General features: G+C 46.6%; 1 protein-coding gene across 1 annotated transcript; it reads right to left on the reverse strand.

Annotated features, from left to right (window-relative positions):
* Positions 1-587: 587 nt before the first annotated feature.
* Positions 588-27,012, reverse strand: Ehd3 (EH domain containing 3). Its single transcript, XM_059248360.1, has 6 exons — positions 26,410-27,012; positions 15,682-15,858; positions 11,275-11,372; positions 3,763-4,175; positions 3,110-3,274; positions 588-1,196 (listed from the first exon to the last, which is right to left on the reverse strand). Exons 1-6 carry the CDS (start codon positions 26,634-26,636, stop codon positions 669-671), a joined length of 1,608 nt encoding a protein of 535 aa, XP_059104343.1. The 5' UTR covers positions 26,637-27,012; the 3' UTR covers positions 588-668.
* Positions 27,013-72,089: the final 45,077 nt, after the last annotated feature.

Raw genomic sequence — 72,089 nt, forward strand, 5'->3', positions numbered from 1 at the left:
TGTGCTTTCTACCAAGTTTTTCCTTTTCTCTCCCCATCTGGGATTCTTTGACACAAAAATGGCAGGCAGAGTTCAAGGTTCAAGTGTGGTGAGGAAGACAGAGTGTCTTCGGTTCAGAAGATACAAAGAACATGGACCAGTGTCTCTTCAAGTCTGGGATGCAGTGCCCTAAGGAAGTGTCTCCATTTGATTATCCTCCCCCAGCTTTTCCTCTTTCCCTCACAGCTCCCAGCCCCTGAGTAAATTTCTAATTAGAAAGCTAAAGAGGAAAAATAAAAGCACAGAACAGAAAGCGAATTGTCTATTCCATGAAAAGCCTTTCCCATCTGCTCAGAGCGTAGGTGCAGAGGCACTGGGGGATAGGGAGGGTTGGGCCATCTGTGGGCCAGTCAATTGCCTCATGTCTCTGGGGAATGGGAGATAGAGGGGAGATTTGGAGACACGGGCTTATATATCCCGGGACAGAGAAGGTACAGCTGCCCTTCTTCCAACCCTGGGAACTTGAAGAGGTGTTCAAACGAGGATGAACCTTTCTCGTCTATAGCGTGACTGTCAAGCCACACTCTGTGTGTGTGTGTGTGTGTGTGTGTGTGTGTATGTGTGTGTGTGTGTGGTCATCATGCTCATTCTCTCTTCTCACACTGCCTGTCTGAAGTTACCTGGCTCTGTCACTCAGATATTTTCCTCTTAGACGGAGGAATGAGGTGGGCAGGCAGCTCATTGGGCAGTTCATGGCCCTCCAGCTTGACTTTGATAAGGTGGTTGGCCAGGGCAAACTCCTCATCATCCAGCATGCCATCCTTGTCAATGTCGGCTAGCTTCCAGATCTTGCCCAGCACGCTGTTGGGTAGCTTGGAACGTACCATCTCCTTTTTGGCATTGGCGCCCGTGATCTTGCCGTCCACCGGGGATAGGGTGTAGAAGATCTCATCATACATAGGCTTGTCTCGGGCCACCACCCACTCGGCATCATCAATACCTTCCCCGGCCCCCTCTCCATAGCCATGCCCGAAGGGGCCTTGTAGGGTTCCCTCAAATGCCCCGCCTTTCACCATCTGGACAGGTCGCTGGGTCTCTTCCTGGCGCACCAGCACCATGAGCTGGGCAATGTCGTGTGCCAGCATGTCATCGACCACCTCCAGGAGCTTGCTCTTCAGTGGCTGGAATTTGCTGAAGTCCTGGGCCTGCAGCTGGTCCTGGGAAGAGAAAGAAAAAGGCGGAAGTAGAATACAAGGGAAGCTCTTCCAGATCAAGGAAGGTGCTTCCTGTTAACTATGGAATGCTTTCCCAATTACCTTTCTGGTGAGCAGTGAGGCCAAGGGACGGTGTGAGGGGAGCAACAAGGGCCTGAGGGGCTAAGGATGGGTCTTTTTATGAAGAACCAGAACAAGAGCAAGAGCTGGGGAACCAAGGCAACAAGTGCTGGTTTGTTGATTTACATCTCTTTAAATATTATTACAAAAGGTAACTCATACATTTCTTGCCAAGTTTTGGCTGTCAAATGGTGACTCTTGAAGGTGGTGGCCCTCTGAGATGTGGGTCTCCAGGAAAGCTTATGTTTGAAAAACACACAAGCCTACTGGTTCATTCTTCTCGGTACCCTGGGAGGTAGAGAAGTCACATACCATTCATACGTAGTGAGAAGGTCAAGGTGACGGGGATTGAAAATTAGGGTAACTAAAACCACCACAAAAGCCGAAGGTCACTCCCAGCCTTACAGTTCGCAATCAGGATACTCACTGGAATTGCCTGGCTAGAGGTCTCAAAAGTCTGGACCCCTGCTGAGAATTCTGACCTAGTAGGCACGGGCAGGCATGTTGACCTTACAAAAGCTGTTTACCTTGCCAGGGTTATCCACCCAATTCATAAAAGAAAGATGCTCTCCTTTGAAGACCTTTGCAGTCTTGAAAGGTCCTCAACCTAGAGCATCCCATCTCAACTTGCTTCTAGTCCAGTGGTTCTCAACCTTCCTAACGCTACAACCCTTTAATACTGCTCCTCATGATGTAGTAGTGATCCCCAAACGATGACATTATTTTTGTTGCTACTTCATAACTATAATTTTGCTACTGTTATGAATAGTAATGTAAATATCTGTGTTTTCTGATGGTTTTAGGCAAGCCCAGTGGGAGGGTCGCTCTGTCTCAAAGGGTCATGACCCACATGTTGAGAACCACTGTTCTAGAAGGACACAGTTGCTCATGCTGCCCTAGTCTGGCCACAGCAATCTCATTATGTGGGTGGGGAAGAGGCCAGGGAACAAGGATGGGCACACTGAATCCACTGCAGAAAATGTAAAGGCTACCCACAGCTACAGTTCAAGGGCTGGCAGGCTACTTCTCACCTCTTCTCTAGGGCTGGGCCAGGGAGAAGGGCTGTGGAGAGCAAAACAGGGCTCTATGCTAAGGGCCTTGCAGACAAGATATTTCACTGGGTTCCCAGCACTTGTGTACAAAGCCCTTTGCAGCCCGTTTATAAATAACATGAAGACTCAGTGTGAATCTGGTCTCTGTGGTGTGGTGGCTTCTTGCTTGGCTCCTAGGGACAGTTCCTAGCTTTTCTACTTAAGGCTTATGTGAATGCTTTTCTGGGAAAATTCTAAGACCTCAGCTGGTTCTTGTATAAAAGGCAGATGAAGATTCTCCTTCTGAGAACCACACACACACACACACACACACACACACACACACACACACACACACAGACTCACACACAAATCCTAAGTGGTGGCCCTAGGTTCAAAGGCTTTCAACATATGCCAAAGATGCTGTGTGTCACAAACTGTTCCCATGAAGGAGTTCAGAGGTAAACCTAAGCACTTAAGAGTCTGTATCATTATTCTAGAGATAGTAGAGATGTGTCCTTCACTAGATAAGGTCTTCATTGTCATCAAACACACCCGTGTCTATAGGGACACTGGACTGTTTCTCCCCTGGCTCGGCTAGGGCACTTGCTATGAGTGACAGGTCATCAGGAAGGACATGTCTAACGTCACCTCCTTGCATTCTGACTTTGGGTTTCTCCTAGGAGCTCTGTCAGCCCCCTTCATCCTCTGGCAGCCAGCTAGGGTGACACTGTCTCTCACTGTAGGGTCCCTGACCCTCATTACCTGCATCCTCTTCAGGTTGGGAAAGTCCCCGGGGGAGATCTGGTGCTCTCGCTCAATCCGGCCATAAATCTCAGCCAGGTTGTTCACCAGCTCCTTCTTTTTGGTGTCCTTTCCAAACACCGAGGGCATTTCTTTCTTCAAGGAGCTGATGATGTAGGCGTGGACCTGACAAAGAGGGACAGAGGACAACCTCATTAGGAGCCCGAACTGGCCCCTCTAGTCCCTCCTCCCGCCTCGGCTTCTGAAACCATCTCTCTCTCCATCCCTCACAGTGCTGGGCTAGCACGGTGAGAATATCAGGAAGGAAGGTCATAGAGGTGGAGGTGAGAATACGCCATGGCTGCTGCTGTTGTAGACACTGTCAACCCGCTGAGCACCAAGGCATCTAGTACAGTGATGAAGGTTTTCACACTCAGTTTCTCTTCATCCTCCATCAGTCCATTCAGTTTATAAATACAGAAAAAGACACAGAGAAACTGTAAAACATAGCCATCCTGGGGATCACTGAGGTGGTCATGGAGTCAACCTGGCCATCTAACCCACAGCCAGCCAGCAACCACCACCCACATTCTCCTATCCAAGGGACCTCAGTTCTTGCAACTGACCCCTACCTATGAAACTGTCTGTACTTCATCTGCTGGGGGTAGTCTTACCTTGGCCAGCCGGGCCCTCTTGATGAGATCATTGAGCTTTCGAAGGGCAGCATTACGGGGTAGACTCTGGATGTCTCTGAACAAGTCCTGCTCTTCAGCTTCAAAGAGCTTCCGGTTGTCAGGAATGAGGAGAGGGTGGGACCAGAAGGAGCCAATGTAGACCCGGATCACCTCCGGTGTGTTCACGATCTTCCCCAGGGACCACATGAGGGCCCCGTACACCCGCATCAGCTGCTGGGTCTCAATCTGGTCCGCCTTGTTCAGCACGACTCGCATCTTGTCCTCATGGTTCTTGAGAGCCTTGATGACTTCCGAGAACTCGTCAGAGATGTCCAGCTTGTGGGCGTCAAAGAGCAGGATGATGCGGTCCACCCGCTCGGCAAACCATTCGAGGACAGCAGCAAAATCATACCCTGTGGCAGAGTCATAGTCAGTGGGAGGAGCTTTAGGGCATGGAAGTATAGTGAAGGGTCTGATGTAAGACAACACAGTCTTGGAAATAGTTTCTGAGTTTAGACCCTGGCTCTTCCCATGTGGTTGTTTGACCTTGAGCAAATCTCTCTCTCTCTCTCTCTCTCTCTCTCTCTCTCTCTCTCTCTCTCTCTGTGTGTGTGTGTGTGTGTGTGTGTGTGTGTGTGTGTGTGTGTCACGAATAGTAGTGAAAATCAAACCCAGGGTCTCATGCATGCTACACAAATGCTCTTTCACTGAGCTATATCCCCAGGCCTCCTTAGCATTTTCCATCTCTAGAATGGTCCTTAGGGAGTATCTGGCTAGTAGGATGAGGGCAATGATGCTCAATAAATGCTGGATTCTATCACAATCATGGCTGCTCCCATAAAGGGCGGCCTCTATCCAGTTATCTTCTTATTAAAGTTAGGGACCAGGGCTCCTGCTGGGAAAAGAAGTCTAGGCATTGTTTTTGTGCTGATATCTTGAGGGTCTTACTGCCTTGCAGTAGACCACACTGGCCTTGAACTTCCTTTATAGGCTGGTTTAGCCTCAAACTTGAAAAGCCCCTGCCTCAGCCTCCAAAGTGCTGAGATGCCAGGTGTGCATCATCATGACCACCTTGGACATCTGTTTTGAACTGGAATAAAGACTCAGAAATTCTTCACAGGGTACAATCAGCAAAACAGAAGATACAAGTGACCGATATAGGTTGGGACCACGCCCATTCCTGGTTGGGACAGAGTCCGAGTTCTTGTTACAGACTGAAGTGACTGGTTCTCCTATAGCTCCCAGGCTCACTTCCTTCCTCACTCATGTGCTGTGGCCCTGAATACTCAGATCCTATTCTGTACGGGAGTCCTTCCTGAGGATGTGACTGGGCCGCTGGCAGCCCCACCTGGTTACCTAGCACTGAGTTACTTCAAATCTGCTGGTTCCAGGAACTCTAGAGCTCTGGTTCTATTTAGTGCCAAGCAACTCTGGATCAGGGAGAGGAGAGAAGATGTCATGGTTTGTCTATGCAGTTGGCTCCAAAAGAGGGGATTGGTTGCCAATTGGTGGGCTTTTAGGGAGTGAATGGATCATGGGGGCTCTGAGATTACCAGTGGATTAACACCTCAAGTCTGATCCAGGAGGTTTGGGTAGGCATTTCTTTCATTTTTTTTTTGCACATCTGTGTGTGTGTGTGTGTGTGTGTGTGTGTGTGTGTGTGTGTGTGCGCGCGCGCGCGCGCGTGCACAGGTATATGCACATCTATATTCATGAATGTGGATGCCAGAGGCCAACCTTGGGTAGGTTATTCTTCAGGAACCGTCCTCCATAATTTTCAATACATATTATCTCATTGGCCTGGAACTAATCAAACAGTTTGTTCTGGTGCCCAGAAAGCCCCAGGGACCCACCTCTCTTAGCTTCCCCAGTGCCAGGATTATAAGTATAAGAGGATATGATCACTTCTATGCCTAGCTTTTTATTATGTGGGTAGCAGGTCCTCAAGTTTGCATGACAAGCACTTTACAAACTGAGCTACATCTCCCTAACAACATTGGGTACCCATTTCCCTCATATAATTAGGGAACTCTCCCTGTGGCCCCAACCTGAACAAAGTAGCCTTATCCTTCTCCATCTGCCTGCACTCAGGCTGCACACGGCAGGTACTCCATCAACATCTGTTGCACACAGTTGACATAGAGTCCTTTTCTATGATGTTCTGCCTTTTACATCTGGGAAACAGCGAACAAGCCATCTCTGGACCTTAGTTTTCCACTCTCTAAATCAGGACCCACCAATGCCTTGACCACAGGGTTGTGAAGATCAAATCTAAGAGTGGTGACATTCTTACTTATGACCCTGGCCAAATGCCCCGCCCCTTTATAAAGAACTCCTCTGTGTCCCCACAGGATGGAGCTTGCTCTGCAGGTCTGTGTCTCTGCAGGATCACTGGCCTGGGTGGCTTCCTTGTAGTTTCTGCTCAGTTATTAACTTGATATGCTGGGCAATGGAATCCCCTCGCTTATCCTTGGTCGCTGTTTCCGGGATGGATGATCTCTGCACTCCCTTTCTTGGTTTACAGTTCTCTGTGTCTACATCCAGAGGTGTGAGGATGGGGAATACAGTAAGATGGAGATGAGACACAAGGATGCCTTTGCAGCTAGGGAAAGAGGAAGGTTGGAGGAGGCTGCTGCCTTCGGTACCCTGGGCATGCCTACAGGAAGGCTACTCTACTCTGCTGACAAGCAGATAGTTTCCAGGAACCTTTCCTATGATGTAATAAGCACAGAGGCCTCCTATTAATCCTCCTACATTTGCAAATTCTGCAAGTTCTGGTAAGCTGTTATCGAATGACAAGCAGTGAGAAGCCTCCTCTGGGGTATGTGGTTGGGAAACCGAGAGACTGAAGCAGTGACTGCAAGCTCCTCCAATGCTCACCCTCCCAGCCCATGCTCACTCTCCTATCTCATGCTCACTCTCCTAGCTCATGCTCACCCTCCCAGCCCGTGCTCACCCTCCTACCTCATGCTCACTCTCCTACCTCATGTTCACTCTCCCAGCTCATGTTCACTCTCCCAGCTCATGCTCACTCTCCTAGCATACTCACCCTCCTAGCTCATGCTCACCCTCCTAGCTCATGCTCACTCTCCCAGCTCATGCTCACCCTCCTGGCTCATGCTCACTCTCCCAGTTCATGCTCACCCTCCTGGCTCATGCTCACTCTCCCAGCTCATGCTCACCCTCCTAGCTCATGCTTACCCTCCCAGCTCCTGGCTACTCTAGGGCCCGTGCAACCTCTAGGATGAATGCTTAGTTGCTTTCATAGCCTGAACTTATGTGTAAGCCCAGATATAGAGGCTTAGGAAAGGCACAGACTCCTGGACGCAGTCAGGAGAGGAACCCAGGGCTAGCTTTCCCATTTGTTTTCTGAATGGCCTTCTGTAAGCCTGAATTTCTTTTACTCAGCTGTAAAAAAAAAAAATGTGGCTAGTAACAGGTGGCTGAATGCAGGGCCCATGGTGTAGCCATGAAAAGCAGACTTGATGTTAGGAGGAGGAGCGAACTCAGTCTGGATGGACACTGCCTTAATGCCTGGTATACACAGCATGCCCAAGGTGACTATACCCGATATACCCCTTTATCTCAGGAATGGCTCTGAGACCCTCACTAACTACTCCTGAACACTTTCAATAGCCCATGGTCTCTGAATCATAGATCAGTGGGTGGAGAGAAAGAATACAGAATGGTCCTTCCTGGATTCCTCCTGGAATGTCTGCTGGCACCCAGAGATGCAGTGGGTAGGCTCCAGGCCAGTGTCTGGGAAGCCTGTGAGGACCTGCAGCTCCCACCCCCGGGCTCCGGAGACTGGGAAGAAAGCATTTCTAATTAATGCCAGGCAGGAGGAAATCAATGAGACAAACTCAATAAGCAAGGCCACTCCTTAATAATCCAGCACTCCCCTCGCTCGCTGTCTGACATACAGTGGATTGTTCTTGGCATTTTCTGCTGCAAAACTGACCGCAATGGATCTTTACAGCTGTCCATCACCTGGAGCGAACAGGGTGTACGCATCTTACACAAGAGGGAGTGGAGATATAGCGAGGTTAAGGGCATTCCCAAGTACACAGCCAGACCGGGTGCTGGCAAATGCAGGCTTAGAACCCATACCCACACCCTCTTCTTAGCTCTCAGCCCTGGGTAAGCCTGCAACCCAGAGGCCTGAGGCTTACTTGTGGGAGCCATAGAGGATAACCCCCCAAATCTGTTAAGTTCTAGGGATGTTTAAGAGAGAGAGAAAAAGAGAGAGAGAGAGAGAGAGAGAGAGAGAGAGAGAGAGAGAGAGAGAGAGAGACCTGCGGCACCAGAAATGGGAGCCTTCAGCTGACAATGAAGAGGAATACCCTGGAAACCTCCTGGAAACAGCCTCAAAGAATGGCCCAAGCAGACTCACCACAGGCCTCCAGATGACCGCAAAACTGGCAGTAAGGCCTCCCAGGCAGCAGGGCTCACCCGCTCTGCTGAATACCCACACGTGCATGGGTTGACCAGCTCATCATCTGAGGAACCCTGGGAGCCCCGAAGTGCTCAGGGGTAGGCTAGGGATGGAGGCTACTAGTATTGGCACAGATGCCTGAAGTCTCAAGAGTTAACTCAGAGGTGACAAATTTGCCCTCATTCCTGCCTGGCCTTCCCTAGCAGGTTCTGGTAACGTGCTGAAAGCTGAGAGCGGGGACCCAGGAGATCAGGGCTCGCATTACCATTGTGTACCTGCTCTGAGCCGACTGAGCATTTGGACCAGGGGTCTCCATTGTGTGCAGTCATGGGATGAGAGCATGAAGCCCTGGGGTGGCTTTCCCCAGTGTGGAACTGGTGGGGATACAGTCTGAAACACAATCGGGAAATGTGCCTTCCATGTGAGAAGGTATGAAGCCTTCCGGAGCCCTCTGCTCTCCCCAGTTACTGCTACATCCGTGCTCCTTCCCAGTAATGAACCAGGGCCAGCCACATCCTGCCCTTTCCAGGAACAGCTTTCTGTCTGCCTTTCCTGCCTACCCTAGAGCCTCTCCTTCCAGAACTGACTGCTAGCCGAAGAAAACTTCATTGACTTGTCTGTCTTCTCTACAGACATACACTCCCCCAGGCCTGGACAGAAGGCCACCCTGAAGCAAGGACCACACTTAGTTTTCCATTAGCCTAGGGCAGAATGCTCATCCCTAGGATGCCTAAGGTCCTGGGAACCCTAAGGAGCAGCTGCCTGGGGTTGGGCAGTCTAGAGCAAGATGTCCCTGTGCTGACTTGATTCCAACTCCTTCTGCTAAGCCATAAGTCCTGAGCCAGGCAGAGGTGTGGTGAGGGGGACTGTGGGCTTAACAACCAGGGCCATCTGAGGAGGCCCGGCCCACCTGGGCTTGAGGAGCGTGGCAGGAAAGGGCCAAATCTACTGTGGCCCACCCCAGGAGTGAAGAAAGTCTGGGCAATCCACTTTCGATCTGTGTAGACACTTGTGTGGGGGTGTCAGGAGGTGTGGGAGAGGCCAGATGTGGGTATATGTGTGAAGAATGTGTGAATAAGGGGGAGTGTCTGGAAGGGCTTAAACTGGAACTCTGCCTTTCTGGCTAACCACAAGGAAGGATGGAAGAGCCTGTGCACCCAGGCAATGTTCCTGAGTCAGGTGCCCTTATCACCACCACCTGGATCACTGGGGTATCTGATGTCCTCCCTGACTCTGGTTTTCTCAGGCCGCTGAAGTCAGCACTGTCCCAGGCTGGTGGCAGCCCCACCCCCACCCCCAGCTCCTGTTTGTCTCACTGGCTGCTTTTATCAGCAGCTGCATCAGTCCGGACTCAGGATGGCAGAGAACACCCTAGCAGAGCCCTTGTTGGCCCGGAGACGGGAAGAGCCCGCTGTGTTATCAGTTCTTGGAGGGAGGGGATGGAAATATAATCAAGATCACGAGTGCCCTGTAGGTGCAGAGCTGCTACTGAGGTCTGAAGTCAAAGGCAGGAGAGACTGGAGAGGAACGGGAAGGAATGGAGCAGGTCAGGGACCGAGAAAGACAGGCGTCTCTAAAGACAAGGCTACAGACCCCAATGCAAGGGTGATGAGCCACACAGCTGACCCCGGAGTCATGTAAAGTGGAGCCCTGCCTGGAGAGCCGCTAACGAGGGAAGAAGGGAGCCCAGTGGGATCCAGAACCAGAACTAAGGTCTGTGGACTTTGTAAGAAGTTTCTACGATGCATTTCCCTGAGACATCCGGGACTTTGTCCGTCCACAACTCTGAACTGCTAGTCTGGTGCCGTTGGGCCCCTAAAGGCTGTCCTCTCCAGAACTGCTTGTAGGCCAGGCTGTGCTGGCCTAGCAGGTGCATGCGACGCACTGCCCCTGCAGCCTGCGGTACTGCCTCTCCCATGTTCCCCCAGCAAGCTGTGGACTGCCTCGTGAGCCCGGAAATCCTTTTAGGCCTAGACTCCAACCCAGGGTTCTGTAGGTGCAGACTGACTGCTCCTCATTCCACCAGAGCCTCGAGTTAGGTAGGGGCCAAGGGACCCGGCTTCCTGGACCCCATCACAGGTCACCAGTTACAGAAACTGGGAACACGGTTTTCCAGGTGCCCTTCTGGTTCAACTGCTTCCTTCCTCTCTGCTTTCCAGGTTTTACCTCCTGGGGCAGAGGGAGTTCCTGCTCAGACGCTTTGTGATGTCTCCCTCCCAACACTGCTTGAGAAGGGGAGCTCTAGGAAGGCCTGCCTGGAGCTCACCTAGAGAGAGAGGTTTCCCAAAGGGTTCTCTGGCAGTCTCTCCCATTGCTTGTGCTCACACACAGCTACTGTGTGCTCCCAAGGAGCTGAGCCTTTCTATACTCACATTTCCTAGAGGAGAGTTACTATCCTCACAGAGAAGCAGAACAGTAGCTCAGGAGCATGAGAGAGAAGTCCAGAGCCTTCCCTGGGCCAATGGCCTGCACTATTAAGCCTCAAGGATCCACAGCCATGACCATATGCTTGCTGCTCCATGACTATCCTCTCTGAGGTTTTGGGAGTAAATGGGGGTTCACCTGTACAGGCTACGCCCTTAAGGAAGGGGTTCTTGGGTCCTGCTGTGGTGGCAAGATAGATAGATGGGCACACCTATGCCAGTGAGGAGTCATGGAGGCATGTGTCACCTGAGGTCAACTCAGAGAGCCCTGGCCACTTCCCAGAGGCTTGCCAGTACAAGGCTGACCCTTCCCGGAGGCAGACTTCTGAGTGCTAATTTGGCCCCCATCCAGGCTGCCAGCACCAGGTTCTGGGAGGGTGCATCTCCTCTGATTTTCTCACTAAGGATACAAAGCATAGCACAGAAAAGATAGGGCAGCTGGGTGTTGAGGTACAGACCTGTAATCCCAACACTTAAGAGGCAGAGACAAGAGGCTCAGGAGTTCAAGGCCATCCTGGGCTACATGAGACTGTCTCAAAAATCCTAAACCCAAAGCTGAAGGGGTAATAGGCTACTCAGGGGCTCATAAGAGACATGGCAGGAGAGGCCGGGAGTGGGTGACTAACACCAACACCCACCAGGGATGCTGCTTACCTCGGCTGATCCTCTGTTTCTCACCGGAGAGGATCCCCGGTGTGTCAATGACACTGATGCTCTCCAGCACGGCATTGGGCAGCTGGGCACACACAAACCTGCACAGACGGCGAGAGGAAGGATGTGGTGAGCCGCTGAGGCACTTCGCTGGTCCAGCCTCAAGGGTTCCATCCCCTGGCCCTCCCACGGACTGCAGGGTCCCAGGTCACCTGGTGTGGGCCTGCTAGGTATGCTAGCTAATCCAGGGAGTGAGTTATGGTTCTCTTGCCGTCTGTCATATCTTGTTTTGAAGTGCTTGGTGCTGTGTTCGCTGGCCAGTAGGGATACTCCATAATGCTATCCTACCTCCCATATGTGTCCAAAGCCTTGTCTTAATGCTTGTGGCCCCAAGTCTTTAATGATCTCTGGCCAGCCACTTCCTGCCTGGAAAGGCTTTACTTAGCTTGGTCAGATCCTGATGGCCAATCAGAACTCTACCTCTTCCGCACAGTGCTCCCAGTCACGGGGCAAGAGGAGCCTCGAGATCTGCACATAGTCAGGGTATGGGAACCCTCTTCTGACTTGATCACTATGCATCCCACCCCATCATTGTTCATCCTGCATGTGTTCGTATCTGCAAGCCTCATTTAGCACAAGGTACAGAGCGGAAGACCACAAGCCCACACAAGACCATGCAGAAGGTGACGGCAGTATGCCCAGAAATCTGTTCTGTGAAAAAATTCCCAAGGTGATCCTGAGGCAGTCTGGGCTCATGCTCTGAGCCCCTAGTTTCAAGATCCCCATGGCATTACCAATTTTGATCCCTGCCCCTGGTGGTGGAAAAGATGCTATACACCATAACGACAAGCCACAGTACGGAGGGGTCAGCATCCCAAAGTCAAAGAAGGGTTTGTTAGAACCCAGGCAGAGAGATGACTTCGCTTAGGAGGGCTTCTCAGAGGGAGGTAGCATCGGGGCTAGCCTTGAGAGATGGATCATACCATTCAGGAGTGTGTTATGTGGGCATCTACAGGACTAGCTCAGCCAGGCATTTCTTCAGGATGGCTGTCTAGCCGTACTCGGGAGGAGCGGGGCTGGTCGCTGGCACAGAAAAGGAGTCTACAGCCAGCCCCAGACAGAGGAATGGACACCACTGGCAGGCCCCAGTGGGCTCTATCAGCCACTGTCTTGGTGGTGAGTGTGCAGTAACACCCGTCCTCCGGTTAGACGGTCCTACACTGAGCCCCTTCCTTCTACCTCTCCCTGCTTATATTTTTCTGTCTCTCTTCAGGTTCTTCTTCCTGGAATGCCCTTTGCTCGCCCTTCTGGTATCATGTCACACATCCCTTCATGCCCATGTCAAATGCTGGCTTTCCCACATCGCCTCTTGGGATGACTCTCCCCTGCTGTGAAGTACCATGGCTTATCTTCCCACAGGTGCCCAAGGGCTAGACACAGTCTTACTTCCCGTGCTGAGCTCACCCAAGCTGCTGCCTCCAAGGCCTAGAGTCTCCCGCAATAAAACATGTACCCTACCCCCTGGTACCACGCCTGGGGGATGGGACATCTGTTGTCCTCCCAGTGCCATACTGGTTCCCGTGGCTAGCAACCCTGAAGCGGGACCTCACTGGGGTCTGCTCCTTCAGATGGAACATTTTAATCACCGAAAGCGAAAGCACGCTTTAAAGAGAGATGGTAGGCCCCTTAGAGGCCTCATCTTCGGAGTACTTCCTCCGCGGCCCCCCCCCCCCCGCCCCCACAACACCTTCCACGTCTATGCTTTGTATAAGTCGTTTTCAAAAAAATTTTTAAATTATGTTTTTCTATGGTTTAGAAAAGAAAGCCGTTCAGCAAGACAGACAACGAAACAGTGTCTTCCCCCATCCTTCTCCCACCCCCGTTTCTAAGTGTGAAATCCACACAGTGACAGCTCCCGGCTCTCTCTATGTTTTTTCCCTCTCTCGGGTTTTCTTTATATGTTTGTAGGAAGACAGCGGGGGGGGGGGGGGGGGGGGGGGGGGGCGGGGGTCCGGAGACTCTGTGACTGGCATTTTGTCATCTTCTGGATGAAGACGGCAATACTGAATGAGGTTACGTGGTGTTAGCCAGACTAGTCACACACAGGCTTCCTTGGTTTCAAAAGTCCAATCAGAAAGTCACTGGGCCCTGCTGGGTTTGGCTAATGACATCTTTATGTCATTAACCTCCTCCCTCAGGAATGTGCTGGCTACTACGGTAATTACAGAAATCTGTTATCATAACTGACCATCTGCCATTACATATCGATGCTATTATCACTGTAAGCACAGTTATCCAGAAAGGGGGTTAACCGCTAACCTTGCCCGCCCATCTCTTCTGATGACTGACTCTCATGGACCCCAGGTTCTTCTCCCCTCTCACCTGGAAGCCCGCTCATCTTTGCCTCAGAAGAATAAAGCTCCTTAGCTGACTCACAGTCAGTCACTGCAAACTGAGCTATCCAAAATTGAGTGCATCATGTCTCTCCCCTCAGAAGCCTTAGTTCACTGACTCATCCTTTTACATCAAATTTCCCTAACACATATGTATTCTGTATTTTAGTATCCCATGTGCCTCTCTTCCCCCTTACCTAGATCAGGCCTTCCACACTCAGCTCCAGGTAGTAGAAACTCCCGGTCTCAAGGACCCCACCCCAATGCACCTCAATGCCCACCACCTCAATCCATTTATGCTCCTTCAACTTTCTTTTCTAAGAAGTCACACCTACCTCCTGAGGGTCCTCCCTACTAAACCGACGCCCCACAAGTGATAGCTTGTCCCCCTGGCCCTGCTTTGGAAACATGTTCTGCCACTTGGCATTCCACACTGTTCTACACCAGGTCACCTGTCCCTTCTTGTCTCAGACTATTATGAGTTACATGTCACTACAGGAAAGTTTACAGGATAAGAGATATTGGGAATGTTTCTGGGCAATAAGCCTCAGTTTCCAGAGATGGAAATGGTATCAGTGGGTACCCATTTCTCTCTTTGAATAATTAGGAAATCAGTTTAAAGATTAATTCGAAAAATTTTTAAATATGTTTATATGTGTGTCTATGTTGGGAATGTGCACATGATTTGCAGTGTACATGGAGGTCAGAAGGCCGTCCTAGATCCCCTCCAATGAGCGGTCAGAGGTCGGTGCTGTGAACAGAACTTGAGGCCTCTGTTCTTAACCTCTGAGCCATTTGATTCCAGCCCAGGAATCAAATTTAAAAAAAAAAAGAAAAACAACAATCCACACGGTAACGACCCATCCTACCATAACCTACCATTTCTATTAGTTACTAAGTACCAGACACCCTGCCTTCTGTTCAGTCTCTCACTCGCCTCTGCTTTAACTCGTCAAAGATTACCACCATCCTCTACTACACGTGGGTAAAGTGAGACACAAAGAAGTGTGATGACTTGTCCAAGATCCACAGCTCAAGGTGGGATCAGATTCCGGGCCCATGTGTAGCCAGAGTTCTTTCCTTTTATTAGAAATATCTCCAATAAGAAAGAGCAGCCTTGAAACTGAGCGCCGTGTACATGTAAACTGGATTAACCACATACAAGTACAACCAGGAACCTGTCCACATTCCAGTTAAGTGCAGTCATAACATGAAGGTCCAGATTAGCTTGTCATACATGCTCTAGAGCAGTGGTTCTCAATCTGTGGGTCACGACCCTTTGGGTTGAATGACCCTTTCACCAGAGTCGTTGGAAAGACACAGATATTTTACATTATGATTCATAACAGTAGCAAAATTACAGATTATGAAGTAGCAATGAAAATAGTTTTGTGATTGGGGGTCACCACAACATGGGGAACACTGTTAAAGGGTCACAGTGTTAGGAATGTTGAGAACCACTGCTCTAGAGGTTTCTCAACCCAAAGCTTCATGATGACCTTGGTATTTTCAGACCTGAACTCGTCCTAGGGGGAGGGAGGTGACCTGCCCAAGGTCACACAGGGAGCTTAAGAGAACCACTGGTCAAACTCAGGGCCTCTCCTTTAAATCCAGCCTTCTTTCCAGGTCAGAACGTTCAGGAACAAGAAAGAACCATTTATTGCTCCCTTCTGCTTGGACAAATAATCCCAGGCATAGTGTACGCAAATGCTGGGACGCACGTAACTTCCCTTGAATGCTTTTGTTGGAGTAGGGCAGGGGAGGGCCACGTGATCCAGGACACTGTCAGATCTTCCCCTGCTCCGTCATCAGGTGGTCTCAGCCCAGCACTTACAGCCGTCAAGTCCCACAGCCCATGATGAGTGCCTAAGTTACACTCAGGAGACAATCAAGCTGCTAGAAAAGACAGAGTCTCCCAGGACCATACCCCTCTCCTTTCACCCCCGTGCTCCACAAAGCAGCAGAGAGACCACCCAGTTGTGCAAGTCCTCTCCCTCTACCTAGCACCCCGACTCACCTGTTCAAGAAGGCATTGCCGAAGGCATTGAGCTTTCTGAAGGGTTTCTTCGGATCCACCACCAGGGCGTTCCCAGGGATGATCCCCTCTACGTCCCCTTGCATCACTGCTATGAAAGAATCAGTGGTCGGCTCGGGCCCGATCCTCATGCCTGGGAAATCCTGTTCCAGCAGGTACCTGCAGGAAAGAGTGCAGTTGCATGTTGGCATGGCGCTCGTAGATGGCCCGTCTGTCTACCACACAGCTGGCTATACACAGGTCACAGGATAGGGACAGACCCAGAGCAAGCACTGTGCAGAGGAGGTTGGGATTCTAGCTCAGCTCCACCTGCTCTGTTTTCTTGGTCCTTCCCGCCTCTCTGACTCAGGAGGGGGTGAAGGGAAAGCAAGGTTTGGGCTCGGAAGCGACCCGGGGACTGAAGCTGATTGCCAACTAGAATGTCAGAGAGTTCACAAATCAAGGTAGCTGACTAACATTCATGGGCCCAGGCAGAGAATCAGACAATCCCAAGGCTCTGCTGGCTTCTTGGAGACCATTGGTTATGCATGACTAGTTATTTAATGCAGAACGTTTATATGTGATATAATGGAAAAGCAGACTGAAGGGTAAACGATGAAGAAGGAATTCCTACCCACCCTAGGATTTTGGTCCAACTCTCTATTCTTTGTGTTCTGTAGAAATATTCCATTTGTACACATACTACAGCCTTTGTGATTAGGCATACTCACATATAGATGAGTGGAGGTTTTTCTTATTTTTATTTATTTATTGTGTTACAGCTTTATTTATTTATTTATTTATTTATTTATTTATTTATTTATTTATTTATGTGTTGCCATGTGTCACTGTGCCTGTGTGACAATCAGAGGATACTTGAATGAGTTGGTTCTCCCCTTCCGCCACGAGTCCTGGGATGGAACTCAAGCCATCAGGCTTGGTGGCAGGAGTCCTTACCCTCCGAGCCGTGTCGCCGGCCAACTGAAGTTCTTAAGCAGTTTATCCCTTCCCTTCTTGTCGCTACTCAACTGACATAAGCATGAGACTATAGTCAAGACCCATTCACTCCCTTGTGTCCTTTGGCGTCGGGCAGTTTCATTGTCAATATTTCAGTTCATGGAAGGGCTCTTGGTTGGAAATTCTAACTGTGCTTTCTTTTAACATGTTTGGCTTTTATCTGAAGTAGAGTCAAAACTTGCCTTTTACCTGCTAATGTTTTTCTGCTTCACCCGACACCTGCACACACACATACCCTGCCCCCAACTTACACAGACTTAGTAACCACAGAGGATGTCGTGCAGCCCCGTGGGTGGGAATTTACATGCTCTGCAACTCTGCCGATAATAGTTATGCTCGGGTTTCGGTTTATGCTTAACCCATCTGGGAGACAGCAGCCTAGATTTACTTCAACCCTTGTTAATAACTATGTAGAATCCCCTGATATGGATTATTACAAACGCTTCTTAGTGAGATTCTCCTTGCTGTCTGGGAGCAGTTTCTATCGTCTAGAAGGGAGAGAAACAGCAGTTCTGAAATCGACACATCTCAGTGTGGATTTCAGAATCAGGAGAGCAGAGGAACAGTGGCTGCCTATTTTTATGGGGTGGTTTTTAACATGTTCACTTTCTACTTCCTGCACCTGATTCTGCTCATGTGGGGCCCCGAGCAGGCCCCTTCCCTGCTCTGAGCACCATGGTCTGTTCTACTAAGACACTGGCCAATGTGATCTCCAGAGCGTCTTCTGTCTCCTGGGCCACTGTGCCGGGAAAGGACTTCTGGAATTCTGTCCATGCCATGGCGTGACAGGTACCTCTCTGTTCTTCTTTAGGTGTGGGCAGGGAGAGCCCAAGGCTACCTGCTTCTCCCACGCTGCTGCTCCTTGTAGAGGTTAAGAGCAAAGGCACATGCTCACCCAGGGAGTGGTCACTAAGGACAACAGACACCAGAGCCCTTTAGGCTCCCAGGACAAGTTTGGACACAGCCGGTGGGAGGCTGGACTGAATACCAGTGCATGGATCTGCCCTGGGGTAGGACTGGCCAGGCAGAGGACAGTCCCCGAGCATCTTTTGAGAGTGCTAAGGGACACTGCCTTTGTAGGACACACACCTACAAAGTGAGGGCTCAGGAACAAGTAGCAACAAAATTAATTTTATGGTTGGGGGTTGGGGGGGGGGGTCGTCACAACATGAGGAACCGTATGAAAGGGTCAAAGCATTAGGAAGGTTGAGAACCACTGCTCTAGAAGATTCCCAGCTGATTCAGACACACAGCCCGGGCATGCTGGCATGCTCCATATTAAGCCTGTCATTTTCCTGGTAACAACCACTGATGGGTAATAGCAATTCTAAGTGTCACATTTTATTCCGAAACTCTGATAACGTTGTCTCTTTGGTCCCTGTGGTGCCCCTTGAGGTAGGCACTGATGAACCTGAGAAGAGTTCCATAGCTTTCTCAGAGTACTGGGGCTGCAACCCAACCTCCTACCAGTGAGACATTGGTCACTCCTTGGAGAAATAAGTCACTTCCCAGAAAGCTGAGCAAGGCCCAGGGAAAGGCAGAGCGGCTCTGGAGCCAGAGGCCCAGGTTCCCTGGCCCAAGCCTGAACTCCTTGACATTCTTTGCCTCACCAGAGTGGGCAGGATCCAGGGAGGCCTGCTGGGTTTCCTCTGGGTTCCCAGCAGGCTATTTGTGCCCTCAGGAAGCAGCCTTTGGAGCTGTGCTCTACTCCAGGCTTCTCGGGCCTTTGAGGTTGGGTTGCTATGGACTCTGTCCCCAAGGAGCCCCATGGAGCAGCTGCAGGCGCCTCGCCCCAGGGGAAGCTGCTGACCTGCTCAGAGCCTGGAGTGCTGTTGCCCAAGAGGCTTAACCCCACAACAGCAGTGTGGGGAAGCTTTGGAAGTCTTGGTTACCCTGGAAAGTCCCTCATACCTTGACCAGCCCAGCCCAACAACTGGGACAATAAAGGAAGGATTTCTTCCAGTCAGAGGGTCATTTGGAGAACTTGCCCTGGAGCTGTGATGAGAATCAACACAAAAGTCCCACATAGGGCTGTGCTTTCTTGCTTTCTTGGTGACCCTTTCCCCTTGGGGACTTCCTGGGTGAGCTCTCTAACTATGAGGGGTATGCCTTTTAGAAGGTACCTGATTTAAACACTGTGGCCTCAGCATCTCCCACTACCACACAGGGTATCATAGTTTAGACTCACTGCTTGCCTGCAATGTGCTAGACATTGTCCTAGATGTTCCACGGTTTACCTCATTTCATATTCTTACCTACTGGGTTGTGAGTGTTACGATCCTCCTTGTTAAATGTACCTAGGAAGAGGCTGGGCAGTGGTGGCACACGCCTTTAATTCCAGCACTCAGGAGGCAGAGCCAGGTGGATCTCTCTGAGTTCCAGGCCAGCCTGGTCTGCAGAGTGAGATCCAGGACAGGCACCAAAACTACACAGAGAAACCCTATCTCGAAACTCCCCCCCCAAAAAAAATGTACCTAGGAAGTAAATCTACCTTGTAGGCTCAGAGGGTTCAGTGGTTTACATGTGTTACACATTTAACTGGTACCCGATACTGAGCATCTTTTCCCATTTTAAAGGGGTAGAGACAAAAGTTAATTTGCCCAATGTATACATCAGTTACAGATAGCCTAGGATTTGAACCTGGTATTTGGATTTAAGAACCCATGCCTTTAATCACTATACCCACATGGCTTAAGTCTCCTCCAGGAAATGCAGCCACCTCTGGGGACAGGCCAAAAATGCCCCATGCAGAACTAGAAACAAAAAGTGAGATAAGCTACCAAAGTACATGATTTGGCAAGAAGCTGGCTAGAGCCTGGGCCTGAGGAAAGGGGAGGCTTTGGGACCCACAAACCCAGGAACACATGTGTCTCCAGAAACTCAGGCCCTGGGTACACACTCAGTCTCCGTGACTGCAGGTGGCATACAAAAGCTGTTGCTATTGGGTGACAGGAGCAGGCCTTGGCCCTGTGGTTTTCAAAAGGACAATGAGCAACAGTAAGGCCAGATTCCCTGTGGGAATCCATGTGCTGATCTGGGACAGTTGATGTTGGCAGCTAAGTCTTATTCAGACCCGTGGAGAAGATAGGTGTAGTGGGTGTGGATGAGAACTCTGGGGAGAGCTGACCTAGGGGGATGGTAAGAACCACTCTGAGGCAGCCTCAAAAATGCCCAGAATGAACAAGGCCACAGCAGCAATGAGCTCTGTTCTTTAAAAGGCGTCTCAGATTCCAGCTCTGGGAGACGTGCTGTACTTACTCAGCAGATGAACGAAGGGTGATACTGCCCAGCCTAACAGGTCAGCTTCCTGGCCACTGCCTGAGGTGGCTGGGCAAAGGGCCTTGGGCTGGGTCTGTTGGCCTCTTATGCTCACGTGACCCAAAACTTGCTGACCACATACGGGCCGGGGGAAACCCAGGGTCGAAGGCGGCCACCAGCAGGCCCAGAGGCTACAGTCGAGCCAAGCAGGGAACTGGATGGGATACATTCTCAGAGACATTTGGGTTTGTCTTGTGGCCCTGGGTACCCCTCAAACAAAGCCACCACTGTATCCAGAAAGGAAATTCTACTGAGGAATCTCACGCACTGTTTCTTTGTGGGGAGTGGGACAGATCGCCTCTGTTGCTGGGTGAAAACATTCCCACAGCTGTGTAAAAAGAAAAGTTAATTCAAGCCTGGGTGGGGCAAGCAGAGACAGAGACACATGAAATAAGGGGGAGAGAGATTTCTCCATGTGGCCAATACTGTTTGCTTCAATCATCCCACGTCATCAGCCTTAGCAGCGCCATAGCATGAGAACATTAGTTCAGTTTTGCAGAGGGGTCAGCTAAGAACTACTATGTCTAAGCTCAGGGCCAAGTCTGAGGTCCCAAACACTGAAAGGATTTTGATGTCTCCTCCCCTTTTGCCACCCAATGCAAAATAAATAAAAGCTAAACCATAAAGTATGTGTGGGGAAAATCAACACAAATCTGATTTTTCCCCATGAGGGTGATTTTTCTTCATATGCTTCTTAAGTAGAAATTACTTCATAACATTTTCCTCATTTTTTTTTTTATGCCCTGCTTCGTTGGCAATCTCAGTATGTGGTCTCCTTTCCTGATGACCTAAGTATCCAGGGTTCAGGATGGAGCCAAGAAATCTCAACTAGGTCTGACTTTCAGGCACCATCTCCCCAGGGGGAGGCCCAGGCTTTGAGCTGCTACTGAGACTAAGCCCTGGGAGAAATAACCACAAAGGCTGGGGCGGGGTGGGGCGGGGGTGGGGGTGGGGGTGAGGGGGCAGAGGGGGGCTGCAAATACTGCTGCTGGAGGCTCTGGGTTGGGTGCCCCAAGTCATCTGGAGAATCTGTTGTTCTCTTGAGTGGCTTAGGGCACCCACACAACTCTACCACCGCCAACAGGACACTGGACAAGATGCACAAAGGGACAGCAGGGACAGCAAGATGGTTCAGTGGGCAAAGTTGCCACTTGCCAAGCCCGACGGCCCGAGTGTGATCTCTGGCATAGTGGAAGGAGAGGCCTGACTCCGGCAAGTTGTCCTCTGACCTCCACATAGAGTACACACGCACACACACACACACACACACACACACACACACACACACACATACACACACACACATACATACACACACATACACACACACACACACACACACATACACACATACACATACACACACACACATACACACATATGCACGCATGTACCCACACACTAAGTAAACAAATAGGTAAACAATTAAAAAACTTTCAAAGAATGGCCTCCGTCTCCCTGGCTTCTAAAAAAGACAGACATCTGGTTTCTAACTATGACAGCTAAAAAGTGAAACTGTCTGAGGTCATACTCGAGTTTGGGGATAGCATAGGCTACAGCAGGCTTTTCCCACAACGGCACAAACAATAATTAGAGAGAATGAACCCTTCCATGTGGCCTGCCTGCAGGTACTTGGCACATCCCCACCTCATCTCTAAACCCAGTTCAGATGTGTCCTCCGTAAAGCATGAACAGATTCATCCCTACCTCACCCACAAACCACACACCCTCTTCCCTCTCTTGGGCAACAGGAGACCTCAGGGCTCCTCCTCCACACATGTGCTGTATTATGGGTTTTTGTGTTATGCATCTGTATCTTGGGGTCACCCAACCATGGAGCCTTTCACTTTAAAATAAGGCCAGGATAATTCTTGTCCCATCAGCCTGATTGAATTTTAGGGAGACAGTAACGTCCACACATATAGGCACAAAGTGGATGGAAGACTCTCTATGGCTAGGTTAAGAAAAGCTTGCTCCATGCCCCAGGCTAACTGGCCATGTGTGCACAGGACCCTCAACTATGGGAAGAAGTACTTGCAGTAGAAGGACAGTTTAGAACTCAGATCATCCGGTCTTAGCATTCCTTTCCTGGCTCCACCCTGTGACAAGTCTGCCCATCCAGGACACTACTGACTATGGCATTCTGCCCTTCTGTAGTATGGAGAGGCAGGATGCCCTTACCTTCATCAAGCTGTGGGGGTGCTAGATGGAGGCTGTCCCCTACCTCCTGAGGGTCAACCTCAGCTAGAAAGAGGGATGATACTATCCTCCTCACGGTACCTGGAACTAAACGGTGCTGAATTGGTTATGAACTCTCCTCTTCCCATGAGATGGTTACTAAGAGGGTCAGAGAGGAATGGTGGTGTGATCCACCTTATCCTTTATCAGTCTCCTGGCTAGGAAGTAGGGAAACCCAGGTTCTGCTAACCTAGCTTGGGTTAGGACCTTTGTTCCATAGCCACTAGGGATGGGATGCAAACCTTTCTCCAGTGATGTCTCTGGTACCCTCCAGATGCCCGGCTTCAAGGTGATTCCTCAACTGGACCTGAGACAGGCAGATATAACCACTCTAGTCTGAAGCTTTTTGTTCCCTTCAGTAACCAATGAACCTTGGGGAGAAGCAACTGAATATTCACCCAGCCCCATTTGAGCCCAACAGACCAGGGCCCTTGACAATAAAATGGCATCCTTTGACTCAGGATGGCAGGACCCTGAAGTGATGTAGGTACCTCTGCAGGTAGAATTGAGTCTACAGATGAGTGGGTCTCCCTGGGATGGTGGCCTCTTTACCTTCGGTTTCCAAGGAAACCATATTTCCTGGGGTGATCAGGTACTTAAGGCCAGAGTAAGGGTTGGGCCTGCATCCCCATCTATCGTGGAACTGATAGGAGATGGAGCACCCATGGGAAAATGCTCCATCCGCCACCTTTGGTGGAAGCTGCAAAGTTCTTGAAGAAGTGTGTGCAGTTCAAAGGGCCAGCGAAGCTGGACTCGCTTTGGAACACCCACCACCCTACTACAGATGAGGCTCAAGATCAACCCAGACATTCCAACGGGGGGTTCTGAACCTCTAGATCTCTCCATGTCAGCCTAGGCAAGGTCCAAGAAGGCCACAGTAGCAGCTGGTACCTGGAACACCCTTGTCCACCTCTACCACCAGCAGACAGAGGAGGCAAAGAAAGTAGACAGCAAGAGAGGGTGACCAGGGGTTCTAAGAGGACCGAAGAAGGAGGGGCCGAGAGCTGCAGGCCAGCAAGAGAGACAGCAGAGGCGGAAGCAGGCTGCCGGGGGACACAGAGCTACTGTGCTCCAAAGAGACAGGCTGGTGGAGGCAGCAGCCCACAAACCAATTTATTGTTTATTTTATTACTCTGGGTTGCCGGGCCTTAGGCCAGGGAAGTTATTTCAGGCAGAGATCACAGCACGTTAATTAGTTATTAGAAGAATGTCCTTTCTGTGTGTTCTTCTCGAGACAAGAAATAGAACTTGGTGATGTGGGTGAAACTGAACTGAAAGTGGGTGGACACTCAGGGGGGCAAAAAGCCAACGGTGAGGGGAACCAAGGGGGCAAATCCTTGTTTCTGGAGGGGTATGGTTCCTCTCAGGGTCAGGCCTCAGCCAGAGATGGGAAGGCTCCTAAGAGGCAGACAAGGGCAGACTTACTCGGGGGAAAGGGTTAGTTGTGCCTACTGCCATCTTGTAGAGCAACTCAATACAGAAAGTTTTTTTCTTTAATTCAATATTTATGAAAAATGCTGCATAACCTTTGGCCTAGTAATTCTGCTTCTGGGAATCTCTGGGAAAAACAAAAAGGCCGATCTGTGAGGGAGAAGCTATTCAGGGTAATCTTGCAGTAGCAAACAAAGTAGGAACAACCAAAAATACGCAGAAGTAGTATAGCTAATTAAGAAATAAACTGCATCTATACAAAGTGAAATATTATATAGCAGATAAAAATGATGATTATGTGGGGTGCATTCACACTATAACTATAACTAAAAAAAAAAAAAAAAAACTCTAGCATACAAAATTACATTCATAGCCTGATTTCAGCAGAGTATAAAACAGCTGTAAGTACAGGGAAGGTAAATATATTATTTTTAATGTTTTCTCCTGGGTTTTAGGTTATGGACAGTTTTGTTTCATTTTCAAATTTATTCTCTTCTTCACTTTCTAATAATAAAAGAAACTGTTAGATTTCACGAGAAGGAAGAAAAATACACAGTTTGGTTTGGGAGAACCCTTGGGTTACAGCCCCCTTAGCCTGTTAGATAACTTTCCCCCCTCCTGCCCTGCCAGATGACTCTCTCTCGAGGGGAAACAGCTTTGGAAGCATGAGCTAAATTCAGTTACTGGTGTGAGCGGGAAGACAGGCCCCTTGGGCTTGGAGGATAAGAGAGCGGCGGGAGCTGCCCCCCCCCTTAGCCTTCTGTCCCCCTCAGATAAGGGATAATGTGGGGTGCCTCACCCAGCCACTTGCTCAGACCTAGAAACAGCCAGGGATGACTCAGGCAAAATCAGGAGGGGCATCTCATACACACTTCAACCTTTCTCTGCTCAGGACCCTGTTCTTAAAACACTTGCCTTTCTTCTTTCCTCCCATTTTGCAAGATGGCTGTTGGGAAATTTCTGGAGCTGAGGTCCTGAAGAGAGGCTCAGGCACAGACGCTACCTTGCAAGTGCCCTTGCTGTGGGAAGGAGATGTTCCAATAGCTTAATGTCCTTTGGGTCATGACCAAGGACGATCAGAGGGCCAGGGCAGGCTGTGCAAGTCCAGGAACAGTTTGCAGGTGGCCCACACTTCCCATGAGGCAAAACCCAACAGAGTGGAGAGCAGTGACCACAGAGGATCCGCATGTACCTACTACCCAGGTATCTCTGAAACACATTTGGTACCAATCGGGGTTTAATAAAAATGAAGGACTGATCTTGAATCCAAGATTCTCCCTCTGTGTTTCCAGTTAAATCCACTCAACACTACAGGCAAATTTAGAGTATACATGTATTTTTCTAAAGATAGCTCGCTACAGCTTTCATGAGTTTTTTTTTTTTTTAAGGAAAGTGATTTAGATTTAGATTTTTAAAAATAAAGTGAAAAGAAATGGGTTCATCTCTCATATTTAAAATGGAATCGACAAACCATCATCCCCCGCCAGACCGCGTCTTTAGAAATCATCTGACCTTGTCAAACTGCAGGTCAAGTGGACAGCCCAAGACTGTCCACTCCACAAAGACAAACTTGACCTGGTGCTCTGTTCAGACATGACAGGTTAGCAGGATGCACACACTGCTCCCAGAAGTTCAGCACTGAAGAAAATTAGTCACTGGGCTGTCAACTCTCCTGGTCTCCTCACCAAACAAAGCACATGGCGTCACAAATGCCAACCCAGAAATAAAAGAAGGGCCGCTGCTTCTGCAGGCAAGCAGCCTCGACTCTGGAGGGTATCAGACCCTACTTCCACACTGTATAAGTGTGACTCTCAGCACACAGGTCCACAAGCACTCCTCCACCTCTGAAAAAGCAGCCTGGCCTGGCAGACTGTGCACACTGAGGACACAGAGAGGCCTGTTCCTCCGAGATAGGGACATTCCTGACTCTGGGGGAAAATACACAGACCTCTGTCTCTGAATGCCTGCAGACTTCTTGAGGATGCCTCCAGCCCCTACATTCTGTCATTCAAAGGAAAGGAAGACACATTCTTCAGGTTATCGGCATTTAGCTAACATTTCCTCACACGCACAGAGGGCTGCATCCCAGGTCTGCATCCACACACCCTGCGGCTCTGAACCATCCCTTACCCTCCCCATCACCTCTGCTACCTCACCTGCAAAGTCAAGGGGCATGTCAATATCTCCTCTACTTTGGCGAGTCTTTAATATTATTGAACTATTAAGATCAAAGAAGGAAACATTGTATATAAAAAGTGTTCTGTTTCTGCACTTGCTTCATATCCTTTGAGTCTCTAAGAGATAGGCCTAGAAGCTCTGTCATACAGGAGGGAAAATGATAAAAGAACAAGTGGCCCCAAGGTCCACAGCCCACCCCCACTGCCAGGCCTGTGACCATGAGTACAGCTCAGCTGCAAAGGTAAGGATGCCACACAAGACGAGAGGTCCTAGCCAAAGAAAGGGTCATGACACCCCCAGGTGCATGAGGCGCCTGGCTCCTTCTGTGCCTCAGTTTCACAATGCACAAATCAGACAACAGAGGTGATTCTTAACTTGAACGCTTCAAACTGACCAAGGGCTAAGAACAGCGGAGAGACATCACGTAGGACTCAATGGGAGACTTGGTAGCAGGGTCAACTTTTGGGGCCTCCCACAGGGATTTCTTCAGAGCCCTTAATCAAGACTTTTCATGTCACCCTGAAGGCTCAGCACCCCGCCGTGGCTCACCTGATGAAAGTGGTCTTCCCAGTAGAGTACTGGCCCACCAACAGGACCATGGGTTTGTTGTCGAAATCAGCATCCTCCAGGGCGGGTGAGTGGAACTCATGGAAGCGGTAATATTCTTCCAGGGGCAGCAGCTTGCTCTTGTAGAGTTTCTTGAGCCCCTCACTCACCGTCTGGAAGACCTCGGGGTCCTTCCTGCGGCGATCATCGTTACCCAACCAGCTGAACATCGTGGCAGCTGGGGGAAGGCTCCAGGGAGAGGCACCAGCCTGGGTCGAGCCGCGGCCACCTCACCGGAGCACCAGGCTCAGATGCACCATGGCCGGAGCTGCCCCAGCTGCTGGACCCAGCCCAGCCCCTGCTTCATCCGCAGCTGAGCTGGGGAGGAGGATGCTGCCGGCTGAGCCAAGGGAGCTGCAACCTTGGAAATTAAAAGCAAACCTGCCAGGGAACCGGTGCAGGGGATCCTGGGTCTCCCCAGATGCGTGGCTAGAGGATGCTCGGGCTCCCCTGCAGTGGTGCCCAGGCAGCTGGGAGTAAGCGGCGCACACGGCTCCGCATCCGCAGCATCCCGCCGCCCCCGGCGCGCGTTTAAATGCCAGTCGTGCAGGAAGTCCCCGAGAACTGGCAAAGCCCAGCCGGCTCCACGGTCCGGGCGACGCGAAGCCGAGCAGGGCGCCGCCATGTCTGTGGGCAGGCGCTCTGCGGCCGCGCGGACTCTGTCTGCAAACCGATGCTTCTAGAGTCCTCTGGGAAAGCGCTGGCATTTCTTTCCCAGCCCTGGGGATTTGACTTAGGAGCAGCGCCCTCTCAGGGGCAGGAAGGGCGCCTAAGACAGCCTTGACCTACTACTACTCTACCTGTTTGGAGACCTAGTTCCTTTGGTTACTGAGGCCAGTTCCCTGGGGACACTACTACTGGGGATTGTTTATTTGGGAAGAACTCCACTGTTGGGGAGTATTTTTCTTGAGGCATGGAAAGAAGGGTCTGATGCCAGGTGGCATAAAATAACCAAAATTACCAGAAACTAAACTTTTCACTAGGGCCCGGGGGTGAAGTCAAAACAGGTAAACCAGCAAACCACACACAGACAGGGAGTGTGTGCTAAGGGGCAGCGACGTGATTTGCACAACTCCACACGAAGCTGAGTGCAGCAAGGTAGAATTACAGCAGACACGAGAAGAGGGACATGGAAGAAACGGGGAATCATCTCTTGCTTTTTCTTGGAAGATCTGTAGGTGTCACAGGAAACATGGCTGTGAGAAGATGGACCTTTAAGGATGAACCCAGAGAAGGGAAAAGAAGGCATTGCGGGGGGGGGCGGGGGGGATTGGTGAGTTCAGGGCTATGTGAACAGTTCGGCAGAGCTTCTTTCAAGAAGGTGGGAAGGGATGGTTGAGCACAGGTATAGCAGGATGTGCACACCAAGACGGGAGCCAAACAAGAAATGGGAAGCCCACCGAGATACCATTACCAGTCATTGCTATATTAACAACAAAATGCTCCCCGCTGAGATCTCAGAAAACAGCTTCAGCTCAACATCCAACATCATAGCATCCCCGTGGGGAAGATCTTAGCACATGATCTCTAGCAATGCCAAGGAGAGTGGTGGACCAATGACCAGGTGGGGAGGGATGGGGGGGGGGTGATAGGAGGGGGGGGGCAACCACATCAAACAAACTCAAACTCGGTGACGGCATTGACACTGTTCTAACCAGTGCGATGGCATATCGTCCCTTCCTGCTAAGGGGGAAGGCTCCCATTGCCCTTCCTTTAGTAGACAAGACAAGTAGCTAATGGACCACTGGGTGGGGCTGGGGAGACTGGGAGCAGAGGAGGCTGGGGGAAACTGTCCAGAATGTCAGGGAACACAGCAGCAATGGAGGAGGAGAAGAGGTTAGATTTAAGAGACTCCGGCATAAAACTGACAGTTTGATAAACAGTGGAAGAGGAAAGGCTGAGGACTCAAAGCCTAGGGTCATTTCAGATTTTTCTACTGCTGGGAACCAGGCAGTTGGAACAGCCCTTGCAGTAATTGAGGAAGTTGGCAAGGGGGCAGAATGAGTAGATAGAGGATGTGTTTGAGCTACAATGGGTTGCCCTCGAAACAGGCCTGGGTGAGTGGCAGGTGCATGGATGTGCTGACACCGCGGGATTTCTGTGGGGACCACTAGAGATGCTGCTGAATAGAATTTCCTTCGTTCAGGTCTCCTGACATCCTTGTTGAACCCCAAAGTGGACTATCTTCTTCTGAGCCCTGTAGCTAGAGCTGAGAAGTCACTCAGATTCACATGTTACATTAGCGTCAACCTGCGAACCTAAGAGACAATATTACAGTTACTTGACAACTCAGTGGCTCAGGAAGGGAAATCCAAACTGAATTGTCTACGAAAATTAACAAAGCTGAGCTGGAGTGTATATAGAACCATGGTCCACAAATAGCTTAGATCCACAAGAAGGATAGTAAGGAGGTAGCAGGGAGGAGGAAACGAAAGGAGAGAAACCAATTATGAGAGCAATGGCTGAACATAAATTATGGGAACCGGTCTGGGTGGATGCCTTTTCACGGTAGCAGTGTACTGGTAAGATGATGTGGTTTTAGCCTAGAGATAGACCAATGCAATATTGACACAGACACCTGATATACACGGAAGTTGCAGTAGGGAATGTATGTATGTCACCACAAGCCAGGAAGAAACACTTAAACAAAACCCCAAATGCAAACATCAAATGGGAAATAATAATGCTTGGAATTAGGAAAAAATAAGAAGGCTGAAGCAGGAGAATCACAAGTTCAAGGTCTGAGCCTGGAGAGATGCGTGGCAAGGTAAAGCCCTTGCCATGAAGCCTGAAGCTGGGAATTTGGGTCCCCAGATCTCACATAAAAGCAGGCAGGGTGTGGTGGCCTGCCTGTAATCCCAGCACCCAGGCAGAGACAGGGCATTCCTGGAGTACGATGTCTAGTCCAACTTAGCCAAAACTCTGGGTTCAACATGGGACCCTGCCTCAAAGTATAAGGTGGAGAATAATGGAGGAAGACAATGTTGACTTCAGAGTTTGCATGGACGCAAACAATACATTCACACCCAACTCCCCAAAGGTGTGTCCACAAACCAGCAAACACACATATGCATATTTGTATATACCAGATATGCATGTATATATTAAAAAAGCTCTAGGCCTGTGCTGCAGAATGAGTTCAAGGTCAGCCTGGGCAGCTGTCTCAAAAACATCAACAGAATGGGCTGTAGTTCAGTGGAAAAGCAAAGCACTTACCTAGAATGTGCCAGAACTTAGGTTCACTATCCAATAAAACACACACACACACACACACACACACACACACACACACACACACACACACCCCTACCCCTGAAGAGCATCTTGGTGCATTTTCCATTTCGAGACTTCATAAAAAGCATCCTACTTTCTGTAGGTCCCCTGGAACTCAACTTGGGTCCCACCCAAAATTTTGCAGCAGCATTTATTTCTAAAACCCAGCAAACAACCCCTATGCTGAGTGTGTGTGTGTGTGTGTGTGTGTGTGTGTGTGTGTGTGTGTGTATGTGTGTGTGTGTGTATGTGTGTGGAGGGGATGGTGCTCAATCATACCAACTGTAATAGAGTCCAGGTTCTGCCCCCTTGGTCTTTGGTAGGCACCTCTAAAGGCAAGCAGCTTTATGTTCAGGCCTCAGCTCTCTGTTTTGCAAGGGTGGTGGTGACAGCATTGTCTTTCTGGATTAAAGGAGAGAATACTTAAAGCATGCTTAGACCAGTGCCTAGCCTACGAAGAGAGACTCTCTGTATCATTAGCGCTTTAGTATAATCACTCCAACTTTTATTCACTTCATGCTACTGCCCTGTGTCATGTTTAATAAGCTATTTAATAAGATACTGATAAGGTTAATACTCAATAACTTTAATATTTAATAAGTTACTTAATAAGCTGGCACTTAATAAGCTGTGAGCGGCTCCATCCGGTTCGTTTGTGTTCTAACTGAGGGTGGCTCATTGACTTCGAGGGATATAACTGCTAATAGTGGAAGCTGTGACATTCATGCAATCCTTTGGGGATGTCCTAGGAAACGGGCCTTTCTCTACTCCTTTTCTTCCTCTTCCCTTTGGCGCCACGACCACCAACATCTGGAAAGAGGTAAAGGGAGAAGATGGAGAGTGTAGTGGCAACCTAGGATGAAAGCTTGAGTCCTTCTAGGGGAAGTTAGAGGAATCAGGAAGTACCATTCAGGCACAGCCGATCACCTGCAATCAGGGTAATTTTGGGTCCCCCTCAGCTTGTCACCACCCAACCCCTGCAGCCCAGTGGGCCTCCTAGAGCTCCACACGCATAAGCGAGGGTCTTCGTTCTGAGACTCCTGCTCCTACCCCTGTCCCCAGTAACTCATTAGTCCATTCTCTGTCTCTCTGATGGGCTGCCTACATCAGGCTCCACTCCATCCTTCAGTGTCTGTTCTAAAGAGTTGAGTCGACAGCTTGACCAGAGGAGTAAACTGTGCTCCTCCTCCTCCTCTCCACTTCCAGACCCAAGACTTCATTCTTCCCACTTCACTGTATGTGTGTGTGTTGCGGCCACTTGTCTTCCAAGAGGACAATGTATGTCTTCCACCTGGTGGCATAGTCTACCTATAAAAAAAAAAAATTCCAGCTACAGGAGAAAATGCCCCTGGATAGCCAGTTGTTCCTACTGAGAATCATGTGGGCTGTATCATTCTGAGTTGTGCTGCTATAACAGAAAACCCCAGGCAAGGTGATTCATGGTGACTATAAATTTATATGCTCATAGTTCTAGATGGCAGGAAGTCTGAAATCCAGAGGCAGTCATTTGGCAGATCCTTCCTGCTATATTGTCCCATGGAGGAAGGTCAAAGAGAAGTTGAGATAGAGTAGGAGATTAAACTGGAGGCCTCAGGCCCTTTTATCGATAGCACCAACTGATTTTTCAAGGGGAGGATCATCGAGGACCTAATCATTTGCCATTATGTCTCCAACGCCCACTGTGTCCCACTATGTTCTGCATCGGGGATTAGGTTTTCAATGCACTTAGTTGGGAGGCAGGTGGACCATATCCAAGCCAGAGCAGCTGTGTGATATCTGTTATGAAAAATGTCCTCACATGGGTAACCAGGTCTAATACTGATAATTCACAAGGTTAGGATGAGGATCAAGTGAATGTGCTAGATCAATGCAATTTCATACATCTACAGCAGCTCTGGAATGTTGTAGAATATTATTTTAAGGTGTGTAACATTTGTTTATGCTGTGGGACATTTGCTTTAATGATGCAAGGATGTGTTGTATTTTTTTTTTAAATGTTGCATTTGTTTAACTCTGTGAAGCTGTGTTACTGTGCCTGTCTGAAACACCTGACAGTCAAATAAAGAGCCAATAGGGAGGCAGGAGAAAGGATAGGTGGGGCTGGTAGGCAGAGAGAATAAATAGAAGGAGAAATCTGGGAGGCAGAAGAAGGAGCCAGAGAAGGAGGAGGCTGCAAGGGGCCAGCCACCCAGCTACCCAACCAGCAACAGAGTAAGGAAGAAAGATATACAGAAATAGAGAAAGGTAAACACCCAGAGGCAAAAGGTAGATGGGGGTAATTGAAAGTTAAGAAAAGTTGGCAAGAAACAAACCAAGCTAAGGCCAGGTATTCATAATTAGTAAGCCTCCGTGTGTGATTTATTTGGGAGCTGGGTGGTGGGCCCCCCAAAAGAGTGAAAACAAACAACAATGCTGGAACAAACAGTAATTTACTTTGCCTTCCAATGAGTGAATACTGAATGCTACACATGGAGGGAAGATTGGGATACAAATAGAGACATGGAGAACTGTACCCTTGTGTTGGCTGGTTTTATGTCAACTTGACACAAGTTAGAATCATCTTAAAGGAGGGAATCTCAACTGAGAAAATATTTCCACAAGATTCAGCTGTAGGCATTTTCTTATTTGGTGATTGATGGGGGAGAGCCCAGCCACTTGTAGGTTCCCGGGTTGGCGGTCCTAGCCTCTATAAGAAAGCAGGCTGAGCAAGCCATGGAGAGCAGGACAGTAAGCAGCACCCCTCTGTGGCTTCTACATCATCTTCTGCCTCCAGGTTCCTGCCCTGTTTGAGTTCCTGTCCTGACTTCCTTCAATGATGGACTACAATGTAGAAGTGTAAACCAAATCCCTTTCTTCCCCAAATTGCCTTTGCTCATGGTGTTTCATTGCAGCAGTAGAAACCCTAATTAAGACAACCCTGGAAGCCTGTAAACCTGAAAGCAGATCAGATCAAGAAAACTCAGGTTGAGCCCAACTGTCCAATTGTCCAGGAAAAATAGTCCCCATGACAGCTGTTACCTCCTCAACATCCTACTTATTGGGGGCATGCCTACTGTTGGGGCAGCAAGATGACATCACCCCATTGTTAACCCAGATAAAAAAAAACAGAGCAGCGCTCACCTGAGAGACCCACCATTTCAAGAGGAAAGCCCATCCCAAGGAGGCCGGGGAGAGTATCTAGTTTTATGAAAATGGTAGCTGAGTGAGCTCAGTTTTCTCTCGGAGAAGCTCAACTTAAAAAGGAAGGACATTTGTAACCAATCAGACATAAGCCCTAACTGGAGGACCTCTTCCTCGCCTCCACTGTCATACTCCGCTTTCGTGGCACAGTGTTTAGAGAGACAAATTCCGCCTTTCAAGTATCGCATCTTCACAGCAATCTCAGAGGGGAAGGGAGGATGCTGTGCAGAGTATTCAAGCTCAGGGAAGCCAAAAGCTTTGCCTCCCTGGGTACCCTTTCTTTCATCCTGGCTACTTACTCCTTCCCCTTCGGTTTAACAAAAAGCTCCAGCATTCTAAGAAGTAAATTAGCTCTTGAGGCAGAAGCTATGGGGAAATAGGCAGGTAGGTCGACGGCACAGTGCAATGTCAGTGGAGAGGGGAGTGTGAATCCACCCTAGAGCTGACATCTAGTTTAGTTTTCAGTAGAGTTCTTCTCCTTCTCCTTCTCATTATTATTATTATTATTATTATTATTATTATTATTATATTCCTTCCTCCTCCTCCTCCTCTTTCTTCCTCTTATTGAGACAGGATCTCACTATGTATCCCTGACTGTCCTAGAACTCACTTTGTAGACCACACTGACCTTGAACTCACAGAGATTCACCTGCCTCTGCCTCCCGAGTGCTAGGATTAACGGCATGCATCATGATGCCAAGCCTCAGAATGCTTCTTGATCAAAGCAGAACCAGGACCAGGCCTGTGTTTTCAAGCCCAGATGAGCCAGCCTGTCCCCACAAAGCAGGATACTGATTGTAAGAGAAACACTCAGAGCACAAACCCCTGGGGCCAAAGGACAGTGATCCAGAGCAGGTTTCTGAGCCTCTTTTTTGGGTTGGTCAGTAAGGTTTCTGTGTCTCCCTCTGGAGGAAACTAGAGAAAGCTCCAGGGGAGGGGCCCTAACTTCTAATACCTGGTCCTGGGCCAGTGCAGGCTGCATCCTTCACTCATTGCTGATGGGGCTCTTGTTAAACAAACAGGAAGCGTGGAAATGTGAATTGCCTGGAGTTGGCCAATGATCATAAAATAGTAAGGCTATGGCTATCATAAAAATGTCTTCAAGTACACAGAATCTGATAGAGGCAGAAGATAAGAGCTTGGATTATTTAGAAATACAAAGGCAGACAGGAGTGGACTCAGCCTGTTCTTGGGGAGCTGCCCATGTCTATTCTGGTTTGCTACATACACATCAGCCACTGCCTACTTCTCTGTACGTCTATTCTTTACATATTTTAAAAGGTGAAATTTGTGTGTCGTACTTGGGCCAGTTTGAAAATGTTCTGTTGCAAAGGCTATTGATTTTATTCTCTGTGGTTCCTTACTACACTCAGAAAGTGTTCCTCTGTCAAAAATTTGAGAAAAAAAAATGTTTAAGCTTTACATTTTTGTTTGTATCTTTTATAATCATTGTCTTCCTTGTCGGATGGTAATCTACTCTAAAGGATTTCTGGCTTTGTTATTTCTTTCAGGCGAGCCATTGATTGGTCAACACTTCTTGAAGGTAAATTGTTGTTCAGGGCGGATAAGCCCCTTTCCGGGTGGTCTGATGTTTCAGTGAGCCCGTTATCCACTTTTAGTAGCGTGACACTTAACTCATGGAAACTTGATGATTCTGCAACTTCACGGCAGCCCTCATCATCCTCTCTGAACATGGCTTCCATACCCTCACTTTCTTCCCGTCATTCTCTTCCTCCTCTTTTTCCTACCCTTTCCCAATCTTTCATTCTCCCCAACTGAAAAGTAATGACGAACATTGGGATAATTTTATTTCAGCTTGTTTTCTAAGCACACTCGTGTAATCAGTTATTCTTCTTGTTTGGTGCATCAGTTGCTTGTGAGTAGCGGTGACTAACCTGACTGACATAAGCTGCCTAAGGGAGGAGGAGTTAATGTTGGCTCATGATTTCACGGAGTTTGGTCCATGGTCAGTTGACTCCATAGGTTTAGATGGAACATCCCAATGTCAGGAGCTGGTGGCCAAGGTACTTCTCTCCCACCTGGACAGGGGAAGAAAGGAGGGTCTGGAGGGCTTATGTAATCTTTGAAGTCATGCCTAGTACCCTCTTTCCTCAAGTTAGACCCCATCTCTCTCCATTAACACAACCTCTTAAAATAATGCCACCAGCCAGGGACAACACATTCAAACCGTCTGTCTGTGTGTCTGTGTGTCTGTGTGGAGACAAGGGGTGTGGGGGGGCAGTGTTGCCTATCACATTCAAACTATAAGGTCTGAAAAAAAATCTGCAAAGGAGAGCATGTTTACTGTAGCCTAGCCTCAAATTTAACACACATGTATTGTCAATCATACCTGACACATACACAGTGTCTCCTGAATGTTATTTCTGGGATCCCTAGGCAGATGGTAACACCATTCTGAGAACCTTGGGCTACCACTAGGCAGGAGGCTGGAGACATTGTCATCAAGGGTCTCTTTAAGGTGGAAAACCCTGTCCTGGCATCTGTTCAAAGGGCTCTTCCTTTATACGATGGGACAGAACAGATATGTTAAAGATACGGGAGATTCAATTGACAGAAAATTCAGTGTGCATCAGGACTAAAATGGAGCTGCAAAATGATCATGCAGTCTTCGCTGCCCGAAATAAACCTAGGAAATAATGGCTGGCAGTGTTGACGGAGCGTCTGTACATACAGTACTTTCAAATGAAGTACTTCAGTTTTTGTTCATGATGGTATCTCCAAGGGTCATTGTTCTCCCAGATTAGAAGAAGAAAAAAAAAAAAAGATGATGAATCTTAGGATCCAGACCTTAGCAGAGCAGGGAAGACACACCCATTTTCCTGACTATTCCCTTACAGCTCACAGTCAACTGTGTTACTGCCTTAACTGCCTAGACGGTGTCTGTAATGGCTCATTTGACCGTGAGGGAACAGGTTGCTAAACTGCATTGTGAATAACTGACCGTGTTATATTTTAAGAAGGGCTATTTGAAATGGCTGAATCCAAAGCAATTCATCCATCAGTGTGGCATTAGAGCTCTCTGAGTCTCAGTGACCACCCAAAGGCCGATACTCTCGAACATTCCTGCACCCACCTGTACCTTCCCCTTTGTCTCAGCACTCTAGGCTGCTGTGATCAAGCAGGGAGGCTTATAAACAGATGTTTATCTCTTGCAGTTTGGCAGCATGATGTCTGGGATGAAAGCATCAGATCAGTCAGGGTCTCGTGAGAGAATCTTTCTGATTGCAGACTGGGGGTTTCCATTCCCACACAGAAGCATGCTGACATGGAGAATTTTATAGGTTGATTTCATAAGGGCATCAACTCATTCATAAGGGTTTCAGCCTTGCTGACTGAAAACCCCTTCCTGAAGGCTCCACATCTGCATCCCTATCAGCATGTGGGTTAAGGTTTCCATAAACCTTAATGATAAATGGAGGTGATGTACCAAAACTCAGTCTTCAGCACCTTGGTCTTGGCTCTGTTTCTCACACATTCACTTGTACGTGCAACAGGCAAATCACACTCAATGTCCAGGGTAAAGACTTCCCACAAACCTCTCACCAAGTTGCAGACCCAATCAATAAGGAATAATCATACCTCCAGGATAAGTGTTTTATGCTCATTGGAAATGATTATTTGAATTTCCCCACTAAATTATACAAAGTATTTATTACTTCCATTTTGGAGATGGTAACACTGAGGCCATCTGTGGTGATACAGAGGACTGAGGACACTAGGGAGGACTTAGGTTCTTGGGGCTGCTTTCTCATTGCTGAAAGTTCTGACTCAAAACCATGGGGTTTTATGCCTTTGTCATCACATGATCGGACGTTCACGCTTTGAAGGGCACAGGACAACCTTTCTATGGAACTTTGGGAGGAAAACGTCTCAGGATAAATCCCTGCTATGTTCCTTTTGAATGTTGTCGCCCATGCAATGCAATAAAAGTGCTACTTTCTGAGGAGCCAACCCCTTCATGTTATTGCAAGCTTTAGGATGGCTAAATGGCATAGCTGTTAAGGTGAGGAATTCTTGGAGGGATCTAGAAGCTTCCATGCTAAAGACATCTCCCTGGATTGTTACACGAGACAACACCGATGAGTGGGTTGGCAGGCTGCCACCTCTCTATTGGACTCGTCACTCTGGTTAGGATGCTGGGAACCCGAGGGCTTTGCCATACCTCCGTTCCTTGCTTGTTCTTGGCATCAGGCACCTTTCCTCACTGACCCTCCCACCCCGGGGGCTTGTCGTGGTTTGTTGGCCATCAGGCCTCTTTTCCCACTGGTGCCTTTCCACTGACAAGAAGCAGAGCCCTACCCCCACCACCTCCCCCATCCTGGAAGGAAGCATGGAAGCCACCCTGTTCCCTGGGGCCATCAGTCTTCCCAGTCACAGGCTTCATAATGCCAAATGAATTTCCTGCCGAGGAAGATAGGCCAGGTCACAAGTGAAAAAAAAAAATCCAAAGCAGATGAGTAAGCAGAGGCAAAGCCAAGAGCTGTTGGGGGAAAATGACGCCAGGAACAGAAAAAGGAATGGTTAGAGGTGTGCTTTAGGAGGGTATTGATACTATTGATTTAGATGACGTATTTGACAATGCCAAGCACACGAATAACAGAGGCAGAAAATGAGAGATTATACTGGAAGGGGGAAACGTCTAGACACTTCAGTATTAGAGCTGAAAGAAGAGCTAAAGGGATTGGAAAGGCATATCACGCTGCAGGGCCTTTTCTGGTTTCTCTCTCTGAGCATCCTTTGTTCTGAGGAACAGGCCATCACCTCACTCGATGTCTCCACATCAATATTTTTTAATGGACTCCCTGGCCCTTGACAGTCCATTATCAATTACACACACCTCTTGGTGAATAAGGTGATCCCATTTTTCCCCAATGGTTGTGGGAGAAACATGTTTTAAAAAGAAGGAAGAGGAGGAGGAGGTGAGCATGCTGGACCTGTGCATGTTACATGAGCTTGCTAGAGAAATGCAAATCTACACGACCTGTCTACTGAAATGTGATGTGCCTGTCATATGGGAGTGTGCCCCATGTTGCCTCCAAGTGCTATGCAAATCTGCTGCCCTGGACTGTTGTTGCATCAGAAGTGACAGCAATCAAAACAGAAGGTGGTAGACGGAGATCCCTCCCTTCCCTTCCGTTTAACCTTAGTCTGGCCAAGATTCCTCTCACCCAAGACCAGGCAAGTACCTACAGTCCAATTTAGATAATTCTGTGGGCCCTTGAGACCTTGCTTCTCTTTCTTTCTTTCTTTCTTTCTTTCTTTCTTTCTTTCTTTCTTTCTTTCTTTCTTTCTTTCTTTCTTTTTTTTGTTTGCTTTTTGAGACAGGGTTTCTCTATGTAGCTTTGCGCCTTTCCTGAAACTCACTCTGTAGTCCAGGCTGGCCTCGAACTCACAGAGATCCACCTGTCTCTGCCTCCCGAGTGCTGGGATTAAAGGCATGCGCCGCTGCCACCCCCCACCACCACCCCCCACCCCCCACCCCACCCCCCACCCACCCCCTCGGGACCTTGTTTCTTTAACTCTGCTCCTTACTTTTTTCACTTTCTACAGTCAAGCAGTTCCCTCACATAACAACACTGCTCAGAGCACTCTATCTAGAGCTCCCTGTCCTGTGAGAGCAAGGAGCCCAGTTTCCAGGGAGAGCAAGGCCAGCTTGTGCCATAGAATCCATCTGTGCTCTGTGGCCAGGAGACTACAGGTGATTTAGGAATTGTCGGATGGCATCTGCCTGCCTCGAGTTGGACCTCAGTACATACATGTCTACATCATCTTGTTCCCAGCAACCTCAGATGCCCTTGACTTTGCCTGGTGTTCTGGTGTTCAATTCATGCCCTCTGCCTGCCCAATTCCTGCTCAGCATCCCTCACAGTGTGTCCCCACACCCTTCCTGTAGGGAGCAACTTGCTTAATTTGAGTTCACTGGAGTTATGGGTTTCAAACAAATGCCCTTGGAATTCTAATTAGCTTTTGGATGATTTAGGAAAACAGCCCTCTGTTGAGAAAAACAGCTCATCTGTTTTTTATTTCCAAACTTTACAATACATTTCCTAAAGAATACTTTCCTCATGACATTCTCAAGCTACTGTGAGGTGAAAGAATTAATAGAATGGGTTTTGGATGACTTTATGAGCTAGCTCACAAAGCCCCTTTTTATTATCTGGGTGTTTGGGGATAAATTTCTGATTCTTGAAAGGTATGTATATGGAGCCAGCGATTTCTCCCTTCATTCTTCTAGACTTAGTATTGTTCTTCCTCCCACTCATAAGTCAAAGTTCTTCTTCTCGACTTGTTAAATCCTGGTTCTGAAAACACAAAACCAAGTGAACAGCAACCAAAACAACAAAACCAAGTGCAGAGTAACACACCCTGCAAGTTGATTTTCTCAGGCTTAGAACCCCAGGTCCTGTCCATAGCACACCAAGAGGAATCCTTTGCAAAGCAATGGGAGTTCACAGTTGTCTGGTTTTATTCTTATCTCTGCGCACAAAAGGAATCAATGCTTACAGCGTAGTCATATCAGTAGTTTTCCTGTGCACAACTGTCCTGCACCCAAGCATTTCCATTTATGTTCAATGTATGTTTAATCACGTAGCATGTATGATCTGTGCAAGCGTGGATGGATGTTTCAGGTTAACTATGGTCTCTCACACCAGGTACCTTAAGTTGTCTCTCAACTGGACCTTTTTACTTCTTTTACCGCCTGAATTTCCAGAAAATGAAAGGTTCCCTTAGATAAAGGAATTCATCTATGTTCAAAAGTAAAAATTCATGATGAGAAGAACTTACAAGCTCTCCCCATAGTAGTGAGAACTGTTTCTATCAGAATGCTTTCTCATGCTGCAAAGAAGTAAGAGTTTGGGCTGGAGGAGCCAAGGGGAAGAAGAAACTTTGGAGAATACACTTCCATTGTTGAAAAGGAAGTTTGGCCCAGACACTTAGGCTCTCTTAAAGGGAGAGTGTCAGCAGGTGGGAAATAAGCCCTCGGAACAGTCTTTCTCAACCTGTGGGTCTCGACCCCTTGAGCTGCATATCAGCTATTTACACTACTATTCATAACAGTAGCAAAAGGGCAGTTATGAAGTAGCAACGAAATAATTTTAGGGTTGGGGGGTCCCCACAACATGAGGAACTGTATAGTAAAGGGTCGCAACCTTAGGAAGGTTGAGAACCACTGCCTCAGAGGGTAACATAGACAGATTTAACTCCCATCGATGTTTGCTTAATGCAGTCCTGAACAATCACAGAATGTCAAAGCAGAACACTGAGAGATGGTGGTGAGAACATCCCTGTTTTGTGTAATTGATGGAGATTCGAAGAAAGGAAGTGAATTGCTTGGTTTCCCCTCCCCTCCCCTCTCCTCCTTTTTCCTTCTCCCCTCTCTCCCTTCCTTTCCTTCTTCTCCTCTCTCTACCCTTCCGCTCCTCTACTCATCCAAAAAGACACAGCTCTTACCTCCAAGGGAAAAGGAAATCATTTATTCTGGAGGCAAATATGAGTGACTGTGGCCTGGGAACACACATTTAGATTGCCCCAAAATACTGTGTTCCAATGTGATAACAGTTCCTTGAGGGTTTTTTTTTTTTTATGGTAATAATAAAGAAAATCCTGAACCAAAATGTACCTTGAATGTGTTAGTGGAAACATTACACAGCAAAGTTATAGTTCCAGCCAAGTCCAGAAGCTCCTGCTGTGGGCCTCAGAAACTTGCTGGTGACATTCTTAGCCTTTGTGTTGGTGGAGACTAGGTGTCTGTCCTCCATTACACAGAGATGTTAGGCCACACACAGAGATGGGCGATAAATGGCCATGTAAGGGGCGAAGGGAGTATGAGAGGGTTTGGCTGCGGACCTGCCACATTCTAATTCTGTGCCATAATGGAAGTTCTCATCAGTCAAATAGAATGTTCAGTGTGGGCGTGGTCTTTTTTTCTGGGAACCTTAGCTCCTATTTGCTCTCTCTTTCCCTCCCTCCCTCCCTGTTTCTCTCTTTCTGTGTCTCTTTGTCTGCCTCTCTGTCTCTCTCTCTGGACAGATTCTTCCTACATAGCTTATGCCCTTGAATGCTCCATTCTTTTGCCTCAGCCTCCTGAGCACTGGCCCTATGTCGGGGCACAGCTCCCCTCCTGGCTTGATTTCCTGTTTTGTGACTGATCCATCCTACTTGGAGGAGTCACTTGCTTCCTCCCTTTACTTTGCCTCCAAGGTGCAAAAATCCAGCAAGCGCTCAGACTCCGCTGCCCAGGGCTTCTTGCAGATTGCCGCAGCCCTCCTGGGAACTTAACTCTCCTAAGGAATTGTTTCCGGAGGAAACAAATTCTTGGCTATAAACCAGCTAGACCACAGTCCACTGCTGGGTCAGACCTCCTGTGCCACACAGAGGCCAAAGGTTCTTCATGGACTCAGTTGACTTTGTCTCAGGTACAGTTTGACCTAGTGTGAAATCAGAGCCTGGGAAGGGGACATGTGACCTTGGAAATGCCCGAAGTTCCCAGGGCTAGGGTGGGAGGCCGATGAGCCTCCCTGGTCATCTGTTTCCTGTCAATAATTCCAAGAGCTGTCATGGGAGGAAATGACTCTCCGGCTCCTCTAATCTTTGACACAACTCACGACAAACCCAATTATGAGCGTAGTGTAAACAATTGAAACACAGAGTGGGCTCCAGCTCTGGACCGGGAGTGTGGTGGTGTCTCAAGGGATGAGATGTGGCTCAGGCTGGGATTCCTGAGATGAGGACTAGAAGAGGAGTAGTTAAGGGTTAGGAGGAGATGAAATTGAAGTTGGCGTGATGGAGAGGTTAGTGTAAGGTGATCGTGCGCCTATGTGTCAACAGAGTTCTGCAGGGTTTTTATAAGGTACTTTTCCCATTCATGACTTGGTGCATGCCTTGAGTTAGGGATGCTATTTTTCTTGTTTCTTAGATGAGAAAATTAAAGTGTGGTTTGACCTCTCATCTTCATTTCTCAACCTCACTGTTTTTGCTGTGCTTAAAATTCCTTCCGACCAGACAGCATGAGGGGAAGTGGGAACAAGACCCCAAGGGATCCCAAAGTCAGAATCTGACCAAGGGACACATACTTTCTTGTCCAAGATGATGAAAACTTAGTAAAATACAGCATGCCTGTGGCTTGGTCCCCTCTTTGCTAGCTATGGTTATTTAGACAAGTTACCACTGTGTGCCTCGGCTACTACTTTATAAAATAAGGATAATAATAATGGAGCATCAGCCAACGTTGCAATGATTTGATGATATACTACATGTAATATGTTCATTGACATGTCTTGCATGCCATCGGTGCTCAGTAGATATTGGCTATTATGATTGATAGCATTGATGACATTATCTTTATCAATTTAGATAAAATGGTGAAACAATAGTCAAAAAAAGATTAGGCATGGGAGACTAGAGTCAAGGAAAAATCAGAGAAGTGGGTAGGAGGGCAAAGAATGGAGGAGCCAGAGAGGTAAGGGTCTCTTTGATTACACTGCCACAGGTTCAGTACCTACTAGGTACCCATCATGGCTCCAGGTTCTTTGTCCAAAGTATGTAAACACAGAGGCAGGCAAGCTAGAATGAACTGAGCTGTTTCTGTGAAAACTTGTGTCCGTGGTGGTGGAAGCCAAGAGAAGGAGCCAAGAAAACCAAGAACTCTTCCTATGGAAGTGACACATGAGTTCCAAATGTTTTGAATGAAGATTTGAAACAACTTCACCCAGCATGCAATTTGAGGACAGGGTCAAGAAAGATTTGGGGTGGGTTTTTTTGTTGTTTTTGTTTGTTTGTTTTTTTGAGACAGGTTTTCTCTGTGTAGCCTTGGCTGTCTTAGAACTCACTCTGTAGACCAGGCTGGCCTTGAACTCACAGAAATCCACCTGCCTCTCCCTCCTGAGTGCTGGGACTAAAGGTGTGAGCCACCACCACTAGGCAAGATAAATGTTCTTAGTACCAGGTTGTGTTGGCCACTTCCCACCCCTCTGACTGAAACACTTGACAGAAATGACTTAAAAGAGGAGGGATATATTTGGACTTGTAGTTTCAGGGCATTTTAGTAACATCACAAGAAGAAAGACATAGCTTTGGTCCATGGCGGTAGGAACATGAAGTTGTGGCTGTTCATATCACAGTGGACCAGGAAAGAGAAAGGGTCCCAGAACCTTAAAGTCCCTTCCCTAGTGACTTGCCAATTAGGTGACATCCAGTAAGGGTTCCCCAGCCTCTCCCACAGCACCGCCAGCCAGGGAACAAGCCCTTGAAATGTGAAAAACCTGTGGGGGGACATTTCTGATCCAAACTATAACAGTAGTAAAGTGAAAAAAAAATTGGACAAAATGGAAGGTTGGGAAATAGGAGTGGGGATTCCAAAACTCCAATAGTACAAGAGCCGCATAGCTCATTTTGAGAGGGAGCCTCCTTGAGGCCCTCATGAGAGACTGTAAGTATGAAAAGTAAATATACAGCCTGGGGCTGCAGGGAAGACCCAGTGGTTAGGAGCCCTTGCTGCTCTTGAGGAGGATCCCGGTATGGTTCCCAGCATGGTGGCTCATGGTCATCTCTAATTCCAGTTCTGATGCCCTCTTTTAGCCTCGACAGGCACCAGCTATGCACCCAGAACATATACATATGTGTAGGCAAACCCTCTCACACAAAGTAAAAACAATAAAATAAAAGTAGGAAAGAAAGCCTATAGCAACCTTGCCTATTACTTCTCTGCCTTTGGCCAATGTTTAGTTTGAACATATGGCTGTCTAGGAATCTTAGTCTATGTGAGTGAAGATGTAAGTAGACATCATTGGGTGCTCCTCCTCTGTGGACTACAGCTCTAAGCAACATCCCCAGGGAGTCCATCATGGTTTGAAAGTGAAAAGATGACTGTCGGTCAATGTATTTGTACTGGTTAATTTTATGACACCTTGACATGAGCTAGAGTCATCTGAGATGAGGGAACCCCAACTGAGAAAATGCCTCCATAAGATTGGGCTGTAGGCAAGCCTGTAGAGCATTTACTTAGTCAGTGATTGATGGGAGAGGGCTCAGCCAATTGTGGGACGGGTCATCCTTGGGCTGGTGGTCCTGGGTTCTATAAGAAAGCAGGCTGAGGAAGGCATGGGGAGCAGACTAGTAAGCAGCACCCCTCCATAGCCTCTGCATCAGCTCCTGCCTCCAGGTTCCTGCCCTGCTTGAGTTCTTGTACTGACTTTCTTCAGTGATTGACTATGCATGTAGACTTGTACGCCAAACAAACCCTTTCCTCCCCAACTTTCTTTTTGGTCATGATGTTTCACCATAGCAGTAGTAACCCAAAATAAAACAGTATTACTGTAGTAAGTTTCATCAATAGGGCATTTTAAGAAAACATTGGCGGCTAGGCAGTGGTGGCGCGCGCCTTTAATCCCAGCACATGGGAGGTAGAGGCAGGCAGATCTCTGTGAGTTTGAGGCCAGCCTGGTCTACAGAATGAGTTCCGGAAAGACGCCAAAGCTACACAGAGAAACCCTGTCTCGAAAAACCAAAAGAAAAAAAGAGAAAATATTGGCTTTGTATAAAACTTTCACAAAACTCTGAGAGCCTCTTTCCCTGCCAGAGACCTCTTGATGGGGGAGGAGTCACAGCCCTGGGAAATGGCATCTCAACCAAGCACTTGTATAAAGAAGGGCCCAGGTTTAAGAGGAAGCCTCATACTGCAGCCTTCCAACTACATCAGAGTACGAGCAAGGTCTCCTGGGCAGCTAAATTTCTTTAGTTCTAAGAGTTGGTCTGATTTGGCACAGAGTCCCTAGGGCGCTCCACAGAGTCTGGGTTCAGAATGCAGAAGGAAGGCATTTGATTCATCTAGCTTGAATGTTGCAAGTTCAAGTGCATACGGAGGTTCTGGAGATCCAAGTCTCTTTGCTGCCCCCTCCCCCCAGTTTGACATTATGGAACAGTGTGACCTTAAGGAATAGACTTTAGCCCTTTGGCCTTTGTCTCTTCATCAAAGTTGGTGAAAGATAAGGAGTGTCTCTGGGCCTGGGTACTCTCTGGAGTCTCATCCCGATCTGGTTTCTCTCCATAGATATTTGCTAGAGTTGCTGATACTGTTAGGTGTTGTGATTTCCCAGGCTGCAGACCATCCCATGGGGCTTCTGCATGTTTCCAGATGGGAGGGATCAGGAGTCATCTAGGTCCTGTCCAAGGTTTTGTGAGATCCCACAGATCAAGGGGTGGTGGGGCGGGGAGGCTTCTTTCTTTTTTATTATATTGGGTAACAAGCCTGGTTTGAGTCCTGTGAAGTGAGATGTAAAAGCAGGGATGACGTCTGCATTCTGTGAGAATGAAATAGTTCTTAGCATGTCAGTTGTCAATGGGAGGACTTCTATGGAGACTAGAATTCTGGAAACTTCCATTATCTGAGCAGTTTACTAGTCTCTGGATACTGGGGGACATTAATAAACTCTCTGAAGAATGCCAAAGGAAGACATCCAGCTCTCAAGTCAGCTTTTGATCCTCTCCTAGAAAGGCAGGAAGTAACGTTTGGTGTATTGAATGCAGCTTGGATATGATTAAATATTTTTGTGCCAGAAATGCCAACTGTAGTCTTGGAGATCGTGGTTATTACCGAATGTCAGCTTGAGCTAGGGTCTTCCTTGTGGAGTCATCTTCAAGTCCAACAGGGTAAGGGCATCTTTGAATTAAGATTCTTGGACAGGTTAGGTACTCACCAAGAGAGAGGTAAAGAAAAATGGGACTGTCTAGAATATGACATCCTAGATTGTGGAAATTTTATCTTACTCTCTCGATGCCCTTCCGATTTACAGCAACCTCTGTCTATAGGGAGGTCCTCAATAGAGCCTTGTTTAGAAACGAATTGAATTTATTACATTTCAAACTCCTTTGTAAATCTCTCTCCTGACCATCAAAACAATCAATAGGAGAAGAATAGAATTGATTTAACTATTAGGTATGTAATTTGTTTGATGATAAATCGCTTCACCTCCAGGGTAAACCACTTCTAACACATAGATTGCTTTTTTATTTTATTTTATTTTAGTTTTTGGCCAGTGTGCAAGTCTTGTAAATGGAGTCATGGTTGTTGTGTCTGGATTTTTTTTCACTCAGTACTTTGTTTGTGAACCCCACTGGTATTGTATCACGTAGTGCCACTTTGTCCATTCTCAGTGATACATATCATTCTACCATGAGAATGGGCCTCTGTTTTATTTGCCCATGTATACATCCATTTGGGTAGTTTTCAGCTGTGGGCTATTTTGAATATACAATGAATGTTATCCCACATGTCTTTCGTGCATTAAATTAATCACACATAATTACGTAATGCCCAGGAATGGATTTTTTTTTGTCATAAGCATATAGATGGTTAGCACTGGTATTTATCATCAAATGTTTTTCCTAAAATATGTTTCTGATTGACTTAGTTGTTTTCACGTTTCAGCTGGGTGTCTACCTACGTAGCTTGGTCTTCTGGAGTACCTAAGGAACTGGCAATTTCTTCCACAGGGAGAGAGCTGGAGAGAGACATGCCTTTACCCAGCTGCCTTCTCTGCAGTTTATAACCTTGAAGAGGGGCAAGCACTGGCCATGAAAGTCAGGGCTTATTTTTCATGGAAGAACGTTTTGCACGGAAACCTTTATTCTTTACGGAAGCTCCTAAGTCCTCATGGTATCTCTTCTGAGGTAAGGTGACTCTGTCAGGAAGCAAGATAAGTGATCTGAGCAGTCTCCTGCGAGGAGGGCTAATGTGTGTTGAGCTTTGAAAGGTGAACATGAGACAAAGCAGAGGAAGGTTAGCTCTTTCCCATCCAAGTATGTTTTTAAAGGCTGGGATGGTGTCGAGGTAGGCATGCTGTTGGGGGTATTGATATGCTGATGGCTTGGCCATGTGAACTTGAAGGCATGGACTCTGTGGTTCTAAAGGGAGCTCTCCATGAAGTGGCCAGCCGAATGGAGACTATAGAACAAGGAGAAAAATCTACCTCTGTGAGCGTTTAATGAAGCGTGTATTCTGTGACTCATTGTAGGATGCAAATGCTGCCGGAACTAATGTATGTTTAAGACCCTTTCCTACCCAAATGTGTTCTCAGTGTTTACAGGGGTGAGAAACCAAAGAATTGCTTCTAAAGCATGGGAGCTAAGGGAGAAGAAATTGGAGTGGAGATGGACTCTGGACTTTGAACTTGGGGCTGCCATCTCCCCAGGTGGGAAGTGTCAGGGCAGAGTGGGCTAGAAGGGAATAGTCAAGTTATGGTTCATGAGAATCTGCAAGAAAAAGATATATAGAAGGAATGTTCTAGGGCTCACCTGAGGCAGATTAAGCAGGCCAAGAACCCCTGAATGTTTTACTGTATACAGGACCACTGACCAGAGTACCCACTAATTCTTTCTAGTCTGATATTTAGAACCTCAAGAGAGAGAGAGAGAGAGAGAGAGAGAGAGAGAGAGAGAGAGAGAGAGAGAGAGAGAGAGAGAGAGAGAGGTGGACACCAAAATTCTGGGGCTCTCTGGGGACATTTGCACTGTTATAGATTAGTGACAGTACAGTGACTCCTGGGTTCAGAAAGCAGGTAAGGCACCTGGGAGTGGGTCAGGAGCTCCACTCCACAGAGATGAACAATCAGCTCATGGGAGCTTACCTCCAGCTTAAACACTGCCAGTTGAGGCGGTGATTCTCAACCTGTGGGCCAAGACCTCTTAGGGGAGTGGAATGATCATTTCACAGAAGTTGCGTATCAGATAACCTACATACCAGATATTTACATTGTGATTCACCACAGTAGCAAAATTGCAGTTTTTATAACTGTAGCAACAAAAATAATTTTATGGTTGAGTGTCACCACAACATGAGAAACTGTATTTAAGGGTGCAGAGTTAGATAGGTTGAGAACCACTGAGTTAAGGGCAACCTGTTTTTACTGGGGCCACTCTCAAGGTGCATACCTTCTTTAGAGAGGTCTTTTCTCATTTACAGCCCCCCTTTGATTTTACTCCCGGGGTATGCTTTCCCTTGGCTCCCTCCCCCCACTTGAAGGATCCTTAAGGCAAGCCAGGAAGGCAGTGGAGCAGGGAGGAAGAAGGGGACCACTTGATTCATCGTTTCTCAGAGATGTGGTCAGAACATCAGAATAGCAGCTGCACGGCAGACAGTTCCTTTTGACATTCTTTATCTCGTTTTAGCTACTCAATAGGAGGGCGAGGCAGACTTGATTTATCTATTTATTTATCACTACATATTTTACAAATGGAGAAACATCCATGAATTCATCCATTCAGCCAGTCAGTGGACATTCATCAAGCATCTATTTGTTCACGATACAATGCCCTGTGGCTCGCACACCCAGGGGAAGGATGCTGTCCTTGTCTTCAAGAGCTTGAAGTTGAGTCACATTCCTTACTATTTCCTGAAAGGCAGAGAGCTGATCTAATAATGAAGACGTGTGCTTGGAGTCTTCTGTGAGAATGCCAATCTAAATTTAGATAGCAAAAAACTTAAAGCTTTTTAAATCACTGATTTCATACAACCATTCCCACCCTTGTGGACTGGCTTTACGGCACACATAAAGAGGTGAGTTTTCCTAGTCAAACTGAATAACTGCAGAACCACTTGAAACCACTCAGGAAGGTATACTAACATCACAGCTAAAACTTAGTAGCGATCAAACTTTACTAAGGAAAATAGGAGGCCACATTTGCCTAGAGATGTGACTGTTACTGAAAATGTGGAAAGTCTATTGAGAGTCAATGAATCCATGAGAGATAAACATTCTATTGTGTTAAGATAAATTCTTAATGATGGATTTGGTCAACTATGTCTTACTCTGTGAGGTCCTGCTTGACATCTGCCCACAGACACAGCATTGTGTCACAACCCACATGTGGGGTCACATAACTGACAGTTGGGGTCATGAAAAATTAGGCAGCTAAAAATATTGCTGGATGTTTAATGAGCAAAAATTAATTCCAAGTAAATGGGTAATGAAGCCAAGGTATCCTGGCAACACTGCACTCATCATGTTGCATTGTGTAACCTTGGCTTTGAACACACATGTGTACTTTGCACAGTGCATGCCATCACACGATGCTGTACCAACAAATGCTTCCTGAAGTATCTAGGCTCAAATTCCAGACTGCTGTATGCTAGGAGCTTTGGTGTTTTACAGCACACACAAGGTTTTCTGCTCTTATAGAAACATAATGACTTAACATTATGAACAACAAGGACTTTTAACAATTCCCCACCATCAGTCCTCAGCCTTAAGTATCAAGTTCATGTATCTTTGGACTGCATTGGCATTAGGATATTTGATTTTAAAAGCTACTGTTTAGTTGCCAACTTGAGTCTTATAGAAATATGAAACTAATTTTTGCTGGAGATTAGAACAGAATTTCCAACAATTTCTGAAATGGCTCTAAACATATTTCTGCCATTTTGTACTACATATTTATGAAAAGCAGCATTCTAGGGGCTAGAGAGATGGCTCAGCAGTTAAGAGCATGCACTGTTTTAGCAGAGGACCCAAGTTCAGTTTCTAGCATCCACTCTCAATGGTTCACAATTACCTGTAACTCTAGCACCAGAAGCTTGTACTTCTGGCCTCTGGAAACACCTTCACACACATACACACACACACACACACACACACACACACACTCACACACACACACTCACACACACACACACACACACACACAGAGAGAGAGAGAGAGAGAGAGTTAAAAAAATAAATTTTTTGAAGAAAAGAAAATCAGCATTGTCAGCTTTGAGGGTTATAAAATCAAAATACCATTCAACTCTGAGAAATTTTGAGGATGTTCTGCATTCTACAGCATCAAATACTCAACTAACAAGTATGTCTCTCTCATTCAAATTCAACTTTGCCTTCACCCTTAACGAATGATAAAATAGTATGCATACCAAAGAACTGTTTTGTTTTGTTTTTTAAGTAAATTGCTCAATGCTAGTTGGTAAGTATTTGATTTTATCCAGGGTTGCATAGAATTTCTCTGGTAAAAAGGGGTCCCAAGTACATAAGCCCTGCCTTGGGGGAGCCTCGGTGAACTTCATAGAGGCCTGGGTAAGAAATAGTTTCAGCTTGCAAGCCACGAGGTCTCTGCAGCATCTGCTCCTTCATTTGTCTTGCCAAGGCAGCTGTAGACGAGAGTAAACAGTCATGCGTAGCTGTGTTTCCTTAGACGGTCTTTCCTAGAGCAGGCTTGGGCCAGATTTGGCCCACAGTCTATATTTTGCTAAGTCTCACTTGAAGGTTTATTTTGTTTTGTTTTTGAGCCCTTTCACATGGTCATCTCTTCTGAGTCTTGAAGGAGGTATTCTGATTAACTTGTCTTTTTTTGTTTTTTTCTTCCTCAGCTTGACACAAGCTAGGTGACCCCCTAGAGGGAACCTCAGCTGAGAAAATATTTCCATCAGATGCCCTGTAGGCAAATCTCTGGTGCATTTTCTTAATTAATGATTGACGTAGGAGGGCCCAGCCTACAGAGAGTGGTGCCATCCTTGGGCAGGTGGTTAAAAAGCGATCTGAGTAAGTGATGGAGAGTGAGCCAGTAACAATGTTTCTCCATGGTCTCAGCTTCAGGTTCTGCCTCCAGGTTCCTGCCTTGGAGTCCCGTGATGATGGGGTTGGAGACAGTTAGTTGGAAGTGTAAGATGAAACAAACCCTCTCTTCCCCAAGATGCCTTTGGTCAGTGTTTCATCACAGCAACAAGAAAATAACTAAAATAGTAAGAGAAGTACACCCCTGTCGTTGTAAGGAAACTAGCTCAGGCTGAGAGATTGCTCACTGTCTTCTGCATGAGAAGGGGCTACTGAGACAGCCCCTGGGTTTCCCAGGCTAACACTCTGTGACTGCTGTACGTTGCTTGTACAAGAGAAACATGATAGCTCAGGCAGCAGTGACAATCCATCTTGCTTTTTTGTTCCGACTGTCAAGAACATGGAATTAATCATTTTCCCCATCTAGAGCTTCATGTCATACAGACAGAGCCCTTGTACAAGGAGTCTGGGTTTCTACTCCAATTTCACCCTGGACTATGCAGTGGCTTGTGGCAAGATGCCAGATGCCTCTGGAAATCCATCATCCCATGACTGCAGTACCCGGAAGGATGGGGGTGGGACTTCCTTTCATTCCTTTCCAGACCCTGGACTTGATCCTTGCAGGTGAATGAACCTAGTATAAGTGCCCAGCGCAGGCACAATTTCTGGCATGCATTACGTATTCAGTGAAGATATAATTGAGCTGAACACTGAGGCAGGGACTAAGGCTCCTGAAGCTAGTTTTGTTTTGTCTTCGGTTGAGATTCACTTCTATTTTGCAATTTCTCTCTCTTCCTAGCTTTAAAGTGGAGCCAGTTCTCACCAGTTTCAGAGGTGAAACAGCTACTACACAGGAAACTCAGTCGCTTAGCAGCTGTTGTTATTCCAAACAGGATGATGCCTAAGGATAGGAGTTGGAATGGCCACTTGCATTCCTTAAATTGACTTTAAAACTTCAACTTGAATCAACTCCATTGACTACGACTTTGTATAATACGAAGTACTGTGGGTTTGTTAGTGTATTGTATACAATTTAGTACATTTTGACACATGCTTGTGCCCATGTGTCCTAGTTAGCTTTAGCTGTCAACTTGACTGGGCTGAGTCATCTGAGAAGAAAGCCTCCACTGAGGAACTGGTCTATGGGTTTGTCTGTTTGGATTGTCTTGATTATTAATTGACGCAGGAGGGCCCTTCCCACCCCTGGCAACACTATCCTTTGGCAGGTGGTCATGGGCTGTACAAGAAAGCCACTAACTAAGCCTATGAGTGAGCCAGTGGATAGAGCAAAAAGTAATGTTCCTTCATGGTTCCTGCTTTGGGGTTCCTGTCTTGAGTTCTTCAGTTCATTCCTGAAATTCCTCCATGATGGACTATGATCTGAAATTGCAAGCTGAAATAGACCCTATCCTCCCCTGAGTTGTACTCAGTCAGAGTGGATTTTTTTTTTTTTTTTGGTCTTTTTTGTTGTTTTTTTCTTTGAGACAGGTTCCTGGCTGGCTCGGACCTCACTATGTAGATGAGGCTGGCCTCAAACTCACAGAGATCTGCCTGCCTCTGTCTCCCAAGTGCTATGATTAGAGATGTGCGCTACCATGCCTGGCCTGGCTAAAATGTTTTTAATCACAACAACAGAATGAAACTAGAACCATTGCAATCATGCCATGAATGACAGAACATTTCAGTTACCTAAGAGTTCCCTGTACCCTGCTAGTCAATTCTCCATCCTGGCCTCGTACAAATGCTAGCTTGCTTTATCAGTATTGCATTTCATAAAATGTGTGGTTTTTGTTTTTCATGATAAAAGTCATACTAATTACAGAGTTCAGAAAATACAGAAAAGTATAAAGAACAATTATTATTTAAATTCATTTTCTTTCCATTTTTGTGTGTATGAGTGTGTGTATGTGTGCGTGTGCGTGTGCGTGTGCGTGTGCGTGTGTGTGTGTGTGTGTGTGTTCTCATATGCACATGCCCACAAGCATGCTAATGACAAGGACATTGAACAGAGACAATTTCCCCAATGATTATTTAATATATCTTTAATGATTGTGTTTGAAATAATTATTTTGTTCATAGGCTTTCTAACTAATTCCTTTATCTTAATTAATGATGCGAATGATGCCTCCCAGAAACCTGCACTATTATTAAGAAGAGTTTTTTAAAATTACATTTCTACTTAGTTGTTGGTATTATGAAGAACGCCACTGAGTTCAACTGAGTCTAGTGTACTTACCTCATACTCATGGACTTCCATGAATTCTGTTATTTCTTATAGTTTCCCCTCCCCTTGTCTCAGATATTCTATATGCAGAATAATTCTTTTGGTGAAGAATAGATTCTTTGCTTTCTGATTTGTGTGCTTTTTTATTCTCTCTTACTGAGTTGGCTAAGATTTACAACCGAATACATAAATGGTAGTAATTGGTATCCTTAAAATACACACACACACACACACACACACACACACACACACACACACACACGTGTACATGTGGGGGACAGGCATGTATGTACCTGTATTGTGGGTGTGCTTTTGAGGTCAAAGGTCAATGTCAGTTGTCATCCTCTATTCTTATCCACCTTAGTATTTGAAACGTGTTTTCTCTCTGAACCTGGAGCTCACCACTTCAGCAAGTGTGGCTGGCTAGCAATCTCCCTAGATCTATCTCTGCCACGGCACTAGGGTTCCAGATGCACCCTTGCTTTATGGGGGCTCTGGAGATCCAGTCTCAGGCACTCATGCTTACATAGTGAACACTTTACCCACTGAGACAGCTCTCAAGCTCTAAAAAAATGTCTTTAATCCTTTCTTAGAAAATACAAGCCAGGCGGTGGTGGCGCACGCCTTTAATCCCGGCACTTGGGAGGCAGAGCCAGAGCCAGGCAGATCTTTGTGAGTTCGAGGCCAGCCTGGGCTACCAAGTGAGTTCCAGGAAATGCACAAAGCTACACAGAGAAACCCTGTCTCGAAAAACAACAAAATAAATAAAAAAATAAATAAAAAATAAAAAAATAAATACAATACTGCTCTAGATATTTTAGTACAGGCCATTTTTAGGCTACGATTCTAATTTTATTCCTAACTTGGGCAAACAATTCCTGGGATTTATAATGTAATAATTCTGACAATGGCTAGAGTCATAGAAATCTAAAAAGTCATGAAAATTCAGAAATAGTCTTGAAAGTAAATTTTGGTTGACTTGTGGTAATAGCATGTTTTGTGATAATTAAATGTGCTTTTGCATTTTCAGTTTAGTGACAAAGGAAAGTGTACATTAGTAATTGTCAAAATGAAAACTGGACTAAAACAACATTAAATGCAGAAATTTTCTCTCCAAAATTAATAACAAAATACTGACTATGGAGATCGACTCCTTTTTATATTTTCTCTTTTCCCCCAATATTCTTACAATAAATATTTGCTTTTTGGAAATAAGTCAATTCATAGCTAAGTGAGAAGTCATTTGTTTTCAAGTCTTTGGGGTAAACATATAAAGTCCTACATGCAACTTAGCCTTTTATTAGTAGAGATATATTATTCTCTGTCCACTTCGTTAGTGATCTAAATGCACTGAAACATTGTTGTGCTAATTACGTTATTACTGTGATCAAACACCTGGCAGGAGCCAGGTAAAGGAGGAAAGGGCACTAGCTCATGGTTTTGGAGGTTTGTGCTGGTAGGGAGGGCATGGCAGAGCTGCTACCATCATAGCAGGCAGGAAGCAGTATCTGGAAGAGACCAGGGCAAGAGAGTCCTTAATGACATCCTCCCAGTGCCTTATTTTTTTTAACCAGACCCTCCTTCCCATGGTTCTCTCACCTCCAAGTAGCCTATATTTAGAATTTGAATCCATCAATGGCTGAAGCCATTCATTAGGCCAGTGCCCACAGGATCTAGTCCTCCCTGGAAATACCACTATAGACAGACTCAGAGATCTGCTTTTCTTATTGCTCAGGCCTTTCTCAGTCTCATCAGGTTGATAATCAGGATAAAGCAAAGGATTCTCACCAGAGACTTCGGACTCTCTGTATTCACAGAACACAGCTTGGACCCGTCAACCTGGCAATTATACAGCAACAGCCAACCTGCCTTCTCAAGCTCATCTAGTGCAGTGCTGGTAATTGCTTAGCAACTGGCACACACACACACACACACACACACACACACACACACACACACAGAGAGAGAGAGACAAAAAAAATTAAGGTAATGTATCCTCTACTTTATACCATGTATGAGTTTTGTGGTGTAGTTGTGCTATCCATGGCCAAGCTCCATTAGTGAACACAGACTTAGGAACAGAGGTTCATAAGCAATGGGTATATCCAAAGTGTGTCCTTCTCCATGTTTAAGAAGTTCCATGCTCAGCTTTATAATAATCTCTAACGTACTAAATAAAGCATTGTCAAGAGAGGTGAGAAAACTCTGCCTGCAGCTGGTAGGCAGGAGTTACATGATGGCTAGCTCAGTTTCTCCCTGACCCCCCACCCCCGCTGCAACTCCCATGATGCTCCTTGATCATCAGTAGCCAGTTTACATTCAGACGCCTCCTTTGGCTTGAAGCACTGGGACCTAGGGACACAAATACCCTTTACCATTGTAGTGCTCTTTCGAGCACCCATCCTGTAGATAAGCTGAACACAGCCACCGTGGAGCCAGGGAAGATTAAGCACTCTGAATGCAAAAGAATTCTGGCCTGAAGAACAATACACAGGAATGTGTACAACAGGCTGCAGAGATAGATGCGCCCCCTTCCCCAACCTGCCAGCCCAGGAAGGATACCTTCAGGCTGCACTCTGCCATGTCTTACATTCCAGTCAGCTGTTTTCTTCCCATTTCCATAGCTCTGTTTTATAGAGCTGTGTCAACACTGCTCAGTTACAATAGCCACTGTGAATTTCCAAATACAACCAAGACCCATCTGGTTCTTTTCAAAGAGCACTGCTAATCTGAGAACAAGCCAGTGCCTTCCACAGCTTGTAACATGCAGGAAACATGTGAATTTTGGCCTAGGTTCTCCTTCAGCTATTTAGGAACACTTATTTAAATATAAGCTATTTACATGTTCATGTGGCCTTATTCTGAAATTCAGAGGGTCAACCGGGTCTTGTTTGTTTTGTTTTTTTACGACAGGATCTCACTACATAGCCCTGGCTGACCTGAAACTCACTATGTAGATTGGGCTGGTCTCAGATACCTGGAGATCTGTCCACCTCTTCCTCCTAAATGCTGGGATTAAAGGTGTGTACTACCACATCCCGGGGGTAAGAGGATCTTGTGATGGGTGTTCTGTACTCAGAGTCCAGGATGCCACACCACTTGTCACAAGATGCCATGATTTCAGTCTTGCAGAGGGATCTAAGTGTGAATTAGAACTTGGTAAGGGGGGCATGAACCTGAATCACAGCAAAAGCAGTAAGGATCACTGTTTAAGCTCGAAGGGACAATGGGTGAGACAATGCTTTGGTGTGACTTTAAATGTGTTTACCAGTGGATACATGGTAGGAGAAACTTGTTGAGAAGAAAATGGGGTTAGACCTGAGGAAGCCTTGCCCACCCATTCATTGAAGAAGTAAAATCACTGGCAGACACAAGAAATAACTATTATAATGAGTTCTTGTAATAGGTAAGAATTATTGGGTCTCCCCACTGGAAGTGTGCCTGCACCTGCGATGAATAATAGCCCGGAATCAGGCTGAACTAATTACGCGCAGAGAGATAATGGAGGGAGGTAAGCAGTGTCCCACCAATGTTAATCCTGGGCATAGAATTCCAGCACCGAACAGGAACATTTGTGCTCATTGTTGCTCAGAGGACAGGGCCATTCCATGACAGGTCACTAGCAGTACATGCTGGAGCAAAACTGAAGGTCAGTATTACAGCAACCGACCAAAGAGTCCTCTTTCTATGTAATCTGAAGATGTTTTTCAAAAAGAACCTATTAAAAATTCCTATTTCTATTATATCATTTCATTAATTTTCTGTGGCAAATTAAAAATAAAAGAACACAGGTCCTCTAAGTAGTGATAATCAGACAAGCATCAATAGAGGAGAGTAGGTAGTCCGCTGGGGTAGGCTGAGGGTCAATAGTTAGATGAAGGGAACTCCGTGAAGACTAGGCACTCTGGGAAGGCTTCCTTCCTGGATGCCCAGGTTAGAGTGTGGAAGACAGATGAGATTTGACAAGTGGAGAGGACCCTCGGGTCTTGCCCGCAGCCACAAATGGGCATCACACTTGGATGAGTTTTTCTGCTGTTTCACGGTATGCATATTCATCCCACACCACGATCAGAACTGGGTCAAGCAGACGCAGGCATGGAAGGCTGAGCGCTATGATGACCCTTGGATATGGCCCTGGCACGATAACTCTTCATAGTGTCAGCGAACATCCTTTTATATCCCTGTAGAGTGTAAGAGCCGAGAGGTCAGAGGCTCCCTCTGGTGATGTGCCCAATTAAGCCCAGCAGACAGCAAATCTTAAATAACAATTTTAGTGACTGAATGAATGAGTGGGTTTTACTTTTAACACCTTGAAACAAGAGGGCTGAATAAAATTGGTAGTTCTCAAACAATAAAGCGAGAAACCTTACAAAAAAGGTGATGTCATCCAACCCACACACTCAAGATTCCATCCTTGTGTCTCCATAGGATTTCATTTGATGAAAGAATTCCACTCTTCTTTTGAAAAATACAATATTAGATGACTTCTGAGGCCTCTCCTAACTTGGTTTTTCTGTTGTAAGTGCACCAGAAGGTAAATAATAGAGGCTATGAAAACATTGACTTTTTCATTTGCAGCTGTAGGTGCAGAATATCTAGGGGTATGCTAGAATATTGGAATTGCTGGGTCCTGATTGGCTTTTAGAGACCCTGAATGAAGCTCCTGACTAGGTTACACAAGAGGTATCCATTGCCCCCTAAGAGTGCATGTTGATTGCTACATGTCATTGTGTCTCAGCTGGGAGGGCTATGGCTGTGTGTAATATACACACAGCGATGGACAGGAAGAACACTGTGGGGATGTCTGGTCACCACAGAGACTTAAGTTAGTACATGGTTTATTCTTCCATGGTAAGTCACAGCAGAGGTCCACAGCTGATGCATTTGATCAGTGAAGCCCTCAAGATCCAGGTTTCTTATAACATGTGGCTTTTGTACTAATGGTCCTAAGACAGCTGCTCCACTGTAGGAGAAAGGACAGAAAGTCAAACTTGTACCATTCATGACTTTGTCAGAGCTAGTAAACCTTGAGAGGAGGGACAATACCATTGTATGCCCTTGACAGACATTCTGACTCTGAGCCCAGCTGAGTGAGCTTCTGTTTATGGCTTCTGTTTCTCTGACCCCCTGATAAGCAGAACTGATCTTGTAACATTGTGGCATGCAGCAATCTAGGACCAGCCCTGAGGAAAAGGAGACCCATCTCTTTGGATAACCTTTTGCTATAAGGTCCCAAATGCCCCTCTGGGATCCTAGGGCTTGAGTGGGTATTCAAGGAGCTTATTCTCTGAGACAAGGACCCAGACATTCCATCTAGTCTTTTCCACATTTGAACACTTATTTTCTCACTTCCTATCCATTTGCCTCAGAAAGTGGGTGAACCAATTCTTCACTCTTTGTTTCAGGAGCAGCAGAAACCATTCAAAGACACTAGGGATCAAAGCCACCATCTGTTATACATCTCTGCCTCTATCTTTCTGAAGCAGATGGAAGCGAGGGTAGAAAGACTACAGGTGTCCCAACAGGTCTTTGAAGCCCTTACCAGACTGACTGGTAGATTTTTATGGAGGGAAAAGAGACAGGAGAGTTTGAGAGAAAGAAACTTGACTGGGTCATCTTTCAGGCAAGAGCTCTCTTCACTCTGGCAAGCAGACAGGCAGTACAGTATGGGGGTCTGATGGGTGTGGAATATCCCTTTACACTGTGTAAATTACCCTGTGATTGGTTTAATAAGGGAGCTGACTGGCCAATAGCTGGATAGGAGAAGACTAGGCAGGAAAACCAGACTAAAAACACTGGGAAGAAAAAGGTGGGGTCAAAGGAGTTGCCAGTGAGACAGAGAGAGAAAATAGGAGGTACAAGATGAAAGAGAGGTAACATCATGTGGCAGAGTGTAGATGAATAGAAGTAATTAGTTTAAGTTGCAAGAGTTAGCTAGTAATAAGGCTGAGCATCTATAATTAATATTAAGTCTCTTGTGGTTATTTGGGAGCAAATGCTGGGCCACAGGAAAACCCCACCTACAGATGGGGTCTGAAATAGCATGGGTCCTACCAGAAAAAGAAGATGTCTACTCTTAGAGGTTCCTGGGGGAAGGGGGTCCTGCATAGCAAGGAAGTAGGCTTAGTTAGTATGTGATCTATACTATGGGAGAGAAATAACTGGCTTCATGGCAGAGGTCACATTTTGGTTAGGTTGGGAAGTGAAACTTTGCTAATGCATGACCTGTAAGTCATGACCACAGTCAGGCTGCCTCAGACCCTGTCATGGAGGCTAGGAGGGTTGTGTGTGCCTAGGTTTCCCCCCAACCTGCTTATAGCCTTCTCTGTTTAAGCCTGGAGAGCCAGGATGCTCTAACAGGGCCAAAGAGACCATTACCAAAGCTTCAGAAATGATGGCTTCTTAATCACGTAGGGCTTTATTGGCAGTTGACTCCTGCTCTGCAAACGCCATGCCACCTACAGTGGAGAAGAATACCCTCATATGTATGACTGGGGAGACCCTACTTCTCTCTGTGAGAGACAGACCAAGGTGTGGTGCTCTGAGAGAGAGAGAGAGAGAGAGAGAGAGAGAGAGAGAGAGAGAGAGAGAGAGAGAGAAAGTATGGTACTACTTGGGGATCCAGGCTTTTCAACACCAGATCTAAGATGTTCAGAAAAAAAAAAATCAAATCCTTTTTTCCCCAGGGGTTCATCACACCAGCTACTTTTGACACCAGGTGTGTGGGAGATTCTCTCTACACAGCATGAGGTTCTCCAGTGGACACCTGCTGAATGACCTCTGGTTTAGTCTAGATCTGGGAGATGGTGTCAGCTCCCACAGGCTGGGAGTTCAATCCTGGAAGATTAATCCTCACTTAAGATTCTAATTCCAAGTCCCAGGTTGTGGTGTGTGCTTCTGACCCACAGGCTATATACCAGGCTCCCCAAGACCCTTCCTTGTTCTGTTAGTTATCTAGAGCAACTCACAAAACTCTGGGAAACATTTGACTCACGCTCGTTATAAAGGATATTATAAAAGATAAAAAGAGGGCCTGGAGAGATGGCTCAGTGGTTAAGAGCACTAGTTGTTCTTCCAGAGGTCCTGAGTTCAATTCCCAGCAACCACAGGGTGGCTCACAACCATCTGTAATGAGATCTGGTACCCTCTTCTGGCCTGCAGGCATACATGCAGGCGGACCATTGTATACATAATAAAATAAATCTTTTTTTCTTTTTTTTAAAGACTTTGAAAAGAGGCTGTTATAACAGATGAGACATCTGGGAAGCTGTGATGATGAATATCGATTGTCAACTTGATAAGGTCTAGAATCACCTTTAAAAAAACCTCTGGGCATATCTGTGAAGGAATTTCTAGAGCCACCCTAAGTGTGGATGATACTAGTCCATGAGCTGGGGTCCCAGACAGAATGAAAAGGAGAAAGCTCATCTCTGCTGGTTGACGGTGGATGCCGTGTGACCAGCTACCTCAAGCAGCTGACACCCTCCCCTGCCACAATTAACTTTTAGGTTACAATACATCCTCCTTCCTTTGAATTGCTTTATCAATTATTTGATCACAGTAATGAAAAATTAAACAACGCAATACCCTTTCCAGTTACACCACCGTCCAGGAACCTCTACATCAGTACTTCTCAACCCTTCTAACGCTGCAACACTTTAGTACAGCTCCTCATGCTCTGGTGACCCCAACCATAGAATGCATTTTTGCTGCTGTTATGAATGATACTGTTAATATCTGATATTTCCGATGGTCTTATGGGTGATAAAGACCTTTGAAGACTGACATAGCATACCTTGACTTTCCACTGGTCTTACCTACCTGATAGGTCTGAGTCTCACCCAGATATCTGGCAAAGTTATCTCAACCCAGCAACCTTAATCAATTCTTAATTTGTGTACATGACCTACAGACATAGTGATGCTCTGGAACCCCTGGAGGGGGCATGGAAAGCAAACTGATGTTCCAGGTGAATTTCTGGACTGTTTGGGAGATGCGTGAAGGCTACGATAGAGGTGCAATTCTCACACATAGTTAAACACATGCTTCATTTGAGACTGATCAGAAAGCTCCCAGACTGAAACTCAACCTCTCACATTTATAAGTAGCTTCATGCTGCGTAGACTGCTTTCTTTTTATTAGAACTATTAAAGCAAATGTTTATTAAGGGATTGCCAGCTCTGTGCTCTCTCCTTTGAACATTTGTTATCTCATGCAATCTTCCCAACAGCACTATTTTGAGGTAGATAATTGTGTCCCCACTTTAGTAGTAGAGAAACAGATGCTTGGATCAACTGAATTGCTTAAGGTCATACAGCATTCTTGGCTTGGCCAAGGTCTTTGTAGGTTACTTTATTCCAGTGTTTTACATCTGACACAGTTCAGGGCTTGTTAAGTCAGATATAGACAAATGTGGATTGGTCCCTACTCTCTGGATACATTTAATGGCCTCTAGGCATTCTGATTAGATGCCTATAAATGCATTGCTTCTGCCTACAGGCAATCTGAAAGGTATGTGGATTTTTACACGGGCTAAGGACACAGGTCAAAAAGGAAGGCACGGTGTGGAAGTCATCTGGCCTGTTTTCACAAAGATCCATACGATTAATCCCATGTGACACTTTAGACTATACATGCATATCCTCAGGTGTGTTATCACTTCATTATTTTTAAAGATTTATTTATTTTTATTACATGTGACCGGGTGTTTTGCCTGCGTGTATATATGTGCACCACATGCATGCAGTCCCCACAGAGGCCATTATAGGGCATTGGATCCCCTGGAATTGGAGTTCTAGATAGTTGTAAAGCTATCATGTGGATACTGGGAACCCAATCTAAGTACTCTGCAAGAACAGCCAGTGCTCTTAAGTACTGAGACATTCTCACATCACCAACTTGATCATTTGAAAAATATTTTAAAAAAATTTTTGAAATTATGATCACACCATCTCCCCCTTCCCTCCCTCCAACCCCCCTTGTTTGTTTTTATGGATGAAAAAAAAATGAAAGTTAGAAAAGCAGACTGAATTTTACTGATGATGGTGTGTGCTACATTGTAAGTGTTAGGAGTTAACTGAATTTTCAGAGGAACTTCATCTGTATGAGAAATGTCACCAAAGAAGTAATTTTTAAAGTGCTACCAGAATATCATATCATCACTTGTGGCGATTCATTTAATGGGAGGATAGCTACTAATATTAGAGAGAGATGGTAGGACAAATTATAGTTTTGGTACTTTCTTTGTGAGGTTTCATAACTTTCTGAGCCCGAGGTATGGTAAAGATAACGTAAAATGAACAGCTTTTCCCTATAGGGTCTAATCTGCTATACTTCTCATCTAGTATATTTTTCATTTCAAATATATCTTTAAGATTTCATTTGAGAATCTCTTCCATGTCTTATCACATTGATATTTTCCTATACATTTTTGAGAACATGGGGCATATTTGTAGTGGCTATTTTAATATCTTGTCTGCTAATTTTAGCATCTCTCTTATTCCTACTGACTGACTTTGTTCCTGGTCATGGATTACGTTTTGGTTTCTTGGTGTGACTAGTCATTAATTGGGAGCTGCACATTGTACTTGTTAGTTCTTGAGTATGGAACCTCATTACAGCCCTTTAAAGCAGTGGTTCTCAACCTGTGGGTCACAACCTCTTGTGGGGATGGGTGTTGCATATCAGATATTTACATTATGATTTATAACAGTAGCAAAATTACAGTTATGAAGTAGGAACAAAAATAATTTTGTGGTTGGGGTCACCACAACATGACCTGTATTAAAGGGCCACAAGCATTAGGAAGGTCAAGAACCATCGCTTTAAAGAGTATTGGTGCTTTTTCTGGTTGGTAGTCACATTGCTCAGGGATTCTTTCATTGCTTCAGTTTTTAAGCAGCCTTAGAGCAGGTTAAGAGAAACCTTTATTTACTTCAGGGATCATTTGACTCCACAGCTGTTACACACCCCTGTACTATATGGTTTTGTGTGTCAACTTGATGTAAGCTAGAGTCATCAGACAGGAAGGAGCTTCAGTTGAGGAAATGCCTCCACAAGATCCAGCTGGAAGGCATTTTCTCAATTAGTGATAAGCAAGGGAGGGCCCAGCCCATGGTGGATGGTGCCATGCCTGGGCTGGTGGTCCTGGGTGCTATCAGAAAGCAGGCTGAGCAAGCCATGATGAAGCCAGTAAGCAGCACCCCTCCATGGCCTCTGCATCAGTTCCTGCCTCCAGGATCCTGCCATTTGTGTTCCTGTCTGTCTTCCTTCAGTGATGAATAGCAATGCTGAAGTCTAAGCCAAATATACCCTTTCCTCCCCAACTTGCTTTTGGGTCATGGTGTTTCATCACAATAATAGAAACCCCAACTAAGACAACCACAAGGATCTCTAGTGAAGATTTCAGGTACTCACTAAATGTGTTTTAACTCTGGCTAGTGGGAATTTGTAAAATGTCCCACTCTGGGTCCGCTCTGAGAATTGTTCTGATTGCAGTCTAGTTTTAGGCAGCTTCACTATTTAAAAAACATAGATAACATTTTAGCCAGAGGCTCCAGAGGACCCCTGAGAAGTTTTCCAGAGCATTTTCCTTATGAAGCCTCCACATTCAGGCATTTCTCCTAGCATGTCTGAGCTGCCCCGGCTTTCTTGACCTCCAGATTCTGTCCCCTCAACTGGGCAAGACTAGCAGGCTCTTTTTGGATTCAGCTTCTCCCATTACTAACTAGGAATTTCATTTCTTCAGGGAGAACCTGAGATGATTCAAGGGCTCGCCTCCACTGTCCTAATCCTCTCAGTCATAATTCCATGTCGATCACTGTTCAATATTTGAAAAGTGTTCCTTATATTTTGTCCTGTTTTGGTTGTGTATGGCAGGTGGCAGGTATAGGGCCATCTTATTCTTTCATAGGCAAACCCCAGAATCTTGGCTTCTGATACAAGTCTGCGGCATCCTATGCTCCCTCAGGTTCTGCTGTTCTCCCTGAATCTTTGGTTCAGCTTTCAAGGTCATGGCCTGTCATTCTTTTGGAATCCTTCATTGATCTCTACAGCCCTCAAGTCGTGCTACTTACCATCCATTGATAAGTAAACCAAGCCCTGGTTTATGTAGCCAGCCTCAGAAAATGAAGATCAAAGAACGATTGGGAACTAATTTCATGCAATTATTACCAACAAATTGCATCATTATGAAAACCCAGTTTCACCGATATTACTGTTGCCAAAGAAACAAGACCTCTTTCTTCTGTCAGTTATTGGACAAGGGTGCTTTCAGCCCATCAGTGAGACTTTCCAAGGCTCCTCTTCCTGGGTTGGACCTTCACATTGACTGGCCAGCTCTACACTCAAGAGTCCAGGGCCAGCACAGCTTGGAGGATAGAAGAGGTCTAGGAGAGGTAGGGAGGTTCTTTTCCCTTCCTCTGGTCTTCATGACTAGGCATCACCTTAATTGCCTCAGTGCTGTCCCCTTCTTTCCTAGGAAGTCATTTGGAGACTTAATGTCTTATTTTGTGCTTCTGGTCGTCTGTGACCTGACCCTAAACCAATTGCACCTGGAGGTGAGCAGAAAGAGGTTTAGACACCATAGGGGACAGGTAAAGGGAAAAGAAGAGTGAGGGTGGCAGCTGGGTGAAGGCCCTAGGAGGTGGAACCAGGAGCTGGGGCTCACAAAATAGAGTGTGGAAAAGGTGGGGCCTCTGCCCAAGGCAGTACAGTTTGTGCCTTTTACCTGTGGCACAAGAGGCAAGGGATCTGGCCTTGTGCCGAGTCCATAGTTCACACAGAGGTTCCCCTCTCTCAAGCCGTCTGCTGTGAGTCCACATCCTCCCAGAGGGGTGCCTTTTCCAGTTCACACCAGGGGCCACAGACATTTGAACATCAGCTCCTCCACCTCTGAAGTGGCAGTCATGATATTAAGGCAAAAAGGGGGGTGTCTTAGTTCTTCTTCTTGCTGTCGTGTTAAAGTTCCCTGACCAAAAAAAAAAAACAGCTTGAGGAAGGAAGGGTTTCTTTGGGCTCACAGGTTGAGGGTGCCGTTCATCATGACAGGTAAGTCATGGCGGCTGGAGTTTGAGGTGGCTGGCCACATGACCTCTGTAGTCAGGGAGCAGGGAGTGATGAATGCCGGTGCTTAGCTCACTTTCTCCATTTTGTACCGTCCAGGATCCCTGGCCAAGGAATGGTGTCACCCACAGTGGGAAGGTCTTCCCATCTCAACTAGCCTAATTGAAATGATTCCCCACAGGTAGCCTCAGATGCCCATTTCCCAAGTGACACGTCTTCAAGTTGACAGTCAAGATTAGCCGTCACAGGTTCTTAGAGGGCTGTTTGTTTGTTTGTTTGTTTTTAGAAACAAAGATACTGATGCACTGAAGTAGCCCTTCTGAAAGGCAGAACTGAAAAGTAGTAATTGCATCCTAAGTCCCAGACTCTCTCCACTGAAGCCTGGCAGGGACCCAATGCAAGACTCTGAGAATTTGCAAAAAGAAGAAATAGAGAGAGGTTAGGGGCTGGGTCACTTACTCTACAGCAGAGTGAGCGGACTCCTGTTGTGGGATATTTGAACACTGTGTGAAGGCATTTTGCCGTGATTGGTGTAATAAAAAGCTTAACGGTCAATAGCTAGGCAGGAGGTATAGGCAGGACTTCCAGGCAGACAGAGAGCTCTGGGAGGGAAAAAAAAAGTGGAGTTGCCAGCCAGACATGGAGAGGAAGCAGGAGGTACAAGATGGAAGAGAGGTAATGCCACATGGCAGAACATATATTAATATAAATGGGTTAATTTAAGTTAAAAGATAAGCCGGGCAGTGGTGGCACCCACCTTTAATCTTTGCACTCGGGAGGCAGAGGCAGGTGGATCTTTGTGAGTTTGAGGCCAGCCTGGTCTACAGAGCTAGTTCCAGGACAACCAGGGATACACAGAGAAACCCTGTCTTGAAAAACTAATGAATAAATAAAATAAAAATGTCCCAAATGATAATCTGTTTAAGTTATAAGAGCTAGTTGAGACAAGCCTAAGCTAGAGGCCAAGCTTTCATAACGAATAGGTTTCTATGTCTTTATTTGTGAGCTGGTGGCTGATGAGAACGTCAGGCTACAGACTCCCTTTGGAAGAAAGGGCCTTTGGGTATGATCCGAAATGACTAAAGTGGCCTTGACGCTGGTATTCTCCTCAAGTCACCATATTGTCCCCAGCAGCTGAAGCCACCCTTCAGCTCAAGTTCTCTGGTTTTTAAAATGTGGAGGCCCCTAGATCTTAGGCGTGTTCTCCGTCAGTGAACACATTCCCTTAAATGGGTGGCAAATACTCACCGGATGTGATGTCTTGTCTGATCTTTGCTGGGCAAATGGGCTACAGCAGGGGCCAAGCCTTGGGTCAAAGTGTGGATAACAAAGTGGGCAGAGGAAGGGGATGAGGGTGAAGAGACTTATTCTGTCCAGAGAGACATCTGGTGGAGGTGTCCTCAGAATATACACCTTTTAGTGCTGTGGAGATTGGAATAGTGGGGAACCAGGGTCCCCCCTCTAATTTTGTTGTGTCCTGTCCCTAACACACTTTGGTTCTGTCCCACTGTCCACCTCGGTCCTGAGGATAATGCCACAGTGTCTTTTTCTGTTCTCCCCACCGTATTTTTTTTTTTTTTGAGACTGCATATCTTATAGAATGTGAAGCATGCTGATTAGCTAGACTGACTGTCCATCAAGCTCCCTGGGTCGGCCTGTCTTCTTTACCAAGTACTGGTATGATTGGGATGGATTGCCACACCCATATTTTTACAGGTGCACTGGATAACTGAATTCACACCCTCATCCTTGGTCACTCAGTTAGCACTTTTCTTATTCAGTCAATTCCCCAGTCTTCCAGATGATTTCTAAAGCCCAAATCAATAATCAGTGAAGAAGCCAGGACAGAAGATCTTTGATAAATAGAGGAAAATCCCTACATCTTGATCCCGTTTCCTCTCCTCCAGTTTTCATAGATGGTTTAGAAGATGACATGAAACAGAGGTTTGTTGGATGTGCAGCTAGCACAGAGCTTTGAAGATTCAATAATACAAAATCTAGAGTCAAAATCTGAAACGTTTTCAACAAGCTGTGCCCAAACTAAGGAGACAAAATGTAGTCAAGCTGACCTAAACCACTGCCACTGTGTTATTTATCTTAATTTGTTGCACATGTCCCTAACAGAATAGGCCCCATTTCTACAGTACTTTATGCAAAAGATATCCAGTTAATTTAGTTGACCTACAGTGTAACATGAACAAATAGTTTCGAGTTGCTGCCAAATAAGATAATATGCATTCAGGCCACGTTTAGTGTGAGCGCTTAGGCTTTGTTTGTGAAATTGTATTCTACGAGGTTTTAGTAAGCATTTCCTGGAATGGAAAAGTTGGGTTCTGTGGTCAATGGTACTTGGGAAATCTGTGTCACATAAACTTTCAGTGTTGGTCAAGGTGCTTAGTAGATGGAGAAAATGGCCTACAAATTATCCTCAATCTGTTGATCACCAAATTTTTTCTCTGAAGAACTTCTCCCACCAGACCATTCCATCAAATTGCAGTTTGAGGGTTGTGTTTGAGTCATGGTGCCATATCAGTCAGGTGACAAAAGCTAATCTAGGTAGAGGTGACAACTGTTTAGAAACTGGGTCACCTGATGAGAAGCTGGGGACATGGTTAGGTGTTCAGAAGGAAGGTGAGAAATACAGGAGGATCCAACTGTCATTTCAGACATTTTTGGAGGCGGAACTAGCCAGGTGGGTGGATATTTCAGGAAGCTCCTTTGGAACTAAAGGACATTTCTTGGTGCTGGCACTGTGTAGTGCTGTGGGATGTTCTGTATGGCAAATGTGTTGCTAATTAGTCAATAAATAAAACACTGATTGGCCATTGGCTAGGCAGGAAGTATAGGCCGGACAAGGAGGAGAATAAAGCTGGGAAGTGGAAGGCTGAGTCAGAGAGACACTGCCAGCCGCCACCATGACAAACAGCATGTGAAGATGCCAGTAAGCCACGAGCCATGTGGCAAGGTATAGATTAATGGAAATGGATTAATTTAAGTTGTAAGAACAGTTAGCAAGAAGCCTGCCACAGCCATACAGTTTGTAACCAATATAAGTCTCTGTGTTTACTTGATTGGGTCTGAGTGGCTGTGGGGCTGGCAGGTGAGAGAGATTTGTCCTGACTGTGGGCCAGGCAGGAAAACTCAAGCTACAGTGTACCTTGTGTTAAACCTAATGTAGTCTTCCCTGGAAATAGCTTGGTTGTGAGGGACTCAAGATGGGAATGTCCCCAACCTATAAATATGTCCTGCTGTGGGTAGAAGTTCTTGAAGATCTGAACAGTCCAGAGGTTTTCCAAGCCTGGATGTGGCTGCTTGAAGCCCTGTCCAGACATTATCTTCCATCAGCTTGGTTGACATGGTACCAAGACTTATACAACCCTCAAAATAAAATTTGCTTAAACAATACAGTGTTGTTAACTAAAGAATAAAATTCAATTTTTTTAAAAAATGAAAGGCATTTCTCTTCACTGGAGCTGTCCATCCCCATAAAAATGTGGACACCTATCTTAACCCGAGAAAAATGTCAGGAAACCCAAGGTGGGGGAACCCTGTTTGAACGGACCTGAAACCAGCGGCCTCCATACCATTGTTAGATTGTAAAGTGTGTCACATTCATCTGTCCCCTTTCAAGCAAAGTTCAGCCAGTACTGGACATCACACTGAGGTCAGGAGCCATCACCAAGGCCCAGGCTCTCTGGTAAGCTCTCTTCATTCTTCCTATCACACATACTCTGCTGTCACTAGACCCTCTGGCTGCCCTCACCTGGACAACATGGCCCCTTCTTATTCAGAAAGAGATAAGCTTTGGGGCTAGTGCCTCCTGTGACCCCCTTCTACCCTCTTGCAGGTCTGGAGCACATGACCTCTCTTTCAGTCTAATAGCCTGCCAGGGGGATCCTGACCCCACGGGACTTATCGTTTTAGGTGTGTGAGCCAGTGTAGGCTGTTGGTCGAGAACCTCACTCTGAGATGTCTGCCTGGGTTTGAACCCCAGGCGTGGCCCTTCCCAGTCCTGTGATCTTATGTAAAAACCATTGAGCTTCATTGCACCTTCGGTTGCTCATCTGGGACTGGAAGAGAGGAGACTAAAGAATTAGTTGGAGGCATGCTGCAAGAAGGAACGTGGATGACAAGAGACGCTGGTGATGGATAGCACACACACAGTGCTGGGTTCCGACCCTGTCATCCCACGGTGATGGAGGTTGGCTATTGATAGCACTGCTTACATTTCCCAAGGGTGAGGATGAGGCAGCCGCAGAGTGCTGGTTAGTGTCCATTCTCCTGATTCCTAAGAACCATGGGCCCCTCACCCATCATTTAGTGACTGGGTGGCAGCTAGCCTGGAAAACAAGAGCTCAGGGGAGTTTAAGGCATGCCAGGAACTCAGCTACTCTGGTGCTCAGCTCTGGGTTTTCCTAGCAAACACTCTGTCTTTTTAAGGGGGCAGTTTAATCAAGATCTTATTGTCTATGCTGTAAAAAGGCTCCCAGAACTAACCATTTGAGAGTTGTAGTAACGGTGCTATCTTTGTAGATACTCGGATATAGTACAGGGTGGTGGCTAAGTATACAGCCATTGGGGCAGGTCTTAGCTTTGTCACGAGCTGTGTGAACGTGAGTTAGATCATAGCTTCTTTGAGGATCTTTTCATCATCTAGAATATGGGGGCGCCAATGTCTGCCTTGCCTACTAGGCGCCCATGGAGTAACGCAGATAAAGTGTGTGAGTGCTACACCACAGGGAGGCTCAGAGACAGTGTAAAGTAGAATTTTGTCCTAGTTTCTTAGATGTCCATGGATTCAGACATGCTCTCCAATGCCAAGCATTAAGCTTTATAACTTTAAAAAACAAAGAGGTAACCTTAGCCTTTGTGTATAACTCTGCCTTTGTGCATAACTCTGTTGATTTTTAACAACAATAATAATGGTTTTAACTTAAATCACATCAAGCTAGCATATCAAAACCCCTTGCATCATTAAGTAGAAATGATAATTCCTTCCTTCCTTCCTTCCTTCCTTCCTTCCTTCCTTCCTTCCTTCTTCCTTCCTTCCTTCCTTGCTTCCTTCCTGTTTTTCTTTCTTTCTTTCTTTCTTTCTTTCTTTCTTTCTTTCTTTCTTTTTCTTTCTTCCTTCCTTCCTTCCTCTCTCTCTCTCTCTCTCTCTCTCTCTCTCTCTCTCTCTCTCTTTCTTTCTTTCTTCTCTTTTTTGAGCCAGGGTCTTACTATGTAGCTTTGGCTGGTCTGAAATGTGCTGTGTCTTCCAGGCTGACCTTAGGGATCCACCTGCTTTTGACTCCCTAGTGCTGGGGTTAAAGGTGTGTATCACCACACCTGGCTGGAAAATGGTCATTTCTGTGGCCATCTCTATTATTGCCACTTTTCCAGAACTCCTGTGTTCTGGCTCATAGTTTCCTATTAAGGACGAGGACACCATTGGCTGGGCCGGACAGTGAGGAGATGGGGAGCCAGATAGGAAGATCAGAGCTTGATTGGGGCCATCATCAGATTACACACTGCTATGCAGGTGGTCAACTGCAGCTTTTAGAGCTGAGAGTGAAGCTATTGGCAGCTTTGACCGTATCCTCTTACCAGCGTAAATCATACGGTGCTGTGAGTATCTGTGAACTCAAAGGCTCTGGAAGCAGCTGATGCTCTATAAGGTGAGAATAAGTCTGCCTTCAGGGAATGGCCTCCAAATGGCAGTTCTGCACAGTTACATAAGATAATTCTCTCCCCCCTTGGCCCCCTATACCTGACCACTAGCCATATCTTCTCTACCCTCCCCCTTTCCCAAACTCAGATAGGCCCCTGGATTTCTAAAACACACATCTGGTCAAAGCACTCCTTTGTGGAAAGCTTTTTAAGGCTCGTCCCCTTTACCTCTGGTGGAGGTCCAAACTGCTTAGCATATTTGGCATTTAAAGTTCGTCAGAAATTGGACTCTGCCTGGTCTGCCAGCCATGGTGTTCTCCCACTAATCTCCTGAGTCACCAAGTTGGAGCCACTTCAGAGGGTGAATAGTGTTTAAATACATTTTACCCACTGCTTGACTTTCTATACTCCAGGAGACCTCTCTTCTCTTCTAGAATCTGTGGGAAGTGTAAAGAGATGGGATCCTAGGTCCTCTGTCTAATTCTTACGCCACCAGCAATCTTTCCATAGTGTTAACTCCTGTTCATTGGCCACATCTGGCTTCCTTAGTATTTGCTCTGGGTTCTTTGCAGGTTTTCTATGTACAGGGCCACATTGAGCCAAGATACCTGAACTGGGTATGCCTATGGACACCATGAGAGAGATGGGTAGGCATGGGGAGCACTGTACTTCTGGGCATGAATGCGAATGAATTACATACTCCTCAGGCAGGGAGGAGGGAGGTATGTGACCTTGTCATGTGACTAATGAGGACTGTTACTGCCTGAGGGCGGAGACCTAGAGATGCGGATCTATGAGTAATAGAAACTTCCACTATTATGATCACTATAATTCTCCTAACGTTTACCAGAGGTTGCCCCATTGAGGCCATCATACAATCTTCAGCAGCACCCTGGTATAATATCCACTTCGCAAAGGAAGAAATTGAAGCTCAGAGAAGTTAAGGAGCTTGACTGGGGTTTAAATCTAGACTCCGGGCAGATGCTTTTAATTACTAAACAGACTGACTCCTGCTTTGGAGGCGAGTGACCTCCTTGATTTAAAGATGCTGATGCTGGGAGTGTAAAAGGGAAGAGGTGGGTGATGGAGATAAAGATGTATTGATTAATAACATTGAAATGAACCCTATTTTTTTTTTTTTTAAAAAAAAAAACAAGCTCAAGATTTAGGTCTCTGAAGTAGAGAGATGATTTAAGGGGCCTCATATAGGTGTGGATGTGAGTGTAAAAATCATGGGACTTAGGGTAGCCAACTACAATCAATGCAGGAGCTGTGCTTGGGGATTTATCTGTCAGCTGATGCATCTCCACTATGCCAGCTCCTGCTTCTGGATTCATTTTGCCGCTTTTGTCCTCTTGACACTGTGTGTGGAAATTTGTGTAGGCAGGAGAGACTTCCTGTGCACCTCAGGGTAGTTTACAGGTCTCTAGTTTGGGCTCAAGGAGGAGAGTTATCAGTCTAGAGACAGCTGGCTGGGAGAACTCTGGGGATCACTGGTCACGTGTTTGTGCAGCTTGGCTGCATCTGCCCACACTAATTCATCTCCTGCCTTAGTCTAGAGCAGCGGTTCTCAACCTGGGAGTCACGACCCCTGGGAGGTTGAATGACCCTTTCACAGGAGTCACACATCAGATATCCTGCCAATCAGATATTTACTTTATGACTCATAACAG

The sequence above is a fragment of the Peromyscus eremicus genome, chromosome 22 (genome assembly GCF_949786415.1).
Source record: "Peromyscus eremicus chromosome 22, PerEre_H2_v1, whole genome shotgun sequence".
Lineage (NCBI taxonomy): Eukaryota > Metazoa > Chordata > Mammalia > Rodentia > Cricetidae > Peromyscus > Peromyscus eremicus.

Bases quoted from the DNA above. Each gene is read 5' to 3' on its own strand.
- Ehd3 (XM_059248360.1), bottom strand. From the start codon at position 26,636: ATGTTCAGCTGGTTGGGTAACGATGATCGCCGCAGGAAGGACCCCGAG. The intron at 3,275-3,762 runs GTAAGACTACCC...CCTCTTTGTCAG, and splicing joins AGAGGGCCCGGCTGGCCAAG to GTCCACGCCTACATCATCAG. The intron at 1,197-3,109 runs GTAATGAGGGTC...TTCTCTTCCCAG, and splicing joins CCAACCTGAAGAGGATGCAG to GACCAGCTGCAGGCCCAGGA.